This window comes from Polyodon spathula, chromosome 23 (assembly GCF_017654505.1).
Source record: "Polyodon spathula isolate WHYD16114869_AA chromosome 23, ASM1765450v1, whole genome shotgun sequence".
In the NCBI taxonomy this organism is placed as follows: Eukaryota; Metazoa; Chordata; class Actinopteri; order Acipenseriformes; family Polyodontidae; genus Polyodon; species Polyodon spathula.
In genome coordinates, this window is record NC_054556.1 from 20,094,477 (window position 1) to 20,166,565 (window position 72,089).

Sequence of the window (72,089 nt, forward strand, 5' to 3'; positions counted from 1 at the left end):
AACCTTTCTTTTCAAATGTAAAACAACCTGCTTGAAGAATGTTACTTTTATACAAGGTCAATCCGGGTAAATGTGTTGGAGGTACACTTACAAAGAAATTTAATTTAAAGATAATACAAGAATATAAGAAATGCTTTTAAATGAAAATAATAATAATAATAATAATAATAATAATAATAATAATAATAATAATAATAATAATAATAGTTTGGGGTAAGATAATGGATTACATTGTTTTTTCTTTTATAAGAAGTCAGATTAACAAACATATTCTCTAGTGTCATTAGTGTACTAGCTGAACTATTTGTCTATTAAGTTTGACCTTATTGTTCACCGTCGTGTGTTTTTGCAGTTAATGATGTATCCCAAGATCCGCTCATCACAAGAAGAAACCTATAATCACACGATGAAAGCCGAAACATGTGTCTACTTAGTTTATAAGTTGTACCTTAGTACATAAATTTTTTGTCATGCTAAGCATAGGAAATATGAATGATAGGAAATATGAATGAAGAGCGCAGAAGTCTGCTGAATGATATGTTCTATCCACCAGACAAAACATTGCTTCCAAGTTTTAATCTCTATTTTTTCTTTTCATTTCAACATGCTTGTTTTTAATCTGCCTGTAAATGCTGCATTGAATTTGTATTACTAGGTGCTTATGGTTGACTACTTCTTTAATGGGGGAAATCTTTAGATTAGACTTGGCTTTTGAAGTGTCTGATCAGTGATTGATAATATTTATTTGTGATGATGGGTGACTTTTTGGCTTGACGCTTTCTAAATTACATCAGTGTCTGATAAAATCACTGTCTGATAAAAGCACAAACCTGCATCATATGATGTGTCGAATACAGGATTTTATCTTAAAAAAAAAAAAAAAAAAAAAAAAAAGTCTTGGTAGTTATTGATCCCCATTAGCATCACTAAATACAATACAAACTGGGCAGAAAGTGGGCCAATCTGTTTAGTTCATTACAACACCAGTAATGGATATTATTCTGTATGGTGCTATTTTGTGAATTGTGTTTTGTGAGTCTTATTGACTAGGTCAACATAAAGACATTGTCATCAGAAGTAGATTTGTCATGTGCATATGCAAGTCTTTGAAGTAGCAATTCCATCAGTCTGACAAAAAGAAAACATTTACGATGTACCATATATTTTTAGATATTTAACTCATAAAAGCAGTGGTATCTTTGAAACGGTAATACATAACATTGAACAGAAAAAAAACAAAACGTTAACACGAAGTGAACACTACCGCATTGTGTAGAACATGCATCTGGTATTTATGTGAAAAGCTAGCTACGGTGTAAGCTCGGGAAATTGGATCACAATACAGCTACTCATTTCAATTTGTTTTAAGAGGATAAAGTTTGTTGACATACACCAAACTGCTGTTAGCTGCACTCTAACTGTAATGTCACTGTAATGCGAGCTTGCTATAGTTCAGCAGGTCTCAACCCACAGCCTGGGGAACATGCATAGCCCAGACAGCACATTTGTTCCACCCCCATTACCCACTTTAAAAAAAAAAAAAAAAAAAAACGGAAACCTCTTACTGAGAACCAGGTAACTTGACAAACATTGTTTCAGTTTTATTTTATTAAAGAACTAGCATCTCTTTCTTGAATCCGGGGGTAGTGACGACATTTATATTATATCATATATATATATTTTTTTTTTTTTTTTTTTTTTTTTTAAGGAATCAGCCCTTAGAAATCCTGGCATGTGATTTGGTTAAAACCTCATCACATGACTTAAAATAGATCTGACTATTGCACCCATAACGTTGCTTTCAATATATTAGTTTTTTTTGCAAACGCCCTCAAATTATGTCACCACGCTGAACATCATTCCTCTCTTCACACAAAAAAAGCAAAATGGCAGACAAAACCGCATTTCACTGGACAGCAATTTTTTAATGTTACGGAACAGGAATTACAAAATAAACACTAAAATCGTCATAAAAACTAAAGAAATCCAACTGCAGTATCTTTTGATATCTTTAGGTGAGCGGATTATATATATATATATATATATATATATATATATATATATATACACACACACACACACACACACACACACACACACACACACACACACACACACTTCAAAAAAAAAAAAAAAATAAAAATATATATATATATATATATATATATATATACACATACACTAATGTACATCTAATCCTTAATCCTTTGTGATGGTTCCTTCTCTTGTGTTGTTACAGTTTCTTTTTGTTCATTAAAACTATGTAGTGGGATTCATATAAGGACCTTATTGTTTTTAACAATAAACAGGCAACCAACAAATCCAACTGTGATACTATAACAGTCCCAATAGAGAACAGAGACCATAGATTTACAAGTTGAATTCTGTTTCTACTAATGCTCTTTACTAACAGGCCCTGGAGTGCCAATTAAAGTTTCTTTTGATTCTTGAAGTTGTAAAACATGGAAGCAATTTCAGCTGGCTTACTTTTACAACATGCAAATGACTCAGTAACACCAGATTGAAGGTTTGTGTCAACTACAGCTGAAACTACCTGACGGGGAGGGGGAAAAAAAATCAGGGGCTATTTAATTAATATAAACAGAGGCAGATTATTACCACCACTATTATTAAAATAAGACCTTTCGCGTCTATCAGTGCATTATTGCAAGTGTATTTCTGTTTGTTAAATATGTAAAACATCAGGATTATTTGCATTATACAAAGGCAGTATTTAGATCAGCTGCACTGAAAATGTTTAGGAATCGAATTTCCATTTTATGGAACAGACGATAAACACATTTCAATGTGTATTCTTAGATGCACACAATAAACAATATATAAATGCACGCTGTAATATCTAACTTGTTATCCTTAGTTTGTTTCTTATTTAGATCAAACCTGAGGTCTGCTTTCTGATACAGTAAACTGCCTAAATATATCTGGAATAATTTAGTAAACTGAAAGCAATGAGTTATATTCATTTGTACAACTGAATTCGTTTTTTTCCTTACTAAATGGTATATAATGCAGTTACACTACAAGGGAATGTGATGATTCTGAATGAGGAACAGTAGCAATGGTAGGAAGGCAAACATGGTGTAATTCAAAAGTAGACTATTACCTTATAGCCAGAGTTTGTTATTTGACTATGTCACGGATAGCTTGTGTGGTGACGTCAGACCAGGAAGTAGAGGACACGGTACTGCAAGTGATAAAGTGCTGATTTGTTAAACAAATCTTTAAATAAAACAAAACACTGACAAAACAAGCGGGATGATGGCCAAAATAAATAGACAAACAAAACACTGTGAGAAAACAGTTGGGATGATGGCCAAAATAAATAGACAAAACACTATGAGAAAACAAATGGGACGATGGCCACAATAAATTTACAAACAAAACACTGTGACAAAACAAATGGGACAATGGCCAAAATAAATAGACAAACAAAAACACTGCCACAAAACAAATGGGACGATGGCCAAAATAAATAGACAAACAAAATTCTGTGACAAAACAAACGGCACGATGGCCAAAATAAATAGACAAACAAAAACACTGCGACAAAACAAATGGGACGATGGCCAAAATAAATAGACAAACAAAATACTGTGACAAAACAAATAGACAAACAAAATACTGTGACAAAACAAATGGGATGATGGCCAAAATAAACAGACAAACAAAACACTGTTACAAAACAAACAGGACGACGGCCAAAATAAATAGAGAAACACAAACACTGTGACAAAACAAACAGAACAATGACCAAAATAAATAGACAAACAAAAACACTGTGACAAAACAAATGGGACGATGGCCAAAATAAATAGACAAGCAAAACACTGACCTAAACAAGTATCGTGTGGACTCTTCCCGCACAAGTTGTAATTGTTCTTATTATTTCTTTTAGTTTCTCCCAACTCACCAAAACACACCCAGGAGTGGGGATGACCCAGTCACAGACATACTAACAGTATCACATTGGTATACAGTATACAGTACGTATTTATTACATTGTCTGCTAATAGGGGTACTAAATCTGTTCTCTTCAGGGTAATAGACGATTGATAAACGTGCTTGAAGACAAGTTCCAGTGTCTACAAATCATTGGATGTAACTAAGAGAAACACTGCTAGAAAATGTGCACAGTTCTGATTTAATCTGTGCATTCATTATAGCACATGCCAGCAACCAAAAAGCCCCTCCCTAGCAATCAAACAAATTGTTTACACTTATTCTGAATATTTCTGAAATTATGTTTCAACAGCTTCCAAGGGTGGAGCAGATTTGACTCATCAAGTCTAGTACGACACAGCCAGTGTGAACCTAAACCTGTTCCACAAGTTCCAAGAATCTTCTTTGAGTCTTGGAGGGGGAATTGGAGGTGGGGGGCTGCAGACCAAACCAGCTCCATCACACTGGAAGGAACTGAACATTAGATAATGAAGATGTGCAAATCCGATGGCATCTTTGCAGTTAACGTGCAAGATACAGCATGCAAAGACTTGTCAGACTAGATCAATAGTCTGAACACAATACTGCATCTGCATATGGATTGATGATTCAGCGGTTGATGATTTAACATACCTGTTTTTAAAACACATTTGGTGATCAGTGTGTACATATGTTGAGATATAATAGGTATATAAGAAAACAAAGCTTAATGAACCAGTATATGTGTGTCTGTATATGCTATGTTGCTATTTTCTGAAAGGGAGCTAAATTATCTACAGCCAATAAGAAAACAACACTTTATTCTTACTTGACACCCACTTACATCTTCACATTCCGTTTCCTCCCTCTACCTTCCCTTTCTCCACCTTGAAGCAGGTTTCATAATTGAAAGATCAACTACATGTTTGCATCTGTCTATCTACAGTGGTATGCAAATGTATTCGAACTTCCCAGTTGCTTCTGTAGTTTTGTTTTGCTGTGCATATTAAATCAAACCACTGTAACTGAAAATTGTCGAAATAGGCAAATTAGTGATTGTTTAATTTAATTGATGACTTTAATAGACCACACATGCGATTCTTTTAAAATAGTAAGAGAAAAGGAACACATATGCATGCAAAATGCATGAGACTCAAAAAGTTGTTTTAAGATGCCTAATTAAAGCACAAAGTGGTCTCACATTTTCACACACAAATGCCTTTTGCTTCTATTTCACTAAATTACTGACTGCAGATTGAAATTCTCTTGAAATCTATCTATCTATCTATCTATCTATCTATCTATCTATCTATCTATCTATCTACAATAAAAACAGATGGTGGTAATATATTGGTAGTAGTTAAACATACTATTAGTGTTTGACTGTGTAGGGTCTATTTTAATGGTCTAACAGTGACGGATCTAAATACCCTCACTTAATCACACTGGTGTGATTTATTGACCCCATTATTAACTTCACTTATTACAGTAAAGCTGCAGTGAAAGGAGGCCCACCACAATATAAGGTTACAAGTTGCCTTTATTCAAATGCTCAGCTGTTTAGATCAGTAAACTAGACCCCAAAATTACAATCATTTGTTTTGTTTTTTGTAACTGTTAAAACACAGGACAGATAAAGTACAGTGGATTTAAATCCCACATTATCACCTCTGCCTTGCTAATGTGCTTCAGCTCTCTTTCGTGACACTCTGTCCGCTGCCTGTTCTCTGCAGAGCTGCTCAGTGTAGGCCTCCTACTCTGTAAGCAATATCAGTGCAGATGGTTTGGGGGTTTTGTGAACAAGTACCCACAAGTATTTACAGTGGCCAGTATAGTACAAGGTAAATGATTGCTTATTCCCAAACAAACAAACATATAGTCAAACTTCTGTTGATACCACCCTCCACCTTTATTAGAACTACACTGACATGCCCCAGACAGAATATAACAGGAGACAATGGGCCTAGCTCCTGGTAACATCACTCTGGTTATTATCACACTCTAATTCAGATAAATCTCAGATTTACCAGTCATGCAGCTGATTAACTACATACCTTAATTACTGCTTGGAGAAATAATTAGGTGTGATTAGAAGATGGATATGCAAGCGTGTGGCAGTATTGAAATGATTTGTTAGCACAGTTTAACATACAGAATAGTGCACTGTACAGCTTTACGTTTTGAATTATTACAGTGCAATGTAATAATGTACAGTAGGCTGTATATTGAACAATGTTGTTGTAATCCGTACAATGCTTAGTACTGTAATTAGTTTCACAGCAAGACAGGTATATGAGTTGTATCAACACTGTTAGAATGCCAGATCATTGCTGAACTGCTGAGTCAGCTAGGCTTATTGTCACCATTTTTGCTCGGTTTTAAAGTGGTTTGACCAGAAAAAAAAGAATAACTATTATTTGGTATTATACCGTAACTGCAAGGATAGATCAACAGAGTTCTATGTATTAACTCTTGAGTCAATTCATGGCATATGTTGGGAGCATTTGTGTAATTCACATATCAGTCTGCACTATTAATAGAGGCTACATGCCAATTAGCTAGGGTCCCGTCAGCCTTTTAGTATACAATAGCAGCAGTGTTCACACACTCGATGTGGTGCATCCTCTCCTGCCATTGTAAACAGCTGCTGTTGATGGAGACTACTGAGGCATGTTTTAATGTTTTCCAGTTACGCCATTGTCTAACAAACCTGGACTTGCAGTTAAGTTTTGAAATGATGTCATTCACAGTTATGTGCTCTGCATTCTTGTCAAGACTTGATTTAGTAGGATGATGAGCGAGTATTTACACTTATGGTATATCAAGTTACTGCCCTTTCTTTTAATTCTATATAAATAGAGATACAGTGCTTTATCTGTTATGTAAATGATTAAATAAATGACTACATATGAATACATAATTGTGATAAATTACATGGGGTTAATATTATAATTAAGTATCTGAAAGTGATTACCAAAAATGTGGATTGAAAAAAAAGGACCCTGCTATTACTGTTACTAAACGAAAATGGTTACCTGACCTCATGAAATTTGATACAGTACTGCTTCCATTAGGAGATTATATACAGGCAACATGACTTCTCAGTACAAATACTGACGAGATCACAGTAACCATGGCATCTGCTTAGCAGGTATACATTTTATACTCCCTTTAATTCAACCCGGGAATTTCAATATATATATATATATATATATATATATATATATATATATATATATATATATATATATATATATATATATACACACCAATAAAAAGGTTACATGTTTTCCTGTATTTTCAAAATTTACTATTATACTGTTTTTTTTTGTCTTTTTAAAAATTCCAATATATGTTTTAGACTTTATTAATTGTTCTATTTAATCTTAGTTTTGTTTTGCTTTTTTTTAAATGTAGCTTTAATGGTAAAATTTATTTCAATTTTCTAAAATGTTATATTAGAATTGATATTATTGGTTTAATTGTTCTTTTTCTGTGTGTGTATGTGTGTGTGAAGTGCTTTGGGATCCTTTTGATAAAATCCTTGTTATAGACATGTGAGTTTTATTGTATTGTGTTCATTCTTTATATCAAACAACATTTTGTATCTCCGTAAATATCCGAGAACAGAATATTTATAAGACTGTAATTTTAATCTTAAATTTATATAATAATAACGGTAATGATAATAATTGGGGCGCACAATCGAGAAGTCTCAAAATAATCGAATAGAATAGCTGTTAATCCTAAAAAATTTTGTATTTTTTTTAGTTAGCTAGAAAATGTACAAAAAAAAAAAAAAAACTTATACAAAAACAGTATAACCTATTCAGAAAAGTCATTGGATAAGTCTACAATGAGGTTACTTTAATAAATAATAATAATAATAATAATAATAATAATAATAATAATAATAATAATAATAATAATAATAATAATCAGAAGAACACATTAATATGGGAGCATTATTATTTAAGAAAGAAAATGTACATAGAGCAATATTTTAATTTGTTATAATTAAAGTATTATTTTTATTTTGCTTTGTTTATTTGCATACATCTTATAACCTGTTAGGGTGAGTCATTAACATTTCAATCATCCGCCTCACAGCAGGTTTCACAACAGCAGACCAAAGAAATGTTTCTGTCTGTATTCTTGCTTCCTGACTGAAATATATACATTCCAGGTATTTGTTTAGTTTAGATGCTAAAGCCTGACTTTGATTACAGCTGGGTAAACGTGGGTAAATAATAGCTTTATTAAACTAGATTGTAAAACCAAATTATTAAGAATCCTACCTCGGCTACATACAAGTGTTTCCATTACAATGCAGCTGAGAGATTAATACTTCGTCATCACCTGTAACAGTGTCTGTCTTCATTTCCAGTTCCAATTCGTATTTGAAGACTAGTGTATGTGTACATGATTCACCTTTTAAAAGGGTACTATCAACATAACAAAACTAATTCCCATGCATTGCTACTTATTACACACTAATGAATCTGAATTATGTTTGTTGGTAAACTATGAGATATTTTAATAAAATTAAAAGGGCATATAAAAAAAAAAAAATCCCTTATATATATATATATATATATATATATATATATATATATATATATATATATATATATATATATGTTATCATCTTAATCTTACCAAAACTATTCCATTGATCTGTTCTCTTGATAAAGTGAAACACATCACAGAAAGCTATTTGTTTTCTAACTGTCTGTAGCCTGTGAGTCAGGGATTAGGCTCGCTTTTCTACGAAATGTCCCCAGAGGGCATCGTGTCTTTGAACAGAAGGGCTTTGCTGGGCCGGATTAGATCATTTAGCAGCAACAGCAGCACAGTGGTAGTCCTGTGAATAATCAATTCATTAGCAAGCATTTGTTTGAGCTGACACCTGGAATAAGAACGAATTTACATGGTGCTAAATTACTGTGTTTATTCTTGAATGTGTTGGCCATGGAGCACACCGATTGCATTTTCTGATTAACAAAAAATTTTCACATATTTTAATGTATGTTTTTGGACTTGACTTTAGTCACACAGAAAACACAAGTGTTGTCAATATAAACATTACAGTGTAAAGTACAGATGTATTAGAACACCCCATTGCTTGTGTATATAATACAACAGTGTGCACATGTATTAGAACACCCCATTGCTTGTGTATATAATACAGCAGTGTGCACATGTATTAGAACACCCCATTGCTTCTGTATATAATACAGCAGTGTGCACATGTATTAGAACACCCCATTGCTTCTGTATTAGCAGTGTGCACATGTATTAGAACACCCCATTGCTTCTGTATATAATACAGCAGTGTGCACATGTATTAGAACACCCCATTGCTTTTGTATATAATACAGCAGTGTGCACATGTATTAGAACACCCCATTGCTCCTGTTGTTTTTTGCATATGAAAACAATCCACTGGAACTGAGAATCTTGGAAAATTGCCAAAATGGGCAAATTAATTTAATTGACTAATCTAATTACTGATTTTAATAGACCACATATGCAATTAATTTAAAACACGTAGCCAACATGGTAAAAGGCATGAGACTTTTTAAGATGCTTTACTAAAGCACAAATTACACATGAATGCCTGTTGTTACTATATCACTGATTACTGACTGAAAAATGTAATTATCACACCCAGAGGTTTTCATGCAGGTAGGTATGTAAAGGATATAAATGACAACTCTTGAGTTGTTCTAATACATTTCCACACTGCTGTATATAAATACTAATGTGTTTATAATCTGTACCATAAGATGTGCTTATGTTTATTAATTAAAGTACAGTGTCGTGCACTGTATAGCGATTGAGTTACCATTTCATTTTATTTAATACCAGCTCCTTGACAATTGTATGTCGAGGATATAGCTTCACATTTATGAGTAATACAGGCAGAACAAAGAAAACAACAGTAATGTAAAAAACAGTTTTTAATGTCATACAATTAGACTGTCAATTCAGCACCCCACCAAATACTTTTATTTCTACTTAAAAAGTATTATTTTGTACTGTCCAAAAAGTTTAGTCTGTTTAATTAACGTTTCATAAATTTCAATTTAGATTTGATGCAAATCGGCATTCTTGAATGGAACTTGGGAAAGAGATTTCTGATTTGGCAACTGGTTGCCCAAGAAACCAGTAGCCCTGTCACTTTGACACTGAGTGATCCAAAGAGCTCCAGCATAGTTTCAGGTTCCACAACCACCCGACCTGTAAGTGCAAGAACACTTTTCCAATAGGGAACCACAAGGGATCTTGCAGTGCAGCGGCTGCCGGATTGAACACCTGTTCTGTTAAGCAGCTGGGAGATATTACCTCTGCTAATGGTGCTAGAACTTAGGAGCTGGGAGAACCCATGCAAATCAGAGCTTCATTTTGAAAACTTAATTTTTCAAAATTAAAAATTAAACATTAATTTTCCTGTAATTTTTCCTTTCATTGTTAACATCCTGGGAACTTTTTACACTTATAACTTTAAAGACTGTTTGAAAGCTCTTTTCAAAATGGCTGCTCTTGTAAGGTGTAAGGATTATTGCCCGCACTGTCAAACAGGTAACACAGCAATAACGGCCCATGATGTGGTACGGAACAGAAAAGCCAGACCACTTGTTATGTGTTTTTTTTTTTTTTAATCGCTTCCTGCACTGATTTAAAGGACAGATCTCAAACCCCACTGTACTAGTGCAGTCATTTTGAAAAGAGCTTTGAAACAGATTTTAAAGTTATAAGTGTAAAAAAGTTGTTAACAGTGAAAATAAAAATTACAGTTACGTTAGTTAAAAAGAAAATATGAAGCAGATATAATCACAGGAAGTGTTATTTGGATCTCTTTTCACATTACTTAAGTAAGCGATGCGTCATCATTACAGGGTGTCAGAAATGGAGTCCAATGTTCTTTATAATTCCAAACACAGGAGTCTACCCTGCATTCACAATACAAAGCTGGGGTCTCCATTTACAAAGCTTCAAACCATACGCTAATTATGGGTTGGTTAAATACATTAGGTTGGATATTCGTGAAATGTTTCTAGACTGTTCAAGTAGTCTCCCGAACACTAAATGTTATTTAAAAACTAATTTAAGGCTTTAAATAAATTTGTATGGACGCATTCTTTAAATATCTGTTATGTGAAAGAATATGACGGTGAGCCCTCATGATTGCTTTCTCTCGGCTATTTTATATTTTCTATACTGAGAATGAAGTTTGTTTGTGGGGGTCTGAACATCTTCAGTGGAATGCATGGCCCATGATCAAACCGTGTAGAAACAATACACACAAAGATCAAATACAAAAGGGCTGGGTCCACCAATATTATCACTGTCTTTATTCTAACGAATTAAAGCAATAGCTTTAAAACACACCAATAAAAAGTAAAGATGATTTCAATTTGTGTCTAGATGGTGCACAACAAAGTTCTTGAATGAATGAATGAATGAATAGGAGCTTATTGACTTATTACCTACCAGTAGGGTGTAAACAACCAAAAGGAAAAAAAGTGGTGTTTCTAAATGTTAAAGCAGTAGAAGATGGAATGATAAGGTTGTTCTCATGTAGACAGAGAAATTAGATATTTCTTTATCCTCCACTAGGGGGCATCAGATCCTCAAATACTGCATACGAGTTCAAAAGCCAGCCACCCCACTACATATGTCCCTGCATAAACTGCGGAAGATCACCTGCTACACTGCTGTATATTTAAACACCTATTTTTTTGGTTGAAAGAACAGAAATTACACAGGCTTTATATTCGGGTAGTTTTTTTGGTACACATTTTATTTTTATACATTTTATTGTATGTACTTGGTTGTGCACACACCTGTTCTCTAACCCCAGCCCTTAATGTCCTCTTCAGGTGTGCTGCTTCTACATTTACAATGACTTCACCATGAATACCTTTCAACAGCAGAACCCTCTGCAGACCACGCATTGCCAGCATTGACACAATTTGGATTAGAGGTAGCGGTGAAAGAGCCAACACGAGGATTCACCCCCATGTTACAGGCATTTCAAGAAAACATCCACAGGAGAGTAGCAGTGTGTCACATTTAAGATAAAGATGATAATTTTCATTCGATACAGGCCTCAATGGCTCTTAAAGTTTTCTTTATTCTTTCATAATCTATCCTTGGGAAAATAATTGTGATCAGCAGGCTTTCCTGTAACCAAGGAATATAGCGCATGGAAACGAAACAGAAACACCAAAAAACAATCTCTGTTTTTTTTTTTTCTTCACATTGGGTCTTTGTGACCTTTATGAAACTTTTTCAGAGAGGCACAATGAGGTTGGGTTATAATGTACTAACTAATGTAGAGAACTAAGGATCTAGAAATCTATCTACAAATTTTAACTTAAGTATTTTACAGTATGGAGACAACTGTATATTTTTGCAGAATATAAGAACTAGCAGCATTTTACTGGAATGACATTGAAACTGGGCCATCTGGTGGTTGTCACTGGTAATTTATACTTGCTATTAACCTTTACTGTAGGTGTGTTTCTGAGTAATCACTGTGCTGTCACACCTATTCTTGGGATAATACAAGTGCAAGTAACAGTGGATAGAACGTGCAGCTTGTGTCTCTGGTTCATTACTTTTAGCAAATGAGCTCTGACAGGACTATTCAAAATACATTCTTCCAGTGACTGGCTTCATGATGTTAACTGATATGAATCATATAAATGAATGTGATGAGTTTTAAAAGATTAAAGGCTTTTTTTTTTCCCTGGCAGGGCAATGCAAAACTGCTTTCGTTTAATTTGCCAGTCGAGGATTTTTCATTCCAGGTCCTGGGCTTTCAGTTTCAAGCTAATAAATATAAAAAATATTCAGCAAAATCATCAGGCAGTTGACACTTTGTTTCAAAGGTTCAGAATTTCACCCTGATTGTTATTCTGGTGGTGAACATCCTTACAATCCTGCTTTATTAACCCCTCTGTTAAAGCTGTTTCCTCTCAACACACACTCATTTATCTGTGTTGTGGTCGAGGACTGCCAGTAGTTATTTGTCACTCTATCAGTATGGTGGTAAGAAATAGACTTGAACTTTGGTTGACTTATTTGCTGAACTATGTGGGTCTTAAAGACCACTGTTTGTGGATCCTACTTATCACCAAGCTGTGATATGGCCTAATTTTTCCATTCAAGAGCCACTGTCCTTATTATATAAGTCTCTAAGTGTATGTGTGACTGTTCTTTGCATAGGATAGTTTCCCTTAGACAAGTACAATCGGTATACCATTATAATACCAGTGTATAACCCTAGCAGAACCATTAGCAGACCACAGCATTATTCCAGTGCAGTAGCACAGTGGCAACATGTTAAAGCTTTGTTATGTCAAAATAGTATTGCAATTGTGGTACCATGTCACTGCATTTACTATGGAGATCAGTTGGACCAGAATCAAATCCAAAGGTATGGTGGCACATAGTTCTGCTTTATAATGCCTATGGCGCCGCCATAGTTTTGATTTAATTGAGGATTTGGTAACAAGAAATGACTGTTTTGATTGAGATTGGAAATGCAGCTTTTTTTTTTCTTTCTATGTAGCTTTTATGTATAAACAAAACAAATAATTTTTTAAAAATTTCTTTACGCTGCACTTATACCTCCTTTCAATTATATATATAATATATATATATATATATATATATATATATATTAGAGATATATATATATATATATATATATATATATATATATATATATATATATATATATATATATATATACACACACACACACACACACACACAAATACTAATGCATACTGGATATTTGATCTACAAACCACAACGCCTAGGGGCAAGCTGTTTTCAGTTTCAGTATAATTCTTACAAAGTGGTGGACAAGATAAGCGAGTTCCTGTTGACTACTCTGTACAGATTTAAAGAGAGTGTCAGCTGGGGCACCCAAGCCCACATTCATTCAAGGGCTACTCAAAGGACAAATTTCACCCACCACTGAAAAAGGCATTTTGAGCTTATAATTCATTACTATAACAAGCCTGTATGTATAAATATAATACATGGTTATATTCGTGGCTGTTGCTGTATTTAAAGGAGCGTTAACCTTCCCACTTCTTATTACTTTTTGGCATTGTGATCTTTTGGTTATTTGCTTTGTACAGTGCACAATATTTAGAGAACTCGAAGGCCCAAGAATTAAAATATACTGCTGCTTAATAACCAGTAGACCAGGTATAATGGTGCTAGCGCTAACAACAGGTAAGAAAATGAATTTACAAAATGTGTTTAGCACTCCTTTAACAACAGTCTCGATCAAGAAACACTTTATTTTATTCATAAAAGCAGATTAAATAAAAACGAAATACTGCTATTGTGTAATTACATGACATGTCTCAATAAGCAGGTGACTGCTATAATGCAATCTAATATGTCTATTAACTGTATGTAGTGTGAGGATTTAATCCACATTATTTATAATATATTTATTTATTTATTTAAACATTTAAATTTACAACAAAGGTTAATTCATACACTTTCTAATCCCAACATGTTTATTAGCAAAGTGTGCACTGTAGATGGGAGCTTGCAGTGCATTAGACAAACTCAAAACATTCAGTGGGTAAAATGTGTTTAAACAGCAATTGATGTGTTATATTGATTAGTAATGACTTGCTAATTCAATAGAAACTGATTTTAAATGATTTAAGTTGAAAACTTCCAATGACAAATTCTGCTTACATTGAATCCTGTGAGATGTTTACAGGACACAGTGGAGCCCATTAAGTGCAGTGATACTAATGCAGTATTAGAAAACTGATGCTGCAACACTGGCATTTAAACTACAAAAATATTTTCAATAATTTTAGCTAGTAGTTGGCATAGCATTGCAATTTTTATTTTGGCATAATCTTTAATTTATTTAATCAGTATGTAGTGCAGTGATTATATTATACATATTTTGGTAATGGTAAAAATCTAGGCTGCAGTTGAGAAGAAGAAAAAAAACCTCTTCCTTGCCATCACACACAGAATTATTTTAATAAGGCTTATTCCTGTCATACCGTAACCGCGATTTTGACAAGAGCACACCCAGATATTAATTAGTTTGTTGTTTAAAATTGACCATATAGTTTAATTTTATTTTTAGTGGTTGCATAAGATAAATGCAATTAACAGACATTAACAATGTATTTATTTAATTAATTATGTCATAATAAGTACCTCAACAAAAATACCATATCTTTTGCAAAACTTGAACTTATTAAATAAACAAGCTCAAGGCTGTGGACTATTAATAAGGGTACTGCTGAGTACCGAAGAAGTCTTTAGTGTATTAATGGGAGATTGTTATATTATGAACATAATTTATCAAAACATACCAAGAAAAAAAAAAAAAGAATGAAGCGCCCGTTATAACCTCTATTCTGCTTAATAGGTTCTGGCAATGAGTACAATGCTGCCAGTCACTGCTCATCAATGCACAGCCAGTCCTGAAGCTTTTCAATAGCCCTAGCAGTCCTGCGGTTTCCATTGTGATAGTTGTATTATTACAGACATGCCCTTATTGGATCCAGTCAAAGGAACACAAAACATGTAAAATGCATTGGCTACAGGAATGTGAGCTTTTTAAATACAGGAATCTCCTTTGAAGCTGTCCTAAGGCTGCACCCCTTCAAAATATACAACATTCACTGTCATTCAAGCTTTTTAAAATTGGATTCCCTTTCACTTTCTAGCCATACCGAGGACCAACATGGACTAACCATGAGTTATTGCATTGTGAAATACTGAGGGAGCACTGTATAGGAAAAAACAAACTATAATTTAGACTACTTACGTCGAGCTTACTAAAAACTAATAGCAGCAAAGACAGTGAAATGAAGAGATTCCCGTGCTCATTAAATATTTTTCATTTTTAGAGACTACTGCTTTTTATTCATCAATGCAAGACATGCATACTTAAATGGCTCCCTCCCTTCATTTACTCCTGTTAAAGGATAAAAACACAACTGCTTATTTTACAAAACTGGAGCCTCTGTAAGGGCTGAAGGTGTTTCTTCTTCGTTTTGATATGAGGAACATGGACCAATCTTATTTCAAAATCAGATGTGTGAAGTCCTGGGCTGTTACAACAAAAATACAATATACAATTAAGGTATAATGTAATATATGAGCCCTTCATATAACCCCCTTTGGCTTGTAGGAATTCTTGGCAAGCCACAATTCAACAAGACAAATGAAAAAGCCATCTAAAGTGTTATTCCATAACAGGTTTAATAGGAGTAATGACAGGATTAATAGAATATATTGTAGGTGTATGGCATTCCTTATGATCTTAATTGAAAAAAAAAGTGAAATTGTGTGAATGTTAGTTAAGCCACATATATACCTTACACCCTGAAGGCTTGATTTGAATGTTTCCATAGCACATGGAAATAACATGGGGCTTGTAATGGTTTATTGAATCAACTCACCTGTTTAGTTATAGTAAACAAATATATTATTTCTTTACACTGAGCAATATGAAATATTAATAACAGTTGCAGTTAAAACTATATGTACATATTTATGCTGGCGGTTTCTAACTTCCCCTTTGACATGTCTGCCCTCGCAAAATTACCAATGGAGTCAATTGACTTACCTGAAGTCACCCCCTGGAGGAAGCATATGTAAACTGCACTTAATATATGTTGTTTTTCTTTTTAAGTACAGTACAAGGCTAATGTTTTTGTATACCAACATGTTGATATAATGTTTAAGAGATAGAAGCTAATTAATACTGAGAGCCTAATCAACAAATCATTGTTAATGTTCTTATTTTGTAGTTGTAAAGTTCTTTAACCCAGTGTCACTTTAAATGACCCGTTGCTTTGGTTCAATCCAAGCCAAATCTAGTACAATAATAAATGTTCTTGTTCCTATGTGGTTTGAATCTGTATTCATTTAAAATGGCACATCATACATATAGTAACCTTTAATAACACATCATTTACATTGTGGTGCTACAGGATTGTGCTTTTTTCAGTTTACTACTACAGCCTTGTCCAAAACATCTGTGAGTAACCACATCCAGTATTCAACACTTTCTTAGTATGGAAGATGGGAGTCTTCTTAACTAAATGTGCTATACCAGCTATTCAAAACGGACAGCTGCTATTCTAGTGCATGACACCCGAATCAAGCAGCTAGTCAGATTACAAAATGGGGAGAAGAGACTATCCAAAGCAACGGAGCCCAATCCTGGTCCTGGAGGACTGGTGTCCTCCTGGCTTTTGTTCCAACTGTCCCTTAAATTACTTAATCAAGCACTTATTAGAAGCTTAATTGGTCCAATTAAGAAATTTAGTGTACAGTTGGAACAAAAACCAGGAGGGACACCGGCCCTCCAGGACCACGATTGGGCACCCCTGATGTAAACCTATTACCTTTTAAAAAAATGGTGCTCCTGTTTTTCTGCCCAGTTCGGAGTGTCCAATGAAGTTCCTTCGCCACAGCCACCCCCCACACCACAAGGTCATTTATCAGATGTGCAGCTTGAGCACCACAAACCCATTACTTTTCAAGTGATCAGCTAAAGAAGATGTCATTGGTGCACAGATGGTAGAAATCCTCATCGACTAGGAGATCTTTACAATGATCTGAGAAAACTAGAGGTAAGCTAATCTTGAACTGAGCCCCTCAGGTAATTTTAAAGGCCATTTTATCTAGAATTACATTGTTTGCATTAAAATCAGACACTTTTATAGTTCCAACTCATTTAAATTTAGTAATCAGTGATTACTAAAAGATAGCAGGAGGATATGACAGAAATGGAATTACAAACTGGTTTTACTTAGAAAGTACTTAGAAAGTCATAATCTTAGAAGACGTCCTTTGAAATCATAAAAGGTGTATGTTTCTTCTCACTTTTCCAACTGTTCTTCTCAAAACATCAGTAATTTGTGCAGTCTTAGATATCAGCACTGTATCAAAGTATTGGAGGGCTGCAGTTTTTCCTCTTATACCTTATAATTGAAAACATTGTACAACATGGTAGAACTGTAGCAACAAACCATGCTCTTAAACTAACCCATTCCAACTTCAGAAGGTTGTGGTAAGAATTGTTCCACTTTATGAAAATCTTTGGGAAGTCTACAGCCTCCTCTCTCAAAAATCCACATTGCAGCAGGCTTCATATTCAATGCTGTATTTAGAGGTCTTGCAATTACTACATCGTTTGCTGTGGATTCTTTGATGAAACCACGGTTTCTTTTTAAATCAAATATTCAACGCAAAGATCAAAGCAGGGTATCGCAAAAACTTTTTAACGGAATTACAAAAAAATGAAATGGTAAAAAAGGTCAAGCTATGTGTTTCTCAAACTAGTGTTTAAATCCTTCCAGAGCAGCTATTGAAGAATGTGGATGCGAGGAAGGAACAGTAGAGCAGGCAATAACGACCCAGCGTGTGCTGAAGTTCTTGTGTGCCTGACAGCTCCTCAGTACTGAGTAACTCCCTGACATTCTGGCTCATCATCTGTCTCTCACGACCACCACTCAGTGTTTGGTAGAGATGCAGCAATGTATTGATTTATTGATTTATTGATCTCCATAGGTTTTATTTTACACGCCTCAATTAAGCATTAATTGATTAATCACCATGGTGCCCTGTATAATCTACAGCTTTTTTAGTTCTTACTTTTTAATAATAAAGCATATATAGCATTAATAATCCGATCTACGATCAATTAATTGATTACTGTACTGCTCGTTTGCATTTCCTTCAGCCACATGCTATGTCTAAAAGAAAGAGATTCAAATTACATCAAGAGCGTATATGTGTTACTGTAAATTACCAGTTGCATTACAGCCTAGCATACAGGTCTGTTTCTGGTATACCGTCAGCTTTCAACTTTCAGACTAACAAAGGTGAGTTACTGAGTGCTGTTTTATTTAGGTTAGCTGAAGACAAAGTGCAATATAGCTGTTCATTTTCTGGACAGTTTAAAAGAGCATTATAAATATGCCCCATTTCTTTCTGAAAATAAAAACACAACTCAGAACTGCACCTGTTTTACTGCTTTTGTTACACTTTTTCTTTCAAATGAATATGATACAGAATATATATATATATATATATATATATATATATATATATATATATATATATATATATATATATATATATATATATAGCAGGGAGGGGGTTAAAATCCTTCCCTGCTAAAACCTTGTGAGAATGCACATTTGGGTGTTATTGGGTTTAATTGTGTAATTGTTTTATTGTTTAGTTATCCCCTGCACCTGGTGGTAATTGTAAATTAGAGCCAGGTGCAGGGTATTTAAGAGAGGAGCCAGTCTGTTCAGGGCTGCTGCTGAGAGAGCCTGACTGTGTGTGTGTGTGTGTGTGTGTGTGTGTGTGTGTGTGTGTGTGTGTGTGTGTGTGTGTGTGTGTGTGTGTGTGTGTGTGTGTGTGTGTGTGTGTGTGTGTGTGTGTTGAGTGTGTGAGTGAGAGAGAGAGAGTGAGTGAGTGAGTGAGTGAGTGAGTGTGAGTAGTTGTATTCAAAATAAGGTATTGTGTGAAGCCTGTGAAAGTTTTATGTTCGGGTCAGGTAAACGGCCTAGCCGTCCTGTGCGTTAGTTAGGGATCTGTTGGTGTTTAGTTAGTGCTCAGAGTAGGAGCTAGGTATTTGTTTTTGTGTTTTTCATTTGCTTATTAAAAGTGCGCGTGAGCGTTGTTTCAGTTAAATCCTGTGTGTTGGGTTGTGATTTAGAAGGGAGAAGAACCTGTGAGAGCCTGTGTGGCGAGCCAAAAAGGTGACTCTCTCTCTCTCTCTCTCTCTCTCTCTCTCTCTCTCTCTCTCTCTCTCTCTCTCTCTCTCTCTCTCTCTCTCTCTCTCTCTCTCTAGCTATATATATATATATATATATATATATATGTTTTGATTAACAATAGCAATGATTTGTTTGCTATAGCAAAGTTAAAAGAAAACTATTTCTTCACATTGTTACTTTTCTTATTTTACCAGAATTATATGAAAATGTTAATGGAATTAAAAAAATTAATTGCCCCCCCCCCCCCCCCCCCCCAAATCCATTCCTTTACATTTGATTATAATTGTGTGCCCATCACTTTCAATATCAAGACCACAGACCAACTACATTTCTTTTGAGACAATCCTATTTTTTTTTTACCTTTTCAGAAACCACTCTCTCTTCCTCTTTTGTATAACCTTATCCTGTGTTTATCATCCAACAATCACATCCCTTTAACCCTGCTGCTTATTGACTTCAGTGGTCATCAGATACAGATGTGCACAGCACAGATTCAGTTCACAGTCTGCATGCTCTTGGGGTTTTCTCAGCAGCTCCCTGGGTTGTCCTCACTTTGATTTCTGAGCAGGAGCGATGCACACAGGGTCTGTTTGTACCCCAACATCTGACATCCTTTTAGAACCCTGTTTCTAAAGAAAAATAATCATAATAATAACAATGATACTGTGAATCGCAAGTGCACTACAACATTTATATAGATATTTCTGTACACACATTCTTATTATTTAATCTGTGTCCCAAAATGACTTCATGTGTATTTTCAAAATCCCAAAATGACCCCAATAAGTGTGGCTGTTTCCTATAGTATAATCAGCCTTCCTGAACTGGGTATGGGACAGGGTTGCCAGATTTCTGCAGAATTTATAGCCCAAAGTGACTTCAAAAATAGCCTAAGTATTTGTTTTAACTGAAAGCAAGCTTAAAAAGCAGGCCTATGTATTAAAAAAAAAAAAAAAAAAAAAAAGCTTTCGAAAGAAAAGATAATAGTATAAATTTGATAAAAACTACAAGCCCCAGTACAGCTAATCCACACTACCAACAAATAAGTACAGAAGCTCTGAAGGGACAAATCAACATTCATACCAGACCAACAAGCGAATTACAGCTTGATCCCTTTATTGAAATACAAATGCTGGTACTGTATCCCAAACAATATTGCAAACAGTTCAGTCTTTTAAAGTTAGTTATATCACTAATCTAATTACATTATCAACCCGTGACTCCTTAATATTTCTCGTGGCTGTGTTTTTGAAGTAGCCCAACCTGGCAACACTGGCATGGGTATATTATTTGTATTGCAGTACATGAGTTGTCTGCTGCCCTCTACTGGTTTACTATGTTATTGCTACTAAAAATACAGCGGGATCTTTCTTCTCATGATATAAATGAATGATTCCCAACTGGCCCTTGAGATTAATTGAATTAAGGTATATATATATATCTATATATAGTATATCCTATATATATATATCTATAATATATATATATATATATATAGATTTATTCGTTGATTAATCTGCACTATCCAGACAAATAGGTTGGTTATGAACCAGTAGTCGGCTGAATCATCAGTGCTGTAAAATGCAATAAAAGTCCAGCATTTAGGTTGATCAAATCCTTGCTCTACAAAAAAAAAAAAAAAAAAAAAAAAACAGGAACATTGTAGAATAACTGTTGTGCACATACCAAGCCTTTGAAGAAGCCTCCAATGGAAGGTCTCTTCTCCAGCCTCCTGGGGGCGTCCTTGGTGATCTCCTCCCCATTCTGGGACGTCTCCGAGACAGACTTGCTGTCCTGGGATGCCTCCATGGCTTTGGGTTTCTGCAGGCTCTCCTGCTTCCCACTCTTCTTCTTGCTAACCTCGGGCGGGGGGGCTTTCTCCTCTGCTTCTGGGACTGCACTCGGCTTCTCCTGCGCCATGGCTTTGCTTTTGGAGTCCAGTGCCTTAAGAGGTGAATAATACAGGTAACACTTTACATGAAGTGTCTCGAATTACTGTGCATTTGCATAGTAGTTACATAGTTAATACATGTGTGCTTATACATAATTCCAATGTTACTATGCATAGTTGCAATCTACCTAATATGGAAATCTTTTTGTCCGATATATGTAAGTACACAATTGTATCAGAAAAGGGTTAGGTTTAGAGTTAGGGTTAGGAATAGGTTTATATCATGAAAAAAAATGCATTAAGTACATTGTAAATATGTATAAGTAGACCTCTACTAAGTAATTACTATTTAAATACAGAGTAATTAGACACTTAATGAAAAGTGATACCAGAATACAACAGGATTTGTAAATCCAGTAAACTCCCTTGATTATAAAAGTCAGCTCTCCATTAAGACAACCACCTGTCGGTCCCTTTCAACTCTATTAAGAACATTTAACTGCTTGTTGGTGGGTGGCATATATTATTTTGCTGCATGTATACCTGGGTATGGTTTTACGGTTAAATATGCAAAATCACTTCGTATCTGTTGAAAATGCCATGTAAAATGTTCTAGTCAGAGTTAACTACCATGAGAGTTAACTATACTGCTCATTAAATTAGAGTAACCTTTAGGTAACATTTAGGTGAAAGTTACCAAACAAACAAATGTCGGATGAAAGAGAAGGATTGGGGCACTTAATACAAGCGGTAGGGCTATTTTTAGAAATACTAAACTAAACAACAATGCAGTTGGCTAGAAGTCTTTTTCAATGTTTGCAACAAATTTATACAAGGGACAAAAAAAGCTTCAAAAGTGAGAACATGGTGAAATAACCCTACTCATTGTGCCATGTTTGGAACTGCAAACTTCTATTAAACCTGGCCCTTCTCAATCTGGAAGGGGGTTTGACCTGGTGTCAATTTTCCAGGAATGTATTGCTATTGCCTGGATTTCTGTGGTTTATTTTTTAATAGAATGGGGAGTTTGGTTTAATATATAATGTTCAGCAAACAGTTTCTCAGAAGGATAACACTTTCACCTGAAACGCTTCACCTGAATTTCCATAAATTCAAAAGTAAGATCAATCATATGATAAAACTTGCAGGAGCTGGTAACAACAAAACCATTCATATCCACTGCACACAGAAAATGATTAACTTACAATTCTATCTTTCTTTTTTTTTTTTTTTTTTTTTTGGATACAATCTGTGTTAAATTGCTTTCACTAGTGTTTTCAATTTGGTTGCCTGTCAATTGTAAATACTTTATTTATTAAAAAAAAAAAAAAAAATTAAAAATGGCCATGTTTTGATTTTGTGCACTAGTTGTTTACTTACAAACCACCACCAACACTGAGAAAACAAGTCATACACTTACTGTCTGCTCCGAATCCTTTCCATTTACTTCCAAAGCAACTTTTTCCTCCTCTCTGACCGACTAAAATCACAAATATTTATTTTAAGGGATCTCCTTTTCTGTAGAAGTTTATCACAGTTAATTAAATAAACACATTGGGGTCCATTTTAATGATCTAAACCGTTTCAAATACAAATACAGATACCAATAACTAAGCCAGCTATTAAATAAAATAAAAACTGACTTAGGTCTAAAATTTTGTTTAAATTATTGAAATAGATCCCAATACAAATAAACAAAAAGGATACAGTAAAATATGCAGTGCTGTTGTATAATGGCGGTAAAGGCTTCTTGGGCTTCTTTTTACAATGCATCAGCTATATTGCAAAGACATTGAGTTGTATTCATTCATTCATGAAAAACTATATAAATCAGCCAAATTCAACTCCTGTGTAAAGGGTATGTTACATTGTAGTCGTTTGTACCAGAAACTCCTCCTATACACAGATTTGCAAGGAGGCAATCAAATTCAATGTTTTCGATTTGAGCAATTTATTTTCAACAAGAGAATGTACCTGAAAGCAGCTACAGAAAACAATGCATACAACTCAACATTGGAACCATAACACCCCTGTTATATAAAATACTTTATTAATACTTCATAGGTGCTTAATATAGTATGTCAAGTGTGTAATTAAGGGTTAATTAGCAATCTGTAAACTGCAGTAACAACAGTTGCTTTTCATGTACTTGTTTGTGGGGTATAAAAACCCAGACCAAAAGCACTCACAATTTGAAACACAGTCTAACTGCAGTTGTTTTAATGAAGCTGCTGAACCCAAACCCTTAGTATGTACGGTAAGTTACAAAAAGACGATGCATGCACACGTGAGGGACATTGTGACTGTGGCTTCCTTTTCATGTAAACAGGAATTGGGTTGCTTACCAGCGGTTTAAAGAAAGACATGAAGGTTGATTTGGCAGGTTTGCTCTTAGCTCCTTCCTTGGCTACTGTAGTTGAGTTCTCTGCTGTTTTAGTATTTGAAGTGACAGAGGTGGTTGCTGGAGCGTCAACTTCAACCTTAGTAATTAAAAAAAAAAAAAAAAAAAAAAAGGGCCAGACTGAACTGAAAAGACATTGTGGTCTACAGTGGTAATATCTTAAATCAGAAGGAACATTTTGGCAAGTGATAAATTCAAGCAATGAAAGCGGAAATGGGGAACTACTATAAGCAGACCAGAGGTAGGGTTTGGACAAAACACAATAGCGTTTTCACATACCTTTGCAACTGCAGTCTGTGATTCCTCTACTGTCTGTAGGAAAGGTAATTCAGGGATGCAAGGTTTAGTGACACAAACAAACACATTGAAAACACTGCACGACAAACACAGTAATACAAGTGCCATTAGTGTAGTTACTTTTTAGAAATGCAAAGTTAGAAAATAAACTTTTAAAAAGGAGACTATTTAAAAGTTGTTAGTTGATTAAGATGGCTAATTAAACACAAAGTGTGTGTGTGTGGTGGTGGTGGGGTGGGGCGTGGGTTGGTAGCATTCCAAGAAGGATGATTTTCTTGTGTCTTTCAGATGATGATGAGTACTTTTAGCACAATTATGGTGACTCCAGTGGAACTTCATAAAAGCTTGAACACAAAAACCTGGCAGGACCATACAGATGCCTGTGACTGTATATTTAAAGCAGGTATGTTATGCATGCATGTATGTACTGTGACTAAAAGGTATTCAACCACCCGCTAATCTCTGGTGTTTGGGGAAGGCTACTATCCGTAGATCTACATCCAATTCATGACTCCCAGGATTGTTCAGCATTCAGTATGACGAACAAAGATCCCTCCCAGCCATTCTGTACTGGTATTAAATGGATAACATTTGGAGCACCTCTGTCCTGATCAAGTTTACCTTGATAAATTTGCACAGAATGTTTACAGTTCTCCTTTGCTTTTGCCATGTTTAAACTATGCATTTAAAATAGTCTTGTTTCTTATCTGCTTTATGCATACCTCAATGGGCTTTATTATGCTTAAAATCCATTTGGGTTGAAGAGGGAGACAGCCAGGCAGCTAAGGGGAGCAATTGACGTCACTATAAAATGTCCAGTCAGGTGGTGTGTGAGTGAACTTGGTGCCACTTTAGCTGTATGTAAAGCATTGTCAATTGTGCTGTTGTAAACTGTATGACCTGCTATGAGGGAGAGGAGCCGGATATTTGTAGGAGGAGGTTGAGGTTAACATGAAACATTGACCTCTTTGTCACTGCTCTTTTGAGACACAGTTTGTGTTGCTGCAGGCACATACCACAGGAAAATCTCTCTTCCCTCTCTATCTCTTTCTCTCTCTCTTGATTCCTTTGTGTAATATTAAATGCTTTGCTGCTATTAGCATAAGCTTGTTTTTTTTAATCTTCATTTCCACTTTGACATCACATTCCTGCCACTTTCTGTGTCACGCAGAATAGAACCCCAGCCTTATACTTCTATGCTGCACAAAGGAATCTGTGGGTCAGGTGGGGTCCTATTACCTCTAACACAGGTAATGATTTGGGAAAATAAGTGGGCTTCATCTAAGGGACTCGTCTAAGGGACTAAGGGTAGAGCAGAAAAGATGAGTGTTATTAGATCCTTGCCATTATACATTAAGAGGGAAGACATGACTCAGTATGATACATTTTTAAATCTGTGCAAAATAAGGTTGTACTGTATTTGTCTTAATATACAGAGACATGTCTCCTACATATTTGCCTCACTGATTTTTTAAACAGACCTTTTGTTTAAAGAGTTTGCTGAAGGGGCTGGCTGCGACTTCTTTAGCTGGTTTCTGCTGTGTCTGAGCCTCCTGTCCTTCCTGCTGCCCCTCGGCCTGGCCAATCTTCTGGGATTTGACTGCTGACTCTGTCCCTTTGCTCTCCCCTTTGGCAGATTGCGACAGGACTGCTTTCACAGCTTTTACATCTGGGGCTGCTTCTGCTTCCTGCTCTGCCTGCTTGTAAACAAGGATATTAGAAGTCATGCATTTCCACCCCTTACTAAAAAACATTGAGATACCACATTTCTGAACAATGCTTTTTAGACAAAATGTACAGTAAGAGTGGTGTATTTGAATATTTTAATCTTTGAATTACTGTAGTTATGTTAAGCACATGAGATCAGCTTTTATTTTTTAAATGCATTTTTGTATCAGTTTATGAATATGTCAATATTGTTAATGTGTTAGTGTAAGCTAGTTGTTCGTAGAGTAATAAATACATTCCGGGGACAGGCTAAGGCAGGGCTTTTCAAACTCGGTCCTGGGGACCCCCTGTGGCTGCTGGTTTTCATTCAAACCGAGTTCTCAATTACTCTCTTAACTAGACCCTTAATTGAACAGACAATTTAACTAATTAGATCTTTTTACTTGTTTTCAGCTCTTAAACAGTTGCATATTTCAAGATAGCTGTAACATTTGAACTTGAACTGCAACCATTTAAGAGCTGAAAACAAGTAAAAAGATCTAATTAAGCAAATTATCAGTTCAATTAAGGGTCTAGTTAACAACAAGTAACTGAGAGCTCGGTTGGAATGAAAACCAGCAGCGACAGGGGGTCTCCAAGACCAAGTTTGAGAAGCCCTGGGCTAAGGTCGTCTTGCGTTACATAATTGTGATTTACTGGTTTATTTTGTTGCTGTTTAGCTGGGATAGAGTCAAAATCTCTGCATGTAAATTGGTTCCCGGCTACCTCTGTTCCAGCCATGTGAGAGTGTGGAATGGAGTAAACTGGCACCTGGAATTGGTTGGCCAATTACTTAATCAAATCAGTAAACTGTACAGGTTGTGTATAAAAAGCTACAGAACCCTGATTCAAGGATGAAAGGGTATAAGTAAATGTGCCTAGCAAAAGCTATGTCTTTGCCATCAGTATTGAATTTAAGTTGCTTATTTTTGGTGTTTACAACTAATAAAAGTACACACAAGTGCTTAAATGTATTCTTATTTCACGTGACTCCTGATTTTTATCAGCCTGTTCATCGTCCATCCTGTCAGAGTGCCCTTTAAAGTAAAGCTTGACCTACCATGCACTCTTATATGTTAATGATTTCTACACGTGTTACTGCTACCTTTAGAAGGGTCTGTCATAATGTTGTGTTTTTATTGTACAGGTGCATTCCACTTATAACAGACTCCAAGGGACAATGGAAATCACTACTTTATAAAGAAATTATGTAGTTGTACGTATTGTTCATTATTCTCACACTCACCACGTACACATTTCATGATTTACAGATAGCACGGATAGTTAACAGCTTTCAAAGCAATTACAGTTGGTGTTGGTGAACTACTTTTCATGCTAAAATGGCTAGAAAAAATAACAAAAAAAATGGTATAAACTGGAAAGCGAATGACAATGCCTTCTCCAGACAATAGTGGCATCACTTATTCTGAAAAACCACCACACCCACTTTTCAGATTTGAGCCGGGCTGCTTCTCTTGCCCTCAGTGTCTCGCCTGGCTCAGCTGATGTGGAGACAGTATTTTTTAAATTCGGCTACATCCAAGACTGCAGGAGAACGAACCTTGGAAAAGACACTTTAAAAAACCGCTGTGAGCCCACTCTATGCAGGACTGAATGGACACTGAAGCCCCTTCTATCTAGCACAGGGGTGCCCAATCCTGGTCTTGGAGGGCCGGTGTTCCTCCTGGTTTTTGTTCCAACTGTACATTAAATTGCTTAATTGGACCAATTAAGCTTCTAGTAACAGTTGGAACAAAAGCCAGGAGGACACCAGCCCTCCAGGACCAGGATTGGGCATCCCTGATCTAACGTCTGGCAGGGCTTCATAAGGCTGGTAAATTAATTTAAATATATCATTGTGATGGGTGTAGATTTTGTATAGTAATATGGCCCAGTTATTTAACGAAAATGTTTACAGGCTAAATGATTTTAAGTCACTAACAGTAAACTGTTTATTAAAAAGAGAAGTTTACACTGTGTTTGTTACCACAGCATTATTAAACTGCTATTACATTCAATACTTTTCTCTGTTTTTTGTTTTTTGTTTTTTTGCTGTCCTCCCGTCCGCCAAAATGAACCCCATATTTACCCAGAAAAATGTGGAGTATATTGTTTTGCACCAATTTTCACCCGTTTTTTGTTGTTGTAATAAACACTGATAAATTCCCAGGAAATGTAAAGAAAAATTTACAACAAAAACAAGGGCCATATGTATGCATTAAACTAAGTATTAAACTCAAAATATCTGCCTAGGGAACAGGAAAACTACGTATTAAACAGTGTATATGTTATAAACGAGTCTGTTTTAACCAGAGTAATTCCCCACTGAAACCCGTGCTGTTTGGCAGGGACGTGCCTCCTCAATTTGATGTAAACGGAACTCCGTTCTAACAGTACTCCGTTCTATTATAAGTGGAGTGCACCTCTAATAACATTATTATGAATTTTCATGCTTTTTAATAATAATAAACATTGACTCACATTTGCTTTCGTATCGGCCGCCTGTGACCCCTCCTTCATGGACTTTACAAGTAAATAAATGCAGCATGTATTAGTATATAGGTAATATTAATCTTAATCATCGTGATATTAAACATCTATTCATTTGTGTTTCTATGTACTGGAGATATTGTCAAAAGTGTAACAAGAAAATAATATACAGTACCGAACAAATACAATGTTGGTCAGAAGTATTGTTTGAATAGATAGAAGATGCCTATTCAGGGATACCAAGATACATAAGAGAAGAGTAAAGAATCCACTGTCACGCACTGCATATTCAAGTACAGGTTAAATGTGGTGGGGTTTTTTTTACATTTTTTTTTTTTTTAACCAATAGAACCTTTATAAAAGCTTCCTTTAGTAAAAAAAACTATTGCAATGTGTAATAAAGCATGATAAAAGCTATAACTATGGCAAAAGCATGGGAAAAACTGCAAAAATACTTCATATAGTAGTTTAATATAGTAAACTTTTATAAGGCAAACACTATATTGGTTTACCAATAGAGAAAAAAATGCAGATACCTTTTGCCTGAAAAGCTTACTGAATGGACTGGGTGAGGACTCCTTGTCTGTCTTCTGTTTCCCTGGAGGCTCTTGCTCTTTTGCAGATTGTGTTTCTTGTTTAGCTGGAGGTTGCTGAGCTACAGGCAGGCCGACTTGTACCTTTTCCACTTTTGATGCTTTCTGCTCTTTCTCGGCCATCGCTTCCTTAGAATCTAGCCCTTTTTTCTGTGGACAGAGGAATAATAAATTGTCAGGCTGTATGTCTTGTTGCTGTCATTTGGTTATCCAGAATTTAAAATAAATTTGCCAAGTAGTGTAACTTGGTTAATACTTAAACACTGAGCATGGTGACAGATATGAGAAAGTAAATATAATAGTGCAGCTTCAGGAGGATATGCAAATCAAACAGTAAACTGTTTTTAAGAGGTGTTATTAACTAAGCTAATCAAAACAAACTTTGTTTCTTTGATTACATGAATCTAAATTATGTTCATATCCTTTTTTTTTAAAATTATGTCTCAATCCTAAAATTCTAGGTGATTCAAAACTTTTATATTATACAGTTATTAACAGTAATGGCACACTATAATACGATTGTTAACAGAACACTTAACATGCCACCCTATAATTACTTGAAAACATGAATCTTCACATTAGGAATGTGCCATTAAAATGTTTTTGCATATTCTTAATAAAATTGGTTTAAATTGATCCTTAAACTAAACAAAATGCAGAGCAATTGATTTACAGACAACGCACCTACTTTAATAATTAGCTAAAGTGGTTTGTTAAAATGCTATCTGATGAAGGCGGGAACTAATCATAAGATAGTGTTAATCAACGTAACACCTCATCCTCAGTAGGAATTTCTGATAACTGATTGACCCTTTGGATAGATTTTTTGGGAGTTTTTTTTTTTTGGTCCGAGCAATAGCTTGTTTTATGCCTGTCAGGGGTCTTTGGTATATATAGTAGAATGACCCAGCTGGTTAATGGCTATGGCATGCACTGTGTGTAAGAACTGTCTAGTGAGTTCAGAGATATCTCTACTGATTGAATAACACATGCATTATTTATTAGATGCTGATTAGGACAAGCCCAGCTGCAGTGGGAGGGTGTAAGGGGTTGGCTGATTGACAATGTAATGTAAAGGTATGTTATTGTAGAGGTCCATCTGCGTGGAAAAGTCCTCACCTGGTCTATCTGAAGATGCACTATTAGGGTTTATAATAAAAACCACACACTGCTAATAGCGTGAGCCAGCTTCATCATGTCTTACAAAAATGCTGCCTTTTTAGAAAACCATTCCTCATAAATAAGTATTTTATAATTAGTGGTAAACTTTTGCAGCCTTGGAGGTTCCAAGTTCAATCCCAGCTCATCCACTGACTCACTTTGTGTGACCCTGAGCAAGTCACTTAACCTCCTTGTGCACTGTCCTTTGGAGCGAGGTCCTATTGTAAGTGACTCAGCTGCAGCAGATGTGATGCATAGTTCACCCATAGTCTGTGTAAGTCGCTTTGGATAAAGTCTCTGCTAAATGACTTAATAATAATAATAATAATAATAATAATAATAATAATAATAATAATAATAATAATAATAATAATAATAAATAAACAAATAAATAAATAAGTGTTTTGAAGTTATGGAAGCATATCAAAGTAGATTAAACATGTTGTATCTTACCTTTTCTTTTGGAGAATCTTGAGATTCAGAATCAGATTTGGATGATTTACTTGGAGAAACCTAAATCAGGAAAGCAGAAGTGTCCAGTTTATAGAAGCATGAGCGTTGTGCTTTGTCTTTGTTTTACTAGGGATGTCACTGTATAACATTTCATGTATACATCTTTATGTATGGCATCATTATCTTTTGCCAACATTTATTTTTCTTCCCCCAAAATTAAAAACTATCCAAATTAAGTGAAACTAGATCAACACACAAGATTAAAAAATATATCAGATTTTGAAGGTTTTTATTCAGCAATATTTATGCTTACAATAGATTAAGTAAAATGTATGCATAACGCTCTGTAGAGCAGCATCTACATTATAATAACATTTACAAATGTTTTTCTGACCACATTTGGTATGGGGTTTAAAAAGGATCATGGGATTTTGGACCCCACAACCCCTCTAACAAATCATCCTGCTTTGAAGATTATATAGAAAACTTACAAGGGTTTTAAAAAAGTTCATGACTGGATTGTCTTCTGAGGCGGTCTCGTCTCCTGAACTGTCCTGGTCGCTTTCTGGATCCTCAGGGGAGTCCCTGATTTTGTCGGTGGCCTCGCTCTGGGAATTCTGAAGCCTTACAGAAATGCTGCTGCCTTCTCCAGGCTCCTGTAAAGCACAAATAATAAGTGCTGGAACTGCATAAGGACTACAAAGCTGATATCTCCATTTGTTAATCATGGCATTGAATGCTGAGCACAAGTATTCCATCCATTTTACAACCCACACAGGGCAGCAACAATCGGCCCTTTATAAATGTATGGGCTGCCTTCTTTCAATTGGTATTCAGTGATGTTCATTGCAGGCTTTCAACGCGTGCCTTTATGCTCTACAAAGTGGCAGATTTGAACAAAACTGTGTTTTTAAAACGTATTAGCGCGTCAAATTGCTTTCTTCTTTTTTTATTTATATTTATGAAATATTAAGGTTTATTATTGTGCATAACACTTCAAGACAGGGTTTGAAATCTGATATGCAGTTGCAAACTAATATGCAAGAAATGTATGGTATGCTTGCAATTTGGACAGTTATACCGTGATTCTCATTAAAGAGTTAAATCAATGGCAGGAAAAAAACTGGTGAACATTTTCTCAACAGTCACTATACTGTTGTAGGCTTTTCACCTCATAAAACATATTTAGAACAAGAAGCATAAGGAATTTAATTTGGTTTCATTATCACAAAAGGCATAGCAAACAAAATAAATAAAGTGCACATAAATATAAGTATCCATAACTATAAAACACTGAATTGTGGTACATTTAGAAATACTAAAAGGAAATGAATAAATTCAGTGACAACCTTTTTTTGTGTGTGTGTTAATTAAGTTTATTTTAGTATTTCTAAATTCACAGGTATCTAGAAAGTTATCATGAATACTGGATCATCTAAACTAAAACAAATAGTTTATTGAAATATGCCATATTAGATTATGTGTGTAGTTGTGCCAAAAATGCATATAAAGTGAATATGATATTAGCAAGCTAAAAGACAGCAGTCAAATTATTGTAATTGTATAAAACCACCAAGAAACCACTCAGAAAAAATAATTCCTTAGCTTAACTAGATTTCTTAGTTTATAATACTGTATTCTTGAAGAGAAGTAAAAGGTAATTTGCATAATATGAACAGCCTGGCGGTCGAGATTAAATATTAATAGTCACTAAATTGCAGTGTTGAGGCAATATTCAAACGAATGACAGTGCAGGTTTAATTATACTGAATTACTGACGAATGCTTGACTTCATTTGTTCATGTAGATATATCTACTGAGTTCTCCAACACATTTCACATTTAATGAGTCACTCCTGTTACAAGCAAGGTTTCCCTGAAATCTAAGACACTAGCTGAGGCAAATGTTTTGGTTTTAAAGCAAAGGAAGCACAAAACCACTTTGGTTCCAAGAGACTAGGGTACCTAGTTTGAGAGTGCTGTATCAAACCCCAAGTCTCCCCTAGTGTGCCATTCAGTGGCCTGAAACCTAGACTCCTGAAACCAAGTTCCAAGCCACAACGTAGCTCCATGTTCCCTCAGCTTATGCTCAGCTGCCTATTGTGTAGGACGAGTTTGCATGTGTTTTTTTTTTCTCTCAGCAGATGGATATATGGAAAATAAACACAATTTGAAACATCAGCATGGGTATCATAAATTGTTTATCCACATGGAAACAGAAATGGAACAGGTCCCATTTAAGGAATGGTGGCTGATGAAAGGTTAATGTTGTCAGTAAGCTGACTGTTAATCTTTTTATAAACATGCTTATTTTTTATTAAAGAGACACTGTCTGTGCGCCCAGTAAAATAACTGTTAATCTCTTCTTTGTCTGCCAGCCTTGGCTATCTCTGTATCACACTCTGTGTTTCAACAAGCACATTATTATTGTGGATTTCAAACACACACACACACCCAAACACACACACACACACACACACACACAACATATTCAATTTCTCTGCCAGCAACTCAATCTCTGATCTTGTTGTTTAAATAAAGCAGGAAGTACTGCTATTCCATGGTATATTGTCATCATTAATTGTTTTAAACCATGTTCACAAGCAATGCTTCATGATCATTTGGCGTGCTTTCTCAATACCACTGACAACGTTAAGCGAGCAATAAACAAAGGGGCTTGTATCTGGATATCTCTGTTAGATAATGAGTGACAGGTTCAGCACTGTGTTTTGGCTTTTTATTGCCAATACAAGATGGACTGTTCTTCCCACAGCTTGTAATAAAGAGCTCCAGGCACCACAAAGACCCTGTGATACTGTAACTGCGCTCATTTTCGTGTAAATCACAAGGGATTAGAATAAACATTACAGCAGCTCTTAAACTCAGAACCCAGCTATACTGCCAGCCTCTTTCCATTGTAGATTTATAGCATATAGAGAAAGGAATTAGCAAATCAAACACAGCGCTGTTAATGTGGCGTTGAAGGGTGGTGTCATTTTGAGGTTTTCAGGTTCTATTTTCAGTTCAAGAATAATAGTATGTAGAAGGTGTGTGACTAATGTTCCTTTGTTGTACTCTGGAAAATAAAGACTGTAGATGATACTGGTACTAAACAATACTGTTGGTTCATTTTCAACTTTTTAAATTCATCTTTTTTTTTTTTTTTGCAAGTTAAATGTTGCATATAGAGTGTCCCTGTAAATGTTTCGTATAGGTTCAGTTGGCCAGGTATACATACTGCTGTGCTTAACTGTCCCAAGTGGAGAAAAAACAAAACAGCACATTAAATCTTTTCACTGGCAACTGGTAAGGCAGAACAAAACCTAGCCAGGCTAGTTAAAAACTGACCAGGTGGCATCCCTAACACAGGATGAGATGTACTGTACTAAAATGCTGGCAAACCTGGAATGGTGATTGAATAAATTCTTGTAAGTAATATGTAACAGGATCTCAACAGGAATCATATTAACCTTGATTACTCTAAAGACACACATCTTAACATATGTTATTCATGTTTATATATATATATATATATATATATATATATATATATATATATATATATATATATATATATATATATATATATATATATATATTATAATCTGTTTACAAAGTAAAAACAATTTCCCCACCTATATTAACTCCAAGTCCATCGTATCATTGCTATATAAAATGTATCTATAAAACATATACATTATGCTAGTGCAATTGGGTTGTAGTTATACTGTTATTTTTATAAGTAAAAGCTTACTGTATATTAACTAACCATATCCCTATAGTTGTCAACAATTAGTATGCCGAAAACAGTTAATTTTTTAAGCATGACCACATGATTGTATTACAGATATGCATACTCACAGCCCTCTGCACATTATTCAGTTGTACTTGAACCACTTCATTGGCAGTCCCAGTAGCAGCTGAACCTTTGCTTTCCGCAGTGTTCAACTCCGGCCGGGTTTCATCCACAGGTTTGCTGCTTTCCTTCCCTTTGTCTGATGTTTTAAACAGTTTGTCAAAGAAGCTGATCTCTTTAGGCTTTGGAGATTCTTTAGACTCTTTCAAGGGCACATCAAGAAGCAAGGACTGGCTCGGAGGACACTCTTCTACCTTGACTGACTCTCGCTCTGGGGCGGACAGCTGAGGCTGCACAGTCTTCTCGGCAGTGAACTGGTTTGCAGGAGGGTTTTCTGGGCCACTGGAAGGCTTGGCCAGCTCTGATGATGATGAATCAATGGCAGCGAGGGCTTCAGAACGGACTGGTACTGGTTTGGAGAATGACAGTGGGAAACGAGACTTGGCAGCTGGCATGGTCTTGGCATTCTTCCCTGCATTGTTTCCATCTTGCCCAGAACTGGAACTCATCTCCATTGTCTTCTGTGATGAGGAGAGCTCTGTGTTCTGTTTAACATCTGCTTTACAGTCAGCTACAATAGAAAGGGTGTTCATTATCTGAGTTAGCAGGACATATTAAAACACTGTTGTTTGGCTCCCTCTTTGTACTTTATTTTCTTTCATTTCTGTTGGACTTTATAAAGGTATAAATATAATAACATTCTGTTAATGCATCAGTAATCCTTATTAACTGATCTATCTAATGGGTGCTCTGAGAGATTTAGGATTGTATGCTATAGACAGCAGTGGCAAATTTATTTGAACTCCTCAAGATTTGCCTTGTTTATCCTTTATACCTACCTGCATGACAACCTTTGGGTGTGAAAATTTCAATTTTCTGTCAGCAGTCAGTAATATAGATGTAGAAATGTTAGACCACTTTGTACTTTAATTAGGCATCTTAAACAACTTCTTCTAAAAAGTCTCATTTAACATTTGTAGCTACGTGTTCATTTTCTCTTACTGTTTTAAATTAATGCCTTTTGACATCCTTACATTCTAATAATAGTTTATTATAGCAAACATGTATTTTCATTTTAAAACATAATATATATGGTTCTATACTGAAAACAATCTGTGTGCTTACTTTCAGTCAATGTTGCACTTCCTTGGTCATTCCACCTGGAGAATCATGTTGCAGCCAATAACATCCTTTACCCAAGACTGAGGTGAAATGACAAGCAAACTCTTCCTAGTGTAGTACCCAGTGTGTTTTAAAATGAAAAGACATGCTTGCTGTAACATGTGTTTCTTTCAAAACTACACATTTGCGACCGGTATAGTGAAGAGAAAGAGCATGGAAGGTTTATGGACTTATTGTTTTAGTTACTTTAATGTTGCTAAAAATTGTACTTGAACACAGGCTTCGAGAGGGGAAAGGCATGGAATCTAAAGTAGGCACAGTGAACGTGGTGCCATTCAGGAGAGGTGAGGCTTTTAGTGTGGCTGTGGATCTGAAATGAGTCCTAGGGTGTGGTAGGGAACAACTTGTTTAAAAAGTCCTAAAGCAGGGTGTGCCAACACCTTCAAAAATTAAAAGGGGAACTTAAAAGCCCCCCCCCCCCCGCCATTACTAGCCCATCTTTGGAAATGAAATTGTAGTACAAAACCAAATATTCCTGTGAAAACTAGAAACCCAATTCACAAATGCTTTTCTTTGCTTTTGCTTTCTGTGACTTGCTTTACCAAAGGAGGTACTGAATGTTTTTGGCAGCAATACAAATATTTTATTATGCAGTTTCTTTTATCATAACTAGGATGTAAAACATTTATATGACAGAACAATGCTACCTGGTAATTGTGAAGAGCAGGGTTTTGGTATGGGCAAACAATGTATATGATGTTAAGTATTTAACCAGCTGTCCCTTTTTGTGATGTTGGGTGTAATTCAGAGCTGGTCCTATTGCAATTACTGCTGGTGTTTGCTGATATAAAGGAACTGGTCTATGCCAGTCATCTAGAGCTTTAGAAAGCTCCTCAATTCTTAGTCAAAGCATCACAGAGTTATCAACATTTAAAATAAATAAATAAACGCAAGGAAACAGTAGTAACTAATGAATACGTGAATAAATAAATATGAAGCTATTTTCTTTTTTTTACTAAGAGCTGTTATTAGGGGAAAATGTTGCTTATTGAATTTCAATTGAAAATGTTTACTTAAAGTGAAGTGACACATGTCAATTATGAGGCCAAGTCAAATATCCATTCTTACTAATACAGTTGCAGTAACACCCTCATTGTCCACAGAATGGTGTTGATCTACTGTATTACTGATTACTGAGAGCAGAGAAAAAGAACTCCACCCATGCAATCTTCCTTTCAAGTAAGAATAGAAACCATCTGAAACAGGGAGTGGTATTTAATACAAAAAACACTACACAAACTATACTGCAAAGTTAGCATTCCCTTAAACTTCAACCATCACTTTTACAGTAAAATCCTTGTATTTCCCATGTGTTCTTGAAGGACTGAAAGAAGACTTTCTTTAAAATTAATTGTCTTCAGGTGTTTGTTACCATTTTATGATGTTGGCAGTCTTTCTTGGTTCTGATTGCAATATATCAAATACTGTGTTATTAATATATATATATATAAGTCTATGTTAAGTTGCTATCACCCAAGAACAAGAGTTCACTTCAGTTCTAGATCACCCAGTGTCTTTATATAAAAAAAAGATCTGCCACTTCGGATCATGTTTCCTTTTATGTTGCTAGCAGTACACTGCTATGCACTAGATGGTGCTTACTAATATAAGGACACTTTGAAGATATAGCCTATATTACATGTGTCTCTGGCAAGCATCTAGCACCGATGTGCAGTTCCTGAACTCATAGTCAAAGCACATCAACTGTCAAAGACACATTTCATTAATTGAACTACTGTCAAAAACATGCACGTCAGATATATATATATATATATATATATATATATATATATATATATATATATATATATATATATATATATATATAAAGTAGCAGGGCAGGGGGGGGTTAAATTCCTCCCTGCCTAAAAAACATGTGCTTACACAAGCTTTGATTATTTGTTTTATTAGTTCATGTTAGTAATCTTAGCAGAACTTTGCTTCTGTGCATGATGGTAATAGAATGTTACACTGCTAATATATTGCGGTTTTAGACACACATACCAATGTTGTTGCGCTCTGAAATTTCAATGGGCTGCACATGTGCACTTCCATTCTGAAGCTTCCCAACAGTAGGTTCAGCCTAAACAGAGAAGATTGTTTAAATACGAAGACAAGCAACTTGTGGGACTGTGACTTTTGGATGTGACTGAGTATTGGTAAAAATAACTTTTTAAAAACTTAAGCCAATTATCGACAAGCTGAATCGGTGACTAGGTGCATCTAGAAAACTGGACAAATATGGAATACAGCATTGGCAACATGGAGACTTCACTTTTTCACCTGAACTATAGACTACTAATGAGAAAATGTCTTTCAGTAATTTAACTTTTTAAATGTGTTTTAAAATTTTGTGCATGTGAGCAGCCCAACATATGCATGGAACTGTTGTAAATCTGATTTCTCACACAAATTAACTTCTGTACCTTCACCACTGCCAGCTTAATCCCTCTTTAGCCTTTGTTGTCTGATTCATTTGGTCCGCAGGTATTAAAGTCAATTTCCAGATTAAATATTTACCTTGTGTTTCACTAGCCTATGCCAGAGTGGGGTGGGGCAGTAAATGTTGCATATAGTTATAGTTTAGACATGTTTCAACAGTTCCACAAAGAAATCATGCGAACCAACACTGTGGGCTTGTTCTTGCTGTTGCACAAGACTTTTGACGAAAATGTATTTGAAATTAAAGTTCAACTGCACAATGATAAGTGGAGCAGTAAAACTAATAATTCAGATGTAGGTTTCAAATCGTAATATTCCTTTAACACTGAAACAAATTAAGAAAGTACAAATCTTCTTTCACAAATACCTGTGTTTCAAAAGTCTCGCCCTCATTGCCCTCTGCATTTTCTGTAGCTGATAATTCATTCCCCATCTTTGAAATGCGGCTCTGCAAGAAATGCCTGTATTGTTATAATTCATAAAGGACTAGCTTGAGAATCTGTGAGAAAAGTGTGTTGTTCACTCATAAAGAATTTTTACCACAAGCTTTTTTTTTTTTTTTTTTTTTTTTTAATTCACCAATTAAAAACAATTTAAAAAAATAAGTGTCAGACTGGCAGTGGTTCATGCCAGCTGAAAGAAATGTCACCAGTCTTGTTTCCTAAATCAGGAATGACAATAGTGTTTTTACTGTCTTTACCTGCAGCACTGCGTACAATGGCAATGCTTCTGCATTAAATGCAGTGGTAGCCCAGTGGTAGAATATGAAAATGTCAGTACACAAGAAGAATGAACCAGGACATACTGGCAATCCATTTCAGCACCATGGCATCGAAGCAGTGAGTTTGCAGTGGAGCAGACTCAACCCTGGCATTACAATCGACTCAGTTCAAATGTATTTATGGAAAACTACTCACATTTACACACATCTGTTCCTTAGCGAGGAGATGGATTTCAATCCCACTGGTTTTTGTTATGACACTAAATATAATCATTAGATCACAACATTACACCATTATGGTGGTGCAAATTATTACTGTGCATTAGTTGTTCATGTGATACCATTGGTGTGTTAAAATATGAAAATGTTACCAGTGTAGTACTATTGTAGCTGCTCTTGTGTTTCCCTTGGTTGCATCCTAATCAATGTTTGTTGTTCGGTTCGCCACCTGTTTTCTATTGTAAGGGACAGTTCCTTTTTGGAATTCAATTTTTATTTTTTTTTATCTCGGTTTGATTTTGTATTTTCAGATGTTGCAGTCAAGTTTGAAAAAGTATCTAATTATAAGTTTGTGTTTCAAATATCACAATTACCATAACTAGTTACTTTAACTTCTGGATTCACTTTCTATATCATTTGTCTATGTATTTTTTGTTACTGATGCAACTTGCATCCATAAGGGGCAGCAGTGAAGACACCCCATTATAGATGGAGCTCCAGTTTAATGGTGACACTCCCATGTACAAGTTTAAGGCAACCAGACATTCCAGGAAAACTGGGACTGTCCCAGCCTTCAGCATTTTTGTCAGGCTATATATATATATATATATATATATATATATATATATATATATATATATATATATATATACATATATTATATATATATAAGGGCAATGTTTATGTATATCACATGTTTAAATGGTAATAGCTGGTCCATGTTTTCATTCATTGGTGGGTACTTAATTCAAGTAAATGAACCAATGTTTTCTTTTTATTTTTTAGTGATTCTAAATATAATTAACAAAATGTAGGTTAGATTAATCCAATATTTCCCTGGGGAAGGGGGTTAAACCGAACACCCCCCTCCCCTGCTGAAGTAGTCTAGACCCGCATTCCAGTTCATGAAACTTGGAAAAATTCTTTACTACCTTTAGTTTCTTTCACTCTTGCCTTGCTCAAGTTCACGGCTGTCTATTTTTTCAACCAGCTTTCCATTGTTTAAATGTTACATTCCATTCTCTGTTTGTTTACTGCAAAACCATTACAACAAATAATGCCAGGTCAGCCTTCTTAGATCCTTTTCTAAACAGGTAACACAACTATTAAAGCCAGGTTGGGTTTTCAAGAACATAGGTTATACAAATACACCCACACGTCAAACAATGTATCTTTAAAATAACTTTAGACAGTAATATACGCTGGTATTATTATTATTATTATTATTATTATTATTATTATTATTATTATTATTATTATTCACGTTTCACAAATGCATGGCTCATTTTCATTTTTGAAAAGGTTAATCGTTAACCAAAAAAAAAACAAAAAAAAACATCTAGCAATGTTACACTTTGAGCAGGCTGATGAGTTTAAGATATTAAAATAGATACCATACTTCCTTGTACTTACTCAAACTTTCAGGTGTTAACCAAAATCACACCAAGTTGCAGCCATATTTTATTCATTACAGAACTGGTTTATTACCTTGTTTCGATTCGTGGGTGAGTTCTCTAGCACATTTCACCTTAAGCAGCAGTTTGCAGGCTTGGCTGGGTTTGCTTTGCTGGAAGGTGAGAGTGTTTATTTGCCTTGCATGTCCCTTAGCAGTTATTCTGGCTCTGGTGGTTCCAGCTCTTTAATGACTGTCTACTTTAAACACCTTGCCTGTCCACCAAATATGGAACACAGTATTCAGGGGGCGGGGCTTACTGATTCAGCAGCTATTGCTTTTACCATTGACCTCTATTATCTACATTTCCAGCAGTGGACACCATCTGTTCCATAAGAAAACAAAACAAAGGGCTTGACAAGTTTTAATTCATCTGGGTTTGTTATATAAATATAATACTGATTAATGTTGATGAAACTGTTCTTTATTGTGGTTAATGAAACCATCAGTGTTTCCGAACAGCTTTGTATGCATTGGAGATGATGTCTGCTTCTCTCAACTTGAGTATTACAACAGCACTCAAAGTAGTTGCCATAGGTCCACTATCTATCATTGCTCTTAACTTTACTGAGGCACCAAAATACTACAGGCTTGCACTCTCCGATGTTCTTTGTACATTCTGCCAAATTACTTTGTTAGTTTGAAGTAGCGTCTCACAGTAATACGAATACATTGACTCTAAATCTGTAGTCATTGACTTCAAGGCCAAATCATTTGCATTAACTTTACATTCACGTTGGTATTCATCCAAGTGTTCCTGAACTTTGCAAGCTGTCAACTTGCTAACAGGCTGTTAAAAACATAGGCCAGTTCTTTATCTGGGCAATTCCTAATGAACGTAACTGCTGTCATTAGACATCGATCATCCATAACTTTACCTTGTGCTTTGAAAGACTCTTCGACTACTTCAGTTGCCTTATTCAACCGTATCCAATACTCAATTGGACCCTCATAATTATTGTTTAGTTAGTCCAATAAAAGGTATCACATCTTCTCTTTGTCCTAACAGCTTCAGGAATATTCGTATTGTTTCATAAAAACAGACTCTGAAAATAAGTCCTGAGGTAAAGCATTGTGAATAGTGACAAAGCCTAAAGTGTAAGTACAGCAGCTGCACATGTCATTGTATGACTGTGGTCATCTTTCCCCTCCCTATTTCTGATGCAATTATATTGAGTTGTTCAGGGTTCTGTTTCAATATTATCATATTCCTCTTCATCGCTCTGCTAATAGGAAGCTTCCACTTTGTCATAGAGTAGGCTTTAAAGTTTATCAGGGCTAGCTATCAAGAAACTATTATATTAATTTTTAAAACATTTTTGGGGATATACAGAAAAGGTTTAAATGATTAAAGAATTATGTCAGGGCGGTTCGATATCTGTATATTTAAAGCCTGGTCAAGCCTGGTCATCTAGTCTGTACAAAGCCAGCATGCACTCCTTGTTCAGCATGAAAGAAACACCTTCTATACTTTCTCATATTGCACCCCACCCAATTGAACCAGTGTAAACGCCCTTATATACATTTACCACATGCTTTTCCTGTGCTTATACTGTGCGTTTACCATAGCTTACCTTGGTTTGCTTTATCATACCTGGCTATTCTTTGCAATGCTTACCATGCTTTTATTAAGCTTTATCACACTTTACTATGTGAAGCAAACACTTTCTAAACTTAAAGACTTTCAAAACTTCCAGCACTTCACAAATGAGATGCAGATTTAGCACAAGCTCAGAACTGGAAAAACAGTACTACTTTATTGTGATAAATATTTTTTGGAAGGCAGAGCTGCCTGTATTTAATGCAGGATCTCTAGCCAATACATATTTTGGAATAACATTAAGGGCCAAGTTGAAAATGACATTACAAGTTGATTCCAGTTCCACCCACAGTGTGACGATGATTGGGACCTTCCTCACAGGTGAGGATGAGCAAGAAGCTGAACGTTGAGGCGCAAATTAGGGAACAGGCAGCACATGTACGTGTAACAGTGCTGTGTCCTGTGAGGCACTGCTGCTGTCGTTCCAGACCCCTGTCAGTGAAATTAGGTTAACAGCTCTTTACCCACATATGCAGATGAGCCTTTTTGTTTTGCACAGTGGTTAATACGTTCACTTGCAGTGTGCATGGTTGTCTCTTTGCATCCAGCCTCTGTCCTGTTACATACAAGTAGGTTTCAGCAGCCTCTGCTTATCTAAAATAATTTCTGTTGCCGTTCATGTACTTTATAATTGAATCCTTGACACTAGTGAAAAATGCACAGTGGAAAAAAGCTGTGATAAATAGTGGCCATAGTATATCTAAAAACAATAGAAATTCCGTATCAAACTATAGATCAAGATTTCATATTTAATGACAGAGTGGTGGGGTTTGTTTTCTCTTGTTAAACTCTTGCTGCTAGGGTTATACATTAGCAATAATGTATCTATGCCAATAACCAAATTCCATGACATCTCACATGACATTTCTTCCCACATAAGCTACAATAACTGAGCTGTTCATAATCTTATGCAGGACCTCATGCAACAGGAAAACGCTGAATGAAATTTAAATCCCAGTTAATGTATGCTATACTTTACTCCAGCTGGCATGAATCTCATTCTAGTGCATTATTTTAATATAACAGAGTATAGATCAAATATGACCAGTGTGCTGTGTTAAAAAAAAATCATATACCCCACTGGGAATGGAATCCATGACAACTGAAACAAGGCTTTGTTTATTTATTTTTTAATAACAGAAAAACCACTTATCCAGTTGGGATATCTCCAAACATGTAAGGGATTTATTAACTTCAATCCCACTTCTGAAACCTATGACCCCACCTTAATGTGTCATATTCTGAGCTTGATTTCTAATTGAAATACAGCCAATATTATTGCAATTCGCTGTAGTCGACATTGTCTTTAACAGTACTGTCCCTGTCTTTCAGTACTGCTGTTAAAAGACTGCAAGCAAAGCCAACAAAGAACAAGCAAACCAATTATACACTACCAACAAATCTCATCTCATAGACAGCCCAGTTAGTAAATTAGTCTGTCTGCTCTTCCTGACTCAATTTTAAATACATATCTTGGAATTTTATTTTTTATGTTAAGTAATCAAAATGTATGGGAACATACAAAATAAATACACTCTTTAGACACAATAAAAGGCCGGTTCTGTTTAAATGTCTTAGGATGTTGTTGTATCTGCTGTATTAAATAATGTACTAAAAGTGTAAGCACAGTGTAGTTAACTTACCTGTGTGCTGAAGTGTATTGAACATTTGTAACATTAAACCACAAGAAATAAGTTGCTGGCCAAAGCAGTTCATGTATTGTTCTAACTAGTCCCTTGCTCGCTTAATACTGTTAAAATGATTTTAATTCCTCTTTGAAAATGATTATTTCCATTTCCATTTGCTTCAAAACCTGAGAGTGGGTTGCATGTATGAACCCCCGCTCCCCATATATGTGCTAAAACCACTTCTGATTTTAGGAACACTACACCCCCATACCCCTCCATTATCCCTTATTTGCCAGGACTCTCCCATTTTTTGACACTTCTCCCAGATAACTCACAGGATAGATGTTCTCTCCTATTTTGCTCAAACCCCTAATGTTAAACCCCATTTATGTCAGCAAACCTTTCCTTTCTGCAAAAGGCATCTATCTATCTGTCTCAATGCAAAGTACAAGCTTCTTGGACCACAACACATTCACAACATAGATTTTAATGGTGTGCCATGGGAGCAAGAATGATGATGTTTGTGGTATGCACGCGAGATCACAAAAACACCAAAAAGCCAGAGACGCTCTGAAAGCCAGCGCTTCAATAACACCTTTCATTGCCAAAGCAAAAACAAAGAACAAGATACATACGCAGAGACCTTTACATGCTGTGACTAGTTCAACAAATTTGTAGCAGCCATGTTCCCACTCACACACTGCAAAGTATTCTGCAGGAAAGACTAAAGGTCACACAAATAGTGAAAGAGCGTTTCTGTTACAATTCCAGCATCAACACTGCATTAGAAATTCAGATTGATATGTGTTCATATACAGCAATAGTGCCTTACTGCTTAAAGTCACCCCCCCCCACTGAAATTTGAAATGGTGCTCCTGCCTTAGCCCTGCAGTGTGCAAACTAACAGTGCAGAGCATTGTGAATTTACACACACTGTGGGTGGAACTGGAATCGACTTGTAATATATTTTTCAAGTTGGCCTTTAATAATGTTACTTCCAAATATGCAATGGCTAGAGATACTGCATTAAATATAGGGAACACTGCCTCCATAAAGATGCATCACAATAGAGTTGTACCGTTCTGTCAATGAAGTGGTAATCATACTTTCGAATCACCCTGTACATCTCATTCTTGAAGTATTGGAAATGTAGAAAGGTTTGAAGTTTACAAAGTGTTGGTCATTTTATAGCAGGTTGGGGTTGTGCTTTTTTCTTGATTGTAAATGACACACTACAGCAATCTGTTGTGTTGTGTTATTTGTTACATCGGTCCAAAACGTGAAGTAATGTAATTAACGTTAGCAGTGCTATCTGGCGGCATTAAAACATAAGTTTTGGGGAAAGATGCCAAGAGACGTGGACAGTTCATGGGGAAAAACTGTGTGGGGGGGGGGGGGGGGGGTGACTGGTCACCCTAGAATGGTTTTATTTGCAAAGACTATAATTGTAAAGTTGAAGGATTCTCTTGATGTGTCAGGATAAATATCCTTTTAAACCCTCAGCTGACCGCTTCTCCGACGCTTGGTGCATTAGTTTGTACTTTTATTCAAAGGAGAGAAAAAGTTAACAGTATGTCTGATGTCACTGTTTGGAATTTTTCGAGAAGGTGGCTTAACTGTACCGACATTGAGAATAGAGCACTGTAGAAACTCAATACGGTGACTTCAATGTAGTTTCGTCGTGGTAGGTGATACTGTTGTTCAGATTGGCTGAATTTCTTTAGCAGTCTATAATGTATCATAAATGTCATAGTTTCCAGAAGGTTCCATCTCTTTGTCCCCTCACTGCTTAGGGCTGAGATTGAATTCTTCAGCGGCAGCATTACAACTGCTTCACACCCACACCAGTCACTCCAGAAAGCACTACAATGTTATTATATTCAGTGGCAATGCAGGCCTGCCTCAACCCTGGCCTCCAGCTGTTGTACCTTCCTTTGTTTATGACAGTATGTTGGCTCCACGGTCCTGACCCTGGGCTTTCACTGAGCTCAGTCAATAAAGTGGGCATTAGTTCATGCAAATTGGGGTGGTACGCTTCCAAAAATCATATCAACTTGGCATAACTCGGCAAGACTGAATGTAAAGAGAGAAAAAAAAGAAAAAATATTTATCTTAATGCAACCTGGACAGATTCTGCTGTCTCCAGATATAGAACTATAATTTAGGCCAGGGAATGGCTTTCATATTGTCAAACAAGCGCACAGCATACTGTCTACTACTTCATTAAGACCATAATGTTTACCTTTACCAGGGTTTCCATGCTTTCACTATGTACTGTATTTGTGCTCACCATTCCTGTCTGTACTTTACCATGCTTTCACTATGTACTGTAACCATGCTTACCATTCCCGTCTGGACTTTGCCATGCTTTCACTATGTACTGTAGCTATGCTTACCATTCCCACCTGTACTTTACTATGCTTTCACTATGTTTTGTGAAAACATACAGGTACCTTTAAATGATCTAAACAGTGGTCCCTTCCTTTCAATTTATGAAATAGATTTGTAATGGATCTCCTCCTTTTTAATTATATGTAATAACGTTAAAAAACGGGTCAATAAAGCAAACCCCAGTTTCATCTCATCTCACCGACGGGACGGAATCTGTAATGGCAGTGCATCACACAACACTGCCCTTTACACTTGGATCATACAAATAGACTCTATATAACACTCAAGCTATCTGCTAGCCTGTGACGTGGACGGTCAATTAACCAGACTACTGCCTGGTCCCAGTAAACATGGATATATTTATTTTAACCATGTATTAGATCATTGTGACAAAGAGAGAACGAGAAAGAAAGAAAGAAAGAAAGAAAGAAAGAAAGAAAGAAAGAAAGAAAGAAAGAAAGAAAGAAAGACGGTTTGTTTTTATTGTAGACCTGCTAACCCATCTCCTTTTTACATCCTAGAGCACTGACGGGACGCTCCGGAAAACACATCGGAGAAGCGATTACGTGAAGTGCTGGGTTCACTTGGGCGCGTGTTTTTCTCGTGGCTCGGATTACAAGCGGAGGACTGATTGTTTTCGTTTGTTTATTTATTGTTTGGGACTGCAACCCTGTTACACTTTATGTTGTCAGGTTACACATCGTTGTGTATCCTGGCTTCCTTATTGTTTATTATTATTATTATTATTATTTTTGTGACTGTGCTTTCACTGACCTGGGGAAGGAAATAAAAACCCAGGCACAGAAACTGGACTGGAGTCTCTTTATTTACACCACTGCTATGCACATTCTGCCACAGTCATTCATTTGGATTTTTCAAGAAACAAAGATTCAGAACTGCCGTGGTTCAGCTTTTCAAAACAGGCATAGTGAGGTGTTTTCTGCTTTGTAGTTAGTTTCAGGGTGAGAGTCAAGCTAACTTACACCACACCATTAGCCTGGTTACTTGACGTTGCACTGCACTTTGTTTTGTTTTGTTTTTCATTTCCAGATTTTATAAAGGTCATGGTCCATGAGCAGCAATAAAGAATAAAGATATTTCCTGTCTGTGCACTCATTGATTCAGTGTCTTAACAGCATGTACCAGATGTTCAAATATCATTATGTGCGATGTGATGCAGCCAGGTAAACAAACCTGTCTTTGTATCCATCACCTTTTGAGAGCCAGGAATTATAAGAATGACTTGGAGCGCCTAGCAACAAACTCTGAAATGCCTTTAAATGGAGTTAAATAACAGTAAAGTGTACCACTAGTGTCTGTCATAGTGAATGGCGATAAAAGTTTCTTTGTAATGAGTGGATGTGCTTTGCTTTGGGTATCAAGAGTCTCATCACGTTATAAGTGTCTGATTTTTACTGAGAGGTAAAACAGAACAAAAAATGACAGTAGGATTTAGACTTAACCATTCAGCAGTAGATGCACTAAAGGGTTGCTGCTGTCGCAATAGTCACAAACCAGTTGCAACCGAGTCGGACGTCAAGGGTGAAATGTGCTAAACAAGCGCAATTCTGTTAGCGACTTTTAAGGGAATGTTTTGCAGCAGCAGTTTCTCTTTGCGGTTCAGCCTTAGATGAAAATGTAATTATGGGCGTTCCTGCATAAATTTACAAAAATGGTGTGGACATGCAAATGAAGGTTCTCAAATATTAATGAGATGTACTAAAGCTGCTGGCAATTGCAAGACTTACAATTGCATCAATTTAAGAACTTTTGAAAGCATGTTCTAAACAGTTGCAATTAGCAAACCTTTAAAAAGCAGTTTGAAAAACACTATCTATGGTAGCTGTGATTGCAAAGAAGATATTGTCTTCAGCAATAATGACTGATTTGTATGATGAGAAATGAAATGGTATTTCGTACATGCATTACCCTATTCGATTTAAATGAAGACCAAATTAAGCACAGGTCCAGGATCGGCAGCCACTTCATTCTTGAGTGGCTGTCTGATTTAAAAGATGACCTGGAGCCTGTCCCCCAGTGAAGCCATGCTATCCCTGCAGTGGTCAAACTATTATTCCCCCCTGCATTATCTTGCCTCTGTGTTCTTTTAGGGGACTGTAGCAGCTGTTGCTGGCATTTACCAGTCCGCTTTTTCTTGTGCATTGCCAGTAGTGCTCAATGTCTTTTTAAGGCGAACACCTAAATACCTATTTTTCCCTAAAAGCAAGGTGTACTTACAAGCCTTAAAAACAAATATCTATGACATTTCTCGTTTCCTCAATGTGTTGGGAGCAATAGACTGCACACATGTGCCACTGACCCTTCCAGCTCCATCTAAGCATCTGTATAGGAATAGAAAACACACCTATTCTATTAACGTGCAGGTGGTTTGTGATTCACAGTTACTAATCACAAATGTAGCAGCCAAGTATCCAAAACACTTGCCTCTGCTCGAAAAAACACAGTGTCAGGTAAGTGGTGTATAGGTGTTATCCTTCTGGCACCCTCTGCTGCAGAAAACCACACCTAAACTCTCACTATTTACTCGATAAAATGTCTCACGACTTTCGCAATGCTAGAGATCTTGCTAAGATGATGCAACAAATATTTAAATTAGTATATATATTAATCTTCATTAATATATTTTCTCTTTGTACATACAATAAAATGTATACTTCGCGAATTGTTGCCATGGAAATGCAAATTGTGGTATGTTTGTGCTTATCCCTCAGTGTAAAACAAAACAGTACAATTCCACTTTATAATAAGTGCTATGAGATTGCATCTCTTTTCAGTTTCAAACCCCTATTAAGATTCCCCTCAGTATTAAAATATTTTATCTGGATGAAAGTTTACTAAAGTCTTCTGCAGTTTTTTTGGGCTTACTAGTTTGTTTCTGTTAGTTAAAGTAGCTCTAGACGAAGGCACCCCTGAAGCTTTCTGAACACTCAGTCACTCTCTGAACTACGAAAGTCAACCTCCGGCTTCAAACTAGGTGGCTATAGATGTCATATGTTTGATTGGTTTTTGCTCAGGGAAGCAAAACAGTAATGTTAACAAAGGGTACAAATATAAATGTTTTCCTTTTGTTCACATATTTGGTGTATTTATATACAGCTAAAAAGCTAACGTTAAAATGGTGAGCTAGCATCTTAGTTAAACTCGGAATAGCTAACAAAAAAATGTCTTCTATCTTACCTGTTGTGCACTTCCATCCGTTGTGTCAGTCTCACATGTGCAGTTTTGAAAGAAATGATAGTAAACATATCTTTGAATTTGAAAGCATGTCTGGTTGTACACTTGGCTACTCTGCAAGCCTTGCTTTTCTACTCCAAACCTCTCACTCCCATATGCATAGATGGTAGGTATCCCTTAACGTATGGCTTTTTACTGCTCCACTTAAATTTGTTATGATGTGTTTCTTTCCCAACTGCACATTTGAGACTTTGCACAGTAGCTAATAGAAGTGCAAACCAGAGAAGATTTGTGGGATTATATTGTTAGCTACATTCACTTTAAATATTTAAAATGCATTTAAAAAATATACCTTTACATACTGGTAATCCTCAACCCATGTTAAAATCCTTACCTACACAAGCATTAATTATATACCCAAGATCCAGTAGTTGTCCAGTGTATTCTTGTCAATTCTTTTTGTGTGTGTGTTTTAGAAATGCGCTCAGATGGTCGGTGATGGTTTGACTAGATGTCCACTTCAAGATAAGAAAGGTGTCATTTGCATATGTTTTAAAAAACTGTGATGGGAAAGCACAAAATGCAAATATGCTATGTTCTGGGATGTACTATTTGACATCATGGATACGCACATTCATACAGTATGTAGTTCTACAGGGCTGCTCTTATAATGCAACTCAAAATAATGGTGTGAAGAAACTTGGAATATGCCCCCCAGTCCTGCTTAAAACAGCAAAGAAACTAAAAGCTAGTTTTTGGCCCCCTCTTCTGGCCAAGATTTGAAATAGCACTTTATTTAATTTTTTTTTTTTTTTAAAAAAGCAGCATGATATACTTTATTAAAAGATATCTAACTTTTATATCTAGCTTAATTCTCTATTGCTTTTTGAAGAACTGTATGAGGGTTTCTTCCTGTTGTTAAGTCTCAAATTTACCCTTTCAAGCACAAACACGTAATTACCTCATTTTATTTTCATATTGTTTTTTTTTTTTTTTTTTTTTTTTCGGAAGCACAGTTTGTAATAAGAAACAGTTTATAATAAAAACAGTGAGGTGCATGTTTGTTCCCTCAGTGGACCATAGCCTTATCTGTAGAGAGTTATTCACTAAGAGGCTGTGCTCTACATAGACCAATACACTTTCTTTAAAACCTCAAATCCAACACAGAAAACAAGTCTCTCAATTAGTGAATATGAATATTGATCTTCATGCACCGATGCTAAACATGAAATGATGCATATTTTACTATTAATAAGGTGCTTGTTATGTAAGACATGAATAACAAACATTGTTTGAGAAGAATATTAGTGTAATTCTTATTGGGGATGCGTAGCAATACCTTTGATTACATTTCCATTTCCATTATAATTTTACATTCCATATGATGGTTTGTATTGCATGCAAAAGGGATCTTTTAAATCTTTAAAAAAAACATATTCTTTGAAGTGCACTAGATGGCAACCTTAGTACTTTAAAAAGCATACCAAATGCAATTCAACTTTAACAGATATATTATGTAAAATAATACATATTTATGTGTGTGTGTGTGTGTGTGTGTGTGTGTGTGTGTGTGTGTGTGTGTGTGTGTGTGTGTATATATATATATATATATATATATATATATATATATATATATATATATATATATATATATATATATATATATACACACACACACACACACACACACACACACACACACACACACACACACACACACACATTTCACATTTTTAAGTGGACTCCGATGAGACTGTTGACAACACTTAAATTACTTTACATGTAGAATCTACACAAACTACTCCACATTGATAAAGTTAAAAAATGCATACAGAATATAGACAAGTAAGATTTACAGAGAAAAACAGATTAATCTCAGTTGCATAAGTATTCGACCCCTTTGCTACTGCAACCCTAAATCAGCTCAGATGCAAGTGATTTGTTTGAAAGGTCACACAATTAGTGAAATGGTGTGTACTAAAAGTGGTTTAACTTGTAGATATTTGCCCTCAGGAATATAAAGCCTTTTAAGCTGCAACTCACATAGTGACCAAACAAAGCAACCATGAAGACCAAGGAGCTTTTAAATAAGTCAGGGATAAAGTGGTAGAGAGGCACAGAGCAGGAGAAGGGTACAAGAAAATTTGAAAGGCGCTGAAAAGTCCTAATTCTTTACCCCGAAGCGTAGTCATGGTTGGGAAACTTTCCGACTGGGAGGTTACCCTCCCAAACTGAGCAGTGTTGGGACTCGTCCAGGGGAACCAGTTCGGTTCAATACTGTGTCACTTCCCCCCTTCTAAAGTCAAGTCCTACAGTGAGACTGTTCGGGTGTATTGGAACTCTCACTAGACGTCCGTTCAATACAAAGAGGCCTCTACCCTATATTGAACTTTCGACGGACAACGTGTGGGAGGCGTGGCCGGAACCGGTGGCAAGAAAGAAGCCATTACTCAAAAAGCCTGATCTTTAAGCACTTATGGAGTTTGCAAAAAAGCATGCAGATGATACTGAAGACATGTGGAAAAAGGTTTTGTGGTCAAACGAGACAAAATTTAAACTTTTCGGTCTAAACTCCAAGCATTACGTCTGGTGCAAGCATCACCCAGTCAACACCATCCCAACTGTCAAGCATGGTGGTGATAACATTATGTTATGGGGATGCTTCTCTTCAGCCAGGACTGGGAAGCTTGTCAGGATAGAGAGGAGAATGGATGGTGCAAAGCAGCAGCAAATCCTTGAGGAAAACTTGTTTGAGTCAGCCGACTCTGAAACTGGGGAGAAAATTCACATTTCAGCAGGACAATGACCTGAAGCACAAAGTCAAAGCCACACTGGAATGGTTGAACAAGAAGATAATTAATGTTCTTGAGTGGCCCAGTCAAAGTCCTGACTTGAACCCAATCGAAAATTTATAGCGAGACTTGAAGACTGCAGTCCATCGATGATCCTCAACAAAACTGTCACAGCTGGAGCAATTTTCCTGTGACGAATGGGCAAAAATTTAACCATCCTACTGTGCAAAGCTAGTAGAGACCTATCTAAAAAGACTCACTGCAGTAATTGCTGAAAAAGGTGCTTCTACCAAGTACTGACTTAAGGGGCTGAATACTTATGCAACAATTAAATTTCATTTTGTACATTTTCTTTGCAAATTTTGCTGACATTTATCCTCCTCATATAACAATGTTCAGTTTAACCACTACAGCTTTGAATAAAAAAAAAAAGTTTGTTTGAAAAACTGCACACATAGTTTGTAATTCAACAAAATACATATACACACGCTATGTAGTAAATGACATCACCAACACATTAATAGTTTGTACAGATGTGTATGTGTATCCTCACACATACACGTCTATTTCTTTTCCTTACAATCAATAACAGGGCAGACCATAATTTGTATTTCCCTTGTTTCTCTAACCCATGTCACAGCTTTTATTAGCTACGAGAATTACGCAGATATAAGCTTATCGACAGTAAGCTCATTTTGCTTTGAAACCCAGGCCTCCAGAGGTAAAAGTCATGACACTAACCCTCTGCCTCTTTTTTGAACGGGCACTTTCACAGCCTTAAATATGTCATGTGATATGAGACTTTAGGCCCCGTACTATTTGCACAGCATCAAAGCTGGTATGACTAAAGCCTGCTACCACAAGGCTGTGTGGGTGTGTGACTGGGGTGTGTATGTTTGTCATGAGTAAGAAAATGTCTTTCCAACTGCTTTGCCAGGACTGTGTTTGTATGTGCGCAACGCTCATGTGACTATTGTTACAATGCATATCTACACATACATGTGACATTGACTGCTGAACTAATGTACCACTGGAGGTTGACATTCTGCAAGGCATGATAAGTAATGCAGTGTGATAGAATGCAATTAGATAGAAGACTGTCAGTTTTCAAACAAATAGCAAACTATAAGAGACTTAGATTCAAGGCTATACAATAAAAATTAGGATTTGGATCTCTAAAAGCTATATTTACACAATCATTTGCATTTTATTTTTAAAGGGATTGTTTATTTCTATTCTGTTAACTGTTGTGATAGTTTCTGTCTGGTGATGAGAAAAGATCTTGATGCAAAGGAATGATATAATGGACAAATTGCTTATGTAACAAAAGATACATGAGAATTGAAATTTTCGGATAGTAATCAGTGATCTAGAACAATAGGCACTCGTGTGTGAAAATGTTAGACCACTTTGTGCTTTAATTAGGTATTGTCATGGATGGCTGTGTGGTGACATCACAGACAAGGAAGTGTAGACAGGTATGGTACTGTGGATTTATTAAATAAGTCAAACAATGTTGGCCAAAGCAAATAAACACACAGAAACAAAACAAGTAACGTGCTGGTTTTGATCCAGTACTAGAAGCAATTGTATACCTTTGTGATAGAGCTCTCTCTCTCTGTCTCTTCTCTCTCTCTCAACATACTCCAACCTTGTGAGCTACAGATGCGCTTTTATATACGTGCTATCTCCAAATAAGTAATTACTTAATCGATTCAGAGATGGCCACATTCCGCACAGGTTTCTAACAAACACAAAACAATATATTTGTTACTGTGTTCCTTTTCTCTTACTATTTTAAATTCATTGCATATGTGGCCTATTAAAGTCATCAATTAAATTAAACAATCACTAATTTGCCCATTTGGACAACTTTCCACGATTGTCAGCTATAGTGGTTTGATTTCCTATGTGCAACAAATCAAAACTACAGAAGCAATGCAGTGTTCTAATACATTTGCATACTGCTGTCGATTGAGCAGTCAGGAAATAAATAAGAAGATACAAATATGAAAGGGGAGATTGAGGGAGGAAATGGAATGAGATGCTATAGGTGGGTGTTAAGTGAGAATAAAGAGTATGTGTTGTTTTCTTATTGGCTCTAGATAATTTAGCTCCCTTTCAGAAAATAGCAACATAGCATATACTTACACACATATACCGGTACAGTACACTTTGTTTTCTTTATATACCCATTATATCTCTACTGACATATATCACATGTACCCACTGGTCACCAAATGAGTTTTAGAAACAGGAATGTTTTGCATACTGTACTCGACTACTGATTCATCAATCCATATGCAAATTGTGTAGAGATTATCGAACTAGTCTGACAGGTCTTTGCAAGCTATGTCTTGCGTATGTAACTGTAACGATGCCATCTGATTTGAACATCCTCATTATCAGTTCCTTTCAGTGTAATGGAGCTGGTTTGGTTTGTAGTCGACCCCCCCATTCCCATCCACATCCCCACCCCCATTCCCATTCCCATTCCCTTCCTCCATTCACATCCCCATCTCTATCCCCATTCCCATCCACATCCCCACCCCATTCCCATTCCCTTTCCCATCCCCATCTCTATCCCCATTCCCATCCACATCCCCACCCCATTCCCATTCCCATTCCCATCCCCATCTCTATCCCCATTCCCATCCCAATCCCCCATTCCCATCCCACCCCACCCCACGCCCAGTCCCATTCCCATCCTCCGTTCACATCCCCATCTCCATCCCCATTCCCATCCCAATCTCAAATGCCCATCCACATTCTCATCCCCATTCCCATCCCAATCCCCCATTCCCATCCAACATTCTCATCCCAACCCCATCCCCATTCACATCCACATTCCCATCCCAATTCCCCATTACAATCCCCATCCACATGAACATTCTCATCCCCACCACATCCCCACCCCCGCCTACTCCCACTCCATTTCTATCCCAACCCCCAACCCCTAACCCTTACCCATCCATATTTTAATCTACATACCCATCCCAATCCCCACCCCATTCCCATCCCCATTCCCATTCCCATCCACATCCACATTGCCATTCTCATCTCCATCCCCATCCCCATTCCATTCCCATCCACATCCACATCCACATCCACATCCCCATCCCCATCCACATCCACATCCACATCCACATCCACATCCACATCCCCATCCCCATCCCAATTCCAATCCTCTATTCCTATCCCCATTCCCATCCACATCCACATCCACATTGCCATTCTAATCTACATTCCCATCCCCACCCCCACCCCCACCATATTTTTAGAACATTTCACAGCACTGGGGAATCAGTAAGGATAACATCAACCATCTATGGATATACCAGGAGCATCATTGTTGAAGCAATCCAAGAGAGATGACTGTAAAATTAATGAGATCCCATTGTAGTTCATTGGCAAATCGATTAGCACAAAAAGATTTTGTATCACCTTTAAAAACTTAGGCCTTAATTAAAGACTTCAGGATTAAATGCTTTTAACATATGCCCCATGATTTTCCATTTATTACAAATTAATATTCTCTATTCCTTTTATTCACAAATTAAATCTTAATGGAAAAGAACATGGCCTGCAAGAAAACAGATCACCCCTAATACAAGATCTGTGTTGAATAATATTAGTTAACTTGGTGTGTGTGCTCTGTGGGTTTTTTCCAGCACAAACAAGTCTTTGTCTTTTATGGATCTCAAAGTCTGCAGGGATGATCTGTGGCCTCTCAATAAAAAGCATACAAACCTTGAAAATATATTAGAGATACGCATATCAAAAGTTCAAAGCTGATACACAAGAACACAGGGTTAAGAGAAAGTGTCCTTGGCATGGGGCATAGTGATTGAAAAACAGATAACTGTAACCAGAAAGGAGGCAAAAAAGAGAAAGGTTTGACAATGCTGAGAGTGGAAGTTCTACTGTGCAGCCAGACATCAAATCTCTTTTTTCCCCAAATCAAACTGCCGATTTCCTCTGTTATCAAAACCACATGTCTTGCTGAATATGTTTACCAAGCATGTCACTGACATTTATCCCTAGCCACGGCTGTAAATTTGAAATAGCTAGTAGATACATGAAAAAATGGACCTTATCCACTGCATACACATGGAAACAAGTCATTATACTCCCAGATTATGATACTCTTAATTGTGCTAAAGTACGTACAGACCAAGTTTTATCATAATTGTATTATTTAACCGCGTGGGGAAACAGTAGCAGGGTTAATATCAAGTTTTAGGACAGTAGTATTACAGTGTAGAGCATTAACATAGACACAGGAATCAGAAATAATTGTCATGACTGTGCATTAGAAGACTTATTTAATGCAGAGTAAGTAACTTTATGGTCCTTTGTCATATGGTTTAGTGGAATGAAATTAAATGTATAGGAGCATTAGATGCTTACATGTTGCTATCATGAGGCTAGGGGGCGGTCAAGTGATCATGCAGTTCTAGCCAATGTAGTATCAAATACTTTATGGTATTTTGAGTCCACAGAGAGCTGAACAATGAAAGAACTTATTAAATCGACACCAAATAATCCTGCTTTAGTATAAAACTAAAAATTATTGTGTGACTCTGCTGCTTCAAGCATTGAGTCAAAGGGTTCATCTACTTTCATATCGCAAAGGGTAAAAATGCAGATTTACACAAAAATATAATCTGAAGGAAAAAATGTGGCTGTGCTCAGCGTTAATCCATGCAGCTTTGATGTACACTTGTTGGCGTCAAGGTTACATGGTACATGTTTTGGCCAATAAAGCTCTCCTGGGGTTGCTGGAGTTCATTCAGGAGGACAGTACTAGCGTGCTGCACTCTGTTACCTGTCTCTTGGCTGGTTTTCATGAGCTTGCTGCGCGCAGACCACACTGCACACATTTCAGACACATTTCTTTTCCAAATAAAATGTTTTCAAAAGAGATGTCTACAATTGATTTGAAGGGTAAACACATTGATCACAGTAAAAACACACATTACCTATGGTAGTCTTGAGTCAGTATAATTGTGTGTGTGCGTGCATAAGTGTGTGCATGCGTGCGTGTCTGTGTGTGTGTGTGTGCGTGTGAAGTGCTTTGGGATCCCTGTGCTATAGAAATGTGAATTGTTGTTTTTGTTGTCTCTTGAAATTCCATGGTAATACATCACTGGTTCATGCCTGCTAATCCCACACATTGCAATAATCAAACTGTGGATGTACCAGCAAAACCTGTCCAGGGCCATTCTCAGTGGTGTGATATCCCACAAGCCCTAGGTTATTCATAAAATTCTCATTGAGCTATCTTTGGAGATAATCTCCAGTTAGCGATTTAAAGTACAAAGAGCTAACAAAATAATTTCCGTAATTCTACACTTGCATGAATTACTATAATTGCATAGGTTTCACGTTGTAAAGACCCACACATTTTCTATGAAGCTTCAAATTGACTACATTTACTGAACACTCCTTCCAAGTGTAACTCCAAGAGAAATAGGAAACACTGAGGAAAATGTGAACCTTGCGGCTCAATTATTCCTCAATTGCAAGGTCTAGATATATTGGCATGGATAATGTTTTGGCAAGAAACTTAGACAGATGTTGCAATGGTGATATCTCGGGTCCTAAATAACACATTATTGGTGCATACTTCCATGCCTAATACTGTATTACCAAAGCATTTGTTACACCACCTTAATTGTGAAAACCTCAATCACATTTGGATACAATGTATGTGTTGAGTAATATTAACGACAGCAGAGAGTACAAAACTGGAAAGCATCAGAGATTTACAGTAAGACAGTTAAGTAAGGTCAGGTTGCTTATTTCTACACAGTTACCTGGCATTTATTGCTGCCATTTTGTTGGTCTTACGTTTTCCTGTATGAAAGACGCACAGTTTGATATTGCAAAGCTACACTTCTACTGTAGTTCACAGCATTCAGCTTCAAGAGGTGATAACGCCATTGATGTTGAAAATACGCCAGTCATGAAAAGCCAACCAAAGCACAAAGCTCCTGGGCGTTTGAGAGGAAAGGAAAGAGTCTGAAAAAAACTAAACATTCTGCCCAGTTTTTCATTTCACAAGAAAGCAAACTCCCAGAAGCAACTCGTGAATGCAATTAGAAACGTTTCGACCAGAATTCACCTTCAGTGTCTTCAAGAAGACATTGAAAAAACAAATCTAGTCAAAATGTTAGTCATTGAATTGATCGAGTTTAGCACCGCTCGAATTGATCGAGTTTTTGATAGTTATGGATGAACTCACATGATGGATTGAAATAAGCAAAAAAAAAAAAAAAAAGGTGTTTGCCCAATTTATGTTCAAAATCATTCTCATAGGAAAATGTAAGATCTACAAAGTTATGGTAATGCATATTAGGTAAGACTTATTTTGTTAGCTCTATGTACTTAAAGACTACTGTATAAGCCCTTATAAAGGTTTACCATAATAAAAGCACAGCAAAGTGTAATAAAGCATAGTGAAAGCATGGTAAAGCATAGGTAAGCATTGTAAAGACCAGCTAGGTATGGTAAAGCATATTTTAAAAAACATGCAAACCAGGGTAAACCATGTCGCATAGTATAAACATGGGAAAACTGCAAAAGGGGGATCACTAATGAAGATACTCATTTGTGTTCTTCTCATCTTGTCTTACTCCATGTCTGGTAGTATTTATAAATCATTAGTTTACACTGATGTCAAAAGCTTTGACCCTTCTACCCTCTGTAATTGACACCACTGATGGATGTGTGCAATTGTGTACCTTCCCCTATCACCTCAATTACGACGTTCATAGGAAAACAAGACAGGTGAGATTACAGGAGTCATCAGGTTCACAATGGCCATAGTCAACTCTGTGGCTTTGATGGCTTCTCAGAGAAACTTTAATAAGAGAATCTGTTATTCTACAACCAGCCTGCAACCAAAAAAAAAAAAAGACAAAACTAAACAAGGACTATATTATACTTATAGCATGACTAATGCAATCTTTAACAATTTAACAACATGAACTTCCAACAACATTTGATGTTTTCATAATCTTTGAAGTAAACACAAATATTACAGTGGTGTTCGGAGGTAAGTTGCTTAAGGCCTTTTCAATTGATCTAAAGAATACATTTAAATGTCGCCAACATTTAAAACAGGACCAAACCTGGCATTTTACTTTTTTAAAGACAGCAATACACTAAAGAGACACACTCATACTGTACAAACAGTGCCGGGTTTAAAAGGGAGCAACCAAGGCAATTGCCCATGGGCCCCCATGAGGGTAAACTAAGTTACACATTACAGAAAAACAAATTCAACATGAAAATTCATAATAATTCTTGCGTCCAACCGTGGCACAGTCACACTCTTTCAATTAACTATGCGTCTTCCACGCACTGCACAATCAAGTGGAGAGCAATTGTTTTGTGCACTGGGGAGAAAGAGTAAGAGAGGAAACTCAAATGACAATCATGTGACTAATGCATACTACAAATTGTAGTTTAGTTTAAACATTGTTCTGTTAAAAAAAAAAAAAAGATTTAGCAGGAAAGGGCCAAAAGCTTGGGGGCATATCCTAAATTATCAACATTCTTTACATGCTTCACCTCTGTTGACCAAAGTGCTTTACCAACTGCATTGCGAATCCTTCTCATTGTACCTGTAACTGTGGCATCGGAAGAAAGAAGCTTTTCAAGTTTGGATATACTGAAGAACTGCTTGCGTTCAATGATATCACAAGACTGTCTGAATGGCCTTGCTGAAATTTCAATTGAACATAATGTTTGCCGCAAATTGGACTTCTGTAAAAATAATCGAGGATTTCATCTCTGCAAAAGCACCGACAGTCCACTTCTAAATCATTGGGGTGAATTTGAATTGTTTTGTTCTTAAAAATGCATTCTGCATTTTAAAGACATTTATTTGTTATGTGAATCTATTTCTACATTGCAAATTATTGTTATTATTATTATTATTATTATTATTATTATTATTATTATTATTATTATTATTATTATTGTTGTTGTTGTTGTTGCAAAATGTTGCAAAAAAGAGGTTTCATTAAGTGTTTTCTGTATGGTGATGTAATGAAAAGCACAGTGGGTGGAAGGGCCACGCTTAAACCTTTGCCCTGGACCACACCCGTCTAATATCGGCCATGGTTATAAATGCACTAAAGAGACCCACACACATACTGTTATTAATACACTAAAGACACACACACACACACACACACACACACACACACACACACACACACTTACAAACACACACACACACACACACACACACACACACACACACACACACACATACTGTTATAAATACACTAGAGAGACCCAGACGCATACTGTTATTGATACACTAAAGACACACACAAACACTGTTATAAATACACTACAGACACACAAACATACTGTTATAAATACACTTAAGACACACACATACTGTTATAAATACACTAAAGAGACACACACACATGCTGTTATAAATACACTAAAAACACACACACACATGCTGTTATAAATACCCTAAAGACACACACACACACACACACACACACACACACACCGTTAAAAGACACACACGCATATACTGTGTGTGCGTATATGACAATATTTACGTAATTTCTGTGGTGTCGGTGTGTGTGGTGTGTGCACACACACATTCCATTATAAATACACTAAAGAGACCTCTCCCCCCCTGCACATGCTGTTATAAATACACTACTAAAGAGACCCCCCCCCCCCCCCCCCCCCACACACACACACACACACACACATGCTGTTAAGTTCTCTTAATGATTTAAACAAAAATGGCAGTGGAAATACTCAGGGGTTCATTACCTCTGAACCTCTACTGCTGACTCCCAAGGACTAGAACCCGTTACCCAGGGCAACAAAGCTTCAGCCATTATCCACCAAAATACCTTTCTTGCACATATCCATCAATGTAATTCTTGGAACTAGTGCTCTGAGAAACATGCTTGCTCAAAAGTACATTGGGGTCTGCTTTGTGAGGAATGCTTTTAACCAATTGCCTCAGTTGACTACAGCCTGTACCAAATAATTCGCTAAATGTACTATTTAAAACAGGCAAAGAAACAGCCAGCAGTAATAATATAGTCTTTAATGGGTAATCAGTTTTTCTGTTATTGATTGTTTTTTTTTATTATCATACTATATGCAGTAGGGCCGTACAGTCCGGGGAGAGCAGGTTCATGTCCTGGCTGTGTGGTGTTATTGTACAGTCCGAGGGGAGCAGGTTCATGTCCTGGCTGTTTGGTGTTATCGTACAATCCGGGGAGAGCAGGTTCATGTCCTGGCTGTGTGGTGTTATCGTACAGTCCGAGGAGAGCAGGTTCATGTCCTGGCTGTGTGGTGTTATTATACAGTCCGAGGGGAGCAGCTTCATGTCCTGGCTGTGTGGTGTTATCGTACAATCCGGGGAGAGCAGGTTCATGTCCTGGCTGTGTGGTGTTATAGTACAGTCCAGGAAGAGCAGGTTCATGTCCAGGCTGTGTGGTGTTATCGTACAGTCCGGGGAGAGCAGGTTCAGGTCCTGACTGTGTGGTTTTATCGTGCAGTCTTGGTAGAGCAGGCTCATGTCCTGGTTGTGTGGTGTTATCGTACATTCCGAGGAGAGCAGCTTCATGCCCTGGCTGTGTCGTGTTATCTGAAAGTCCGGGGACAGCAGGCTGATGTTCCGGCTGGGTAGTGTTATCGTACAGTCCCCGGGGAGCAGGTTCATGTCCTGGTTGTGTGGTGTTATCGTATAGTCCAAGTGTAGCAGTTTCATGTCCTGGTTGTGTGGTGTTATCGTACAGTCCTAGGGGAGCAGGTTCATGTCCTGGCTGTATGGTGTTATCATTCAGTCCGAGGAGAGCAGGTTCATGTCCTGGCTGTGTGGTGTTATCGTACAGTCCGAGGGGAGCAGGTTCATGTCCTGGCTGTTTGGTGTTATCGTACAGTCCGAGTGGAGCAGGATCATGTCCTGGCTGTGTGGTGTTATCGTACAGTCCGAGGCGAGCAGGTTCATGTCCTGGCTGTGTGGTGTTATCGTACAGTCCGAGTGGAGCAGGTTCATGTCCTGGCTGTTTGGTGTTATCGTACAGTCCTAGGCGAACAGATTCATGTCCTGGCTGTGTGGTGTTATCGTACAGTCCAAGGGGAGCAGGTTCATGTCCTGGCTCTGTGGTGTTATCTTACAGTCCGGGGAGAGTAGGTTTATGTCCTGGCTGTGTGTTGTTATTGTACAGTCCAAGGGGAGCAGGTTCATGTCCTGGCTGTGTGGTGTTATCGTACAGTCCAGGGAGAGCAGGTTGATGTCCTGGCTGTGTGGTGTTATCGTAAAGTCCAAGGGGAGCAGGTTCTTGTCCTGGCTGTGTGAAGTTATTGTACAGTCCAGGGAGAGCAAGTTGATGTCCAGCTGTGTGGTTTTATCGTACAGTCCGAGGGGAACAGGTTCATGTCCTGGCTGTGTGGTGTGATCGTACAGTTCAAGTGGTGCAGGTTCATGCCCTGGCTGTGTCGTGTTATCTTAAAGTCCGGGGACAGCAGGTTGATGTTCCGGCTGGGTGGTGTTATCGTACAGTCCGAGGGGAGCAGGTTCATGTCCTGGTTGTGTGGTGTTATCGTACAGTCCTAGGGGAGCAGGTTCATGTCCTGGCTGTATGGTGTTATCGTACAGTCCGGGGAGAGCAGGTTCATGTCCTGTCTGTGTGGTGTTATCGTACAGTTCGAGTGGAGCAGGATCATGTCCTGGCTGTGTGGTGTTATCGTTCAGTCCTAGGGGAGCAGGTTCATGTCCTGGCTGTATGGTGTTATCGTTCAGTCCGAGGAGAGAAGGTTCATGTCCTGGCTGTGTAGTGTTATCGTACAGTCCGAGGGGAGCAGGTTCATGTCCTGGCTGTGTGGTGTTATCGTACAGTCCGGGGATAGCAGGTTCATGTCCTGTCTGTGTGGTGTTATCGTACAGTCCGAGTGGAGCAGGATCATGTCCTAGCTGTGTGGTGTTATCGTACAGTCCGAGGGGAGCAGGTTCATGTCCTGGCTGTTTGGTGTTATCGTATAGTCCGAGTGGAGCAGGTTCATGTCCTGGCTGTTTGGTGTTATCGTACAGTCCTAGGCAAGCAGATTCATGTCCTGACTGTGTGGTGTTATCGTACAGTCCAAGGGGAGCAGGTTCATGTCCTGGCTGTGTGGTGTTATCGTACAGTCCGGGGAGAGTAGGTTTATGTCCTGGCTGTGTGGTGTTATCGTACAGTCAGAGGAGAGCAGGTTCATGTCCTGGCTGTGTGGTGTTATCGTACAGTCCAATGGGAGCAGGTTCATGTCCTGGCTGTGTGGTGTTATCGTATAGTCCAGGGAGAGCAGGTTGATGTCCTGGCTGTTTGGTGTTATCGTACAGTCCGAGGAGAGCAGGTTCATGTCCTTGCTGTGTCATATTATCATACAGTCCGAGGAGATCAGGTTCATGTCCTGGCTGTGTGGTGTTATCGTATAGTCCAAGTGTAGCAGTTTCATGTCCTGGTTGTGTGGTGTTATCGTACAGTCCTAGGGGAGCAGGTTCATGTCCTGGCTGTGTAGTGTTATCGTACAGTCCGAGGGGAGCATTTTCATGTCTTGGCTGTGTGGTTTTATCGTACAGTCCGGGGATAGCAGGTTCATGTCCTGGCTGTGTGGTGTTATCGTACAGTCCGAGTGGAGCAGGATCATGTCCTGGCTGTGTGGTGTTATCGTACATTCATAGGCGAGCAGATTCATGTCCTGGCTGTGTGGTGTTATCGTACAGTCTGGGGAGAACAGGTTCATGTCCTGGCTGTGTGGTGTTATCGTACAGTCTGAGGAGAACAGGCTCATGTCCTGGCTGTGTGGTGTTATCGTACAGACCGGGGAGAGCACGTTCATGTCCTGGCTGTGTGGTGCTATTGTACAGTCCAAGGGGAGCAGGTTCATATCCTGGCTGTGTGTTGTTATCGTACAGTCCAAGGGGAGCAGGTTCATATCCTGGCTGTGTGGTGTTATCGTATAGTCCAAGGGGAGCAGTTTCATGTCCTGTCTGTGTGGATGAACTAATCTCAGGTCTTTAGTGTAGGGTCCAATGCCCCCAAAGTAATATTTGATCCGTTATATTAATTTTGGTCACTTCACAAAATAATACATTTCCAGTTTTATTCAAAACAAAAATTCAAACACTGCTACTACCTCAGATTACTTGTCATTTAATGTCTTATTAATTAAACAGCTTTGTTTGAATGCTGTAGTTTTTCATCTAAATGCAATTTTTATTTATGATTGAGAAACAATTGTATAAAAGTACAAGGCCCTGTTTTTGGCAAAGCAAAACAAATGTGCCAAGTGTGTTGAAAAACAACAGTTTTCTAATTGAACCCTTCCTGAGTAAATTTGTTCCATAGTAAATCAACAGCAGGAAGTCATTTACAAGTTCATTGGTTCCTCAGACCCGTCTTTTATTGGTTGACATCAGTTCAAACACCAGTCAGTCTTTATTGTGTAACAATGCTGCTAGGCAGTCAGCTCAGGGCATTCATGCATTCAGCATACATTGCTGTTCTTTATACTCAATGACTAAGCAACTATGCCAAAGCTTTCATCATACTGTACCCGCATATTTCTTTTAATTTACAGTTCAAAAAGACCATTGCACTTTGTAATAGAGATTGTAACACATTTACAAAGATTATTTTTCTGTCAAGCATTTTTATGAGGGCAGGCCTAAGTTAGCATAACCAAATTGTAGCTCAACAAAACAAGACTATCTGCATGAACCCACTAAGTTGTATTCTACAAACTCACGCTTATCTTGCTATTGACCAATTTGTAGTAACATTGAGTAACATGGTAAAACCTGTATTTACCGCTACATCAACTAAACAGCTAATAAACCCCAGAACAACAGGGGACATTTTCAAAATTATAAAATACTACATTTCTTCACAATGAGAAAAAACGCCTATGTAAGTTGCAAAACTAGCAATAAACACGATAGATATTTAATTCCTAATCGAATGATTTAGCCATCTTGTATAAGCAGACATCTGAATTAAGCATCTGTAAGTATTCAGTCAGGTTGAGTTGGATTTGCGAGCATTTAAAAAGGTCCAGAGATGATTGTATCCGATACAGTTAAGTCCATTCTTGCTGTTTTCCTCTGCACAAGCTATGCAGGACAGGTTTGGTTTTTCCTGTTTTCCTTTGTAAGGATATATATATATATATATATATATATATATATATATATTATATATATATCATATATAGATATATAATATATATTTACATACATTTATGTATCGTAATTGTGTCAATATCTTAACAGAGTTTGAATGTGGTTCAAAACTTTGAGACAAAAAAGTTTAGAAACTCTGTCCAAAAACTTGGTGGGTGCAGTATGAATGTACAGCTCTGGCCAAAAGTTTTGCATCACCTACCAATTTAGTGGATGAGACATATAATATATAAACATTTAATTATAGTCTTGCAACAAAAGAAATTTAATTTAGCAGGGGGTGACTCTGCAGAGACCAATAAAGCTGACATTGTACTTTCCCTGCAGACTGGCATACCCAACACCAGCCAGCCAGCCAGCCAGCCAGGGAACTAGCCATAGCCATTGTCTTGTTTCAGTAACACATAGACAAGGCTTCCCTCCTGATGTGCTGCAGGACAAAGATTAATATATGATTATGAATTGTGTACTGTACTTTTTTCTTTCCTCCCCAAGGTCAATAGTATTAACCAGACATTGCTATCTTTATGAGGAGCCTACATCGAGATAAAATGTGCACATTATCGTAATAGACATTTTCCATTGCATGCTAAGTTGTCAGATAAAAGAGTCACATTTATCCCAGTAGCTTGCAGGTTCAATAGCCACAGCATTCACTAGCCACTTCTGTCTTTCATCTCTGGTAGTCGGGGTTCGAATCGGTTCCGTTAGCATGTGAAATAAGTTTGCTGGACTAAATATGGTCCTCATTGGGTTACGGTGTCCACATTACAAACCCACTAGTCTCTGCTATAGAAAGCCCTAGGGCAGATTGGCAAGGAGGGGTGTTCATAAGCTGTGGCAAGACCTCAAAGTCTTTGGACACTTAAGCCATTATTAAACTGCAGGAAAGTCTTATACGTTGTTCCCTTTCATGCTTCATACAGTAGATTTACGGCCTCTCATTATTTCATCCGTGTCCCTCAGTTCTGTTTGTGCCCTTCTTTATAGATTTCAATCTGTCCTCTGGTTTCAGTAGATCAGGGCGGCACGGAAGTGCAAAAGGGAACGAAACTCTTGTCAAGTAAATAAATCATGAAGGCGTATAATAGGTGTAGACCAGCATGGAGGAGAGGGCAGCTCTGTGTCTGCGGAGAGTTTTGAAATGAACAAAATGTATTGGTAATGGAAAGCGCAGTGATAAGGAAGCAGCTGAAGTGGTGCTAAATGTATACATGGAAAACTGATTTTAAATGCGCCTCCGGTAGTGCAGCTTTAAGGTGTGCTACAAAGAGAGACTCAGGTGTTGGGTGTTTCTGATTTCACAGCAACAGAACGGGAGCCAAACACAGGTGTCATTTTTAAAATTAAAACCTGGTATAACTGTTACTAGGCTTTGGTGAAAGCAAGTCGACTGACTGTTTATTAGACAAATTGGAACACTGTTCCCAATATATAGTAGAACTGATTTAGCGACACTAAAAAAGTACAGGGTCCTCCTAAATGTTTAAGATCTATGCACATTACCTAAGTATAAATTGACGAGGCTTTATTTATAATAATAATAATAATAATAATAATAATAATAATAATAATAATAATAATAAATAATAATAATGCAAAACAAAGAGGCTTTGAAATAATGCATTTAATATTTAGACACTGATTTTAATGTTCACATATATTTACTTTTTTTTTTTAAACCAGGGATATGATGTATAGACAAAAACATGTATTATATGTTTCAATACACAAATATTCTCACAGTTCTAAATATGATACACAGTAGAAATATACAGAAGCAAGTTCATATTCACTAGTTAATAAATATAGCAGCTGTCACAACACAGTCCTTGTTTTGTAACAAGATTAATCGAAGATGAATAAATATGCTAATTGTTATTTCGTCTGTAGAGTACTAACTCTTTAGGGTTATTGGGTTATGGTTGGTTTTGGGCCTAGGGTAACAAAATTAATTAGTAATATCATTTGTAAGATCATTATTGCCCATCATAAATCTTGTGCATTCTTTTATTAATAGAATGTAAAGAGGTTACTATGGTAACAACAAAAAAAGTGCCTTTTTTTTTTTTTTTTGCAAAGCACAATAAGTGAAGAACTAAGGAGCCTATAGTCAAAGCTTATTATTATTATTATTATTATTATTATTATTATTATTATTATTGCATTTGAACTCTCCCAGCAGTTTATACATTAAAAACAGGTTTTAAATAAAGTGTGAGTTTAATTAAAAAATGATCTAATGGCAATGTCTGAATTAAAGTGCAATGTCTAAGAGTGCTCCTCAAGCCTAACTCTGCTGCTATCTGTAAGTAGAGGCCACACCCTACTCTGCTAGTGGCTGTTTGGTCCAGCTCTGTATTATATTATCGTCTTATCAATATTGTGGTCGTTAACCTTGTCAAACGTAGTACACCAGGTATGTTTTTGTTTTATTTTTTCCTTAGCGAATTCCAGAACCAAGTACAGATTTCAGAGGGCCACTGAACTGCAGTACGGTATCTCTTCTGTTTTTTTAGATGAAGTGTAAAAACGTCTTGCATGGGTTACCTGTTAAAAATATGTAAAAACAAACATTCGGCATCTTTCATTTCAAGTTGAATCTTTAGGTTTTTTTAATTTTTTTGTAAATGACATTCCGAGGGCAGGATACCAGTCTTGGAAACACTGTAAGTTCAGGTGACTTAAAATACATTTTCACAAAGATTTAGGACCCTATGAGACAGAGGCACAACTATGTTGTCTTATTACTGGGTCTGTGGTATAAGGGTTCTCTTTATAAAGGGGGAGCACTGCATAATGCACAGAAATAGATCTTATTTATTACTGTCGACCTTCACAATTATTTTCCTTTATTATAGACTGATATCCTTTTTTATCAGTAGGTTTCCGTTTTTTTGTTTTATTTTCAAATATGAACTATTTTAATGGGTAACATACTGCTAGTGTAATAAAAGGAGTGATCCATGCAGTACCTTATCGTCTGATAAATGCAACTGGCATCTCCCGGCTAGGAACGAGGATTCCTGAATGATTCATTTCCACAGGGTCGAGATCAGTAGGCACAGTTCTAAATTCTTTTATGATCTGCAATGCAGAAAGCACAATGTATATTAACATGGGGTGGGGGGGAGTACCTTACACAGTCCTTGCGAAAGCCTTCCGCAAACTATCCATGTGAACATGGCTTCTGTACGCACAATCAATCAGTTGGTCATCTCTGTGTTTTTTATTTGAATGACACATCCAGACAAGTATTTAAAAAAAGTAATTCACAAGCGCCCCCAACCCCACCCCCCTCCACTGTGAATGTCCTTGATGGGCTGCCTCTAAATTAAAATGTGGTGGCATAATAACCATATGCTTACCCAACAAAGTGCTAGCTGTAGCTGTAACTCTGCCAGTCGTCGCCCAATACACATTCTCTTTCCAATGCCAAATGGCACATGAGCAAATGGGTTGATAGAATTCCTGTCTTGCAGCCAGCGTTCAGGCTTAAACTGCTTGCCATTATCAAAGTATTCTTCATTGGATCCCAACACCTGGCTGTTTATCATCAAGACGGTCTACAAAGAAAACACGTCAAAGGTTAATAAGTTGAAATGTATAAAAGCTGTACATATGATCATGTACAATGTGATGTATAATAGGGTCCTTCAATCAGGGTTTTTTTTTTTAACAAAATAATTGATATGCTCTTTGTATAATAATGTACTTGAGCAATATTGATCTATTTTACAACATGCTACATTAAAGAAAATCACATATTTGCAGATGCGTGCCTTCTCATTACTGGTTTATAAAAAAATAAAAGTGTGCAACAATTATAAAACAGCCTTGTACTTACCCCCTTGGGCAGTATGTAATCCCCCAGCACTGTTTCTTTGTCTAATGTCCTGCTTGTGAATGGAACTGATGGTGTTAATCTGCAAGACATCAGTTTGATGAGTAACTTTGATTATGTCATCATGTTGTATTAGTTTTCAGTGGCATACATTTGCTGAAAGGTTAGCAAGCCTGGCTTAATGTCATTTTAATTAATATACTGGAGGGACTTGCCTCATAGACTCTTTCAGACAAGCTTTAAGATAAGGCATTTTCGTAATGTCTTTCGCAGTGGGAATCGGGTTAACTGAAATCACATCTTGAATTTCCTTGTGGAGTTTTTCCTGGACACGCGGGTTCCGGGAGATATTGAAGATTGCCCACAGTAAGCTGTTGGCAGTCTAAAAGACACACACAAAAAAAGAAACAATAATTTATCATTAGTTCCACTAAATATCATATTGGATTTGTGACATACGTGTACACCTATCTCTGTTGTGCATCTCATTTTCAAACTACGTCAGAATGATTTCAAACAAAAAAGGTAAATTGTTTATCTTTATTCTGTACAAGAATGCAGTTCTGCAAAGTTAATACTAAATTAGCTTATCTTAGCTCTGCCATTAAGTACGTATGCTACTGGCTTCGCTTACTGTTTCTACCCCTCCGATCTGCAGCTCTGCAGTAGCAGCATACAACTCCTTCCTGGAGAGATCATTGCTGTGGTAGATATCACACAGAAAGTCATCTGCTGGATTTGCTGCATGTGCACTCAGTCTCTGGTCAATGTAGACTTTTGCTAAAGAAAAAAGGAAACAAATACAAAAATTTAGTAGAACTGCACATGAGTATGTGGGTATTCACAAGGTGTGTGTGTGTAACAAATACAGTGTAATAAATAAGGCACATATTTATTATACAATACACTCAGTTGTCCAATACCAGACCTTTACCAGTATTCATAAAACGTGTGTGGCATTTCTGTGCATGGTTTATTCATCATTGTTTCCCCATTCTCCACCTACTGCAATAAACTGTTTGAGTGAGCACAGACATACTGGGTATAGGCACTGTAGAAGCAAAGTGGAATCACCCAAAAATGGTGATGGATATTGGCAGTCGTGTAGCCTTTCTCTATCAGTTACTGCTCCATCGCTGTTCTCTTGAGACCTTCAGAGTACAATGAAAGGACAAGCTGTCCTAACCATGGATCAGGTGAATCTCAGTTCTGCTACTGTAGGTACTGTAAGTTGTTTTTTTGATCCATGTGCTTTGCTAAAAATAAACTGTTCATACATGGATTTTCAGGGATAGGGCTGTGCATGTGGTGGGCATGCTGTTTTGACAGCAACTTATTTATAGGCAGGGTTACATTAATTTATTGCCATGTGTGGTGACACTGTTAAGGTCACATGTAAAGTTTACCCATTCTTTATTACAACTTGCATCATTCTGTCATAATCAGTAAATTAGTGGCATTATATTTTGCTTAAAAAGAAAATAATAAAGAGGGCTAGTATCTCATATTGTAATTATAATATATTAAACTCTAATATATATATATACCTAATAGCTTTTGCTGGGCTACGGTTTTAATCATTAACAGATAGTGAACAATTGAAGCAGCAAAAACCCAGTATACATCCTCAATGGAAGTCATACTGAGCTGACCTAAATGACTTGTCACAGGAGGTTGTACTGTTCAAACACACTTTGTTTATGTGTGTGTGTAGAAAGAGAGAGAGAGAGAGAGAGAGAGAGAGAGAGAGAGAGAGAGAGAGAGAGAGAGAGAGAGAGAGAGAGAGAGAGAGAGAGATTTTTCCTGCGGTATGTGCCTGCAGCAACACAAACTGTGTCTCGAATGAGCAGTGACAAAGAGGTCAATGTTTCATGTTAACCTCAACCTCCTCCTACAAATATCCGGCTCCTCTCCCTCATAGCAGGTCATACAGTTTACAACAGCACAGTTGACAATGCTTTACATACAGCTAAAGTGGTACCAAGTTCACTCACACACCACCTGACTGGATATTTTATAGTGACGTCAATTGCTCCCCTTAGCTGCCTGGCTGTCTCCCTCTTCACCCCAAATGGATTTTAAGCATAATAAAGCCCATTGAGGTATGCATAAAGCAGATAAGAAACAAGACTATTTTAAATGCATAGATTAAACATGGCAAAAGCAAAGGATAACTCTAAACATTCTGTGGAAATTTATCAAGGTAAACTTGTATCAGGACAGAGGTGCTCCAAATGTTATCCATTTAATACCAATACAGAATGACTGGGAGGGATCTTTTGACATCACTCTGAATGCTGAACAATCTTGGGAGTCATGAATTGGATGTAGATCTACGGATAATTATTATTTTTTATTAAAATCCGTTTAGTCGAGGCCGACTTTCGGTCACTTTATGGGTCATCATTCTCCACGCATTTCTGTCTTTGACTGCTTCTTTCAGATCTTTCATGTGCATGTTTGTGTCAGCCTTGATTGTGTCCAGCCAGCGGGTTCTCTGACGCCCTCTTCTTCTTGACCCACTGACTGTGCCGAGCATTAATGCTGTTTCTAGGGAATTAGCTCGCATGATGTGTCCAAAATATGAGAGCCGCTGTTTCGTGATTTTTCCCTCTAACGATGTTTGTGGTTTGACACGTTCAAGGATCGTCTTGTTTGTGACCATTGCCGTCCATGGTGTTCGCAGCAATCGTCTCCAACACCAAAGTTCAAAAGCATCGATCCTCCTTCTGTCGGCCTTCTTGAGCGTCCAGCTTTCGCATGCGTATGTGAAAATCGGAAAAACGATTACATTGATT

At 36.9% G+C, this 72,089-nt stretch overlaps 2 protein-coding genes across 10 annotated transcripts in view; both read right to left on the minus strand.

Annotated features, from left to right (window-relative positions):
* Positions 1-19,994: 19,994 nt before the first annotated feature.
* LOC121298328 (breast carcinoma-amplified sequence 1-like) lies at positions 19,995-49,846 on the minus strand. Of its 8 annotated transcripts, none has more exons than XM_041225401.1 (14): positions 49,828-49,846; positions 38,594-38,674; positions 37,789-37,867; positions 34,608-35,173; positions 31,239-31,403; positions 30,748-30,807; positions 29,077-29,283; positions 28,532-28,573; positions 25,825-26,040; positions 24,326-24,358; positions 23,991-24,125; positions 23,066-23,125; positions 21,441-21,698; positions 19,995-20,383 (listed from the first exon to the last, which is right to left on the minus strand). In XM_041225401.1, exons 2-14 carry the CDS (start codon positions 38,657-38,659, stop codon positions 20,303-20,305), a joined length of 1,968 nt encoding a protein of 655 aa, XP_041081335.1. In that variant the 5' UTR covers positions 38,660-38,674; positions 49,828-49,846; the 3' UTR covers positions 19,995-20,302. The 8 variants fall into 8 exon arrangements, with proteins under 8 accessions (XP_041081335.1, XP_041081342.1, XP_041081336.1 ...); XM_041225408.1 differs by lacking the exon at positions 49,828-49,846 and adding an exon at positions 40,655-40,834 and having other exon boundaries at positions 19,995-20,314; XM_041225402.1 differs by lacking the exon at positions 49,828-49,846 and adding an exon at positions 40,655-40,834 and having other exon boundaries at positions 19,995-20,377.
* An 18,119-nt stretch (positions 49,847-67,965) lies between these two features.
* LOC121297804 (1,25-dihydroxyvitamin D(3) 24-hydroxylase, mitochondrial-like) overlaps positions 67,966-72,089 on the minus strand; it is a 9,096-nt gene continuing 4,972 nt past the window's right edge. For both annotated transcript variants that reach the window (XM_041224312.1, XM_041224311.1), the window contains exons 7-12: positions 69,926-70,071; positions 69,507-69,673; positions 69,295-69,373; positions 68,816-69,013; positions 68,423-68,534; positions 67,966-67,997 (exon numbers count right to left, since the gene is read on the minus strand). In XM_041224312.1, coding sequence (XP_041080246.1) covers positions 68,424-68,534; positions 68,816-69,013; positions 69,295-69,373; positions 69,507-69,673; positions 69,926-70,071 — 701 coding nt within the window. In that variant the 3' untranslated portion in view covers positions 67,966-67,997; position 68,423. The remainder of the gene's footprint in view (positions 67,998-68,422; positions 68,535-68,815; positions 69,014-69,294; positions 69,374-69,506; positions 69,674-69,925; positions 70,072-72,089) is intronic.

Coding starts and splice junctions, on each gene's coding strand:
- LOC121298328 (XM_041225401.1), bottom strand. CDS start 38,659: ATGGGGAATGAATTATCAGCTACAGAAAATGCAGAGGGCAATGAGGGC. Junction 30,808..31,238: donor TGAACTTTTTTAAAACCCTT/GTAAGTTTTCTA, acceptor TTCCTGATTTAG/GTTTCTCCAAGTAAATCATC. Junction 29,284..30,747: donor AAGATTCTCCAAAAGAAAAG/GTAAGATACAAC, acceptor CTCTGTCCACAG/AAAAAAGGGCTAGATTCTAA.